Below are 72,089 nucleotides of genomic sequence, written 5' to 3'. Positions count from 1 at the left end.
TAGATAGAGTATTTAATGCCATTAAATACTTGATCCGTTTAAGTACTATTTGTGTGACCCTACGGGTTCAGTCAAGAGTAAGCTGTGGATTAATATCATTAATTCCACTTGAACTGAAGCGGCCTCTAGCTAGGCATTCAGCTCACTTGATCTCACTGAATTATTATCTTGTTAATTAATAATGAACCGCATTTATTAGACTTAACATAGAATGCATACTTGGACCAAGGGCATTATTTCCTTCATGGCCCACATAGCTGGTTAGTAAAACACGTTATGCATCACATAAATATTTGCAGCAATTAATCAAGGGCACCAATAATCAACCAATTATTCAGTCCTTATTAATTCTAATCAAGTTGTTTAACCTTAAAGGATTTGTAGACCTAATCAAGAGTTTATGACTAAAATTGCTCCCACTTAAACCAATAAATTCATATGCTTTACTAATTTTAAACATAAAAATGTATTTTTAGTCTAACCGGAAACATACAAATTTAATTAAAATTTATAGCTCATATAAATTTATAATTGAATCCACTTATTTAATTTATTTTCAGTCGAATTTAAATTAATTCAAGGTTTTTAATTTTAGTAAAATAATTAGAATAAATTAAAATTTATAATAATTATAATATTCAAAATTAAAATCCAAGAAAACAATTTAAATTATTAATTTTAAAATTAATTAAAACGTTTCCGAACTAAAAATTCAATATTAAATTTAAGAACGACTCAATCGTAACACGACGAGGCACTTGGGCTTGCGCCCAAGCCTCATCGAGTGCACGAGGCTTAGCGCCCCTCGACTGTTCGTATAGCAATACGCAAGCAGGGCACACGCAACGCAGCAGTGCAGGCCACGCTGCGCGCGCCCGCTCGCTCGTCGCGCCTGCTTGCCTCGCGTCTGCTTGCTTGCTGGGCTTGGCAGCGCGCGCTATGGCGCAGCACGCTTGCTGCCCACACGCGTCTGCCCGATGGCTTGCGCCTTGGCCCTTCGCCGTTGCCCACTCGCCCATATGCGCACAGCACTCGACATAGGGCAGCGTGCTGCCTTGTGCTCGTGTGCCATGGCTCTTGCTCGTTGCATCGTACCGCATGGGCGACGAGCTCCCTTGCTCGTCGTCGCATGCCCGCACTATACAACACCCTTAAGGGTAACACGTAGCGTCCATTGCTTTGTGCGTGCAAGTTTTATGAGCGAATTGAATAAAAATAAAAAAAAATATAATTTAAAATTAATGACAAATTAATAAATCATATTAATTTCATAATTTTAGGGCGAAAAATCAAAAATTTATTAATCAATTAATTTCCGATTAACATGGATTCAAATCTAGGTCATAAAAATTAAAAATTTAATATAAATTAACAATTTTTATGGTGGATTTTAATCATTGGTACCTAATTAAATTATTAATTAATCATGAAAATCAAATCAATTCTTAATTATTCGAATTTCAACAAATTAATCATAATTACAAATTAGGTTGTATAATTAACAAGTCTAGGCATTCATAATTGTTAAAAATATACAGTAGGTCAATCAAAAACTCAAGATTTATCAACAAGAATCGCAAATACTTAATTTAACATCTTAAATTTACAAACTTTTGCGTTCGAAAAACTAAAACCTCCGTAAAGTCATAGTTAGGCTTCGAATTTGGGAATTCTAGGTTCGGCCGTAAAATATTGTTTTTGTCAAAATTTTAGAAATTTTACATGCGAAATTGACACAAAAATCACTCGATTTGGATGAGTAACGAAGAAACTGCCGAAAAACTGCGTACATATAATTAAATAAACGCAATTTGCAATTAATTACGAAAATTAATCACCCCTTTAATTCTTTGCAAATTTGTAAAATTTAACCATGTTCATGCAATTTAGATTATGAAAATAATAAGAGGCTCGTGATACCACTGTTAGGTTATGATACATATGAATAAACATAAATCATGCGGAAAAACCATAAAGCCAGGAAACATATTATTAACAAATAATCATTTAGCATAATTCAGATGCATACACTTTGGAGCGTGCCCTCCCTAGCTGCGCCCGAACCGAACAAGAACAAGTCTTTAGGACTCCAAGTGTCGTCCCTCCGTAGATAGTCCACAGCACGTCCGGATCCGCCTTAAGCTTGACCAACTAGAATCGCCCTTAAGGTTCCTTAGATTTTCGGCTATTTGGGTGCAAGTGTTTGGCTGATTTTTGCTTAAAAATCTTACCTTGAATACTTCAATATCGTCTGTTAAATATGTGACCCTAGGCCCTTATTTATAGAGTTTATGGAAAGGAATTATAATCCTACTAGGATATGGATTTATTAATTAGAATCCTAATAGAACTCTAAATAATAAATTTAATCTTTTAGGATTAGGATTTAATCAATGCACGAATTCCGATAGGATTAGGATTCGTTACGAACACGAGCACACGCACACGTATGCACGCCCGTACGCAGGCCTTGCAGCCCACGCCGAGCGCACAGCGCATGCGGCCTCGCAGCCTATGAGCTTCGTGCGCGCCTGCCAGTGCTTGGCTGGGCCTGGCCTTGCGCTGGGCCTGGTCAAGCACTTGGCGTGTGGCTTGCTGGGCGTTGGCCTAGCCTCGTGTTGGGCCTTCGTCTAGCAAGCCTCGTCCGATGCTAATTCGTACGATACGCTTTCCGATTAAATTCCCGATTCCGGAATTCATTTCCGATACGAACAATATTTAATATTTCCGATTCCGGAATTAATTTCCGTTTCGAACAAATAATTAATATTTCCGTTTCCGGAATTATTTTCCGATTCCGATAATATTTCCGATTCTGACAATATTTCCGTTTCCGGCAATATTTCCGATTCTGGCAATATTTCCATTTCCATTAATATTTTCCGATACGTACCATGTTTCCGTTTCCGGCAACATCTACGACTTGGATAATATTTATATTTCCGATACGATCCATATTTCTGTTTCCGGCAATATCATCGTTTCCGGAGTATTCATTTGCTTGCCTTTGACGATCTCAGCTCCCACTGGAACCAAAATCCGTCGATTCCGAATATCCATAGATGGAGTATTTAATGCCATTAAATACTTGATCCGTTTACGTACTATTTGTGTGACCCTACTGGTTCAGTCAAGAGTAAGCTGTGGATTAATATCATTAATTCCACTTGACCTGAAGCGGCCTCTAGCTAGGCATTCAGCTCACTTGATCTCACTGAATTATTAACTTTTTAATTAATACTGAACCGCATTTATTAGACTTAATATTATATGCATACTTGGACCAAGGGCATTATTTCCTTCAGATACTGCTAAAGATCTCTGAGTTTCATCCTGAATGTCATCTTGAGCATTCTCTAGAGTTTGTTGTTCGACTCGAATTTCTTCAAGGTCTACTTTTCTCCCACTTGTCATTTTGGAAATGTGATTCTTTTCCAAAAAGATACCATCTCAAGCAACAAACACCTTGTTCTCAGATGTATTGTAGAAGTAATACCCCTTTGTTTCCTTTGGATAGCCCACAAGGATACATTTGTCAGATTTTGGATGAAGTTTGTCTGAAATTAATCGTTTGACGTATACTTCACATCCCCAAATCTTAAGAAAAGACATATTTGGAGGCTTTCCAAACCATAACTCATATGAAGTCTTTTCAACAGCTTTAGACGGAGCTCTATTTATAGTGAGTGCAGCTGTATTTAGTGCATCTCCCCAAAATTCTATTGGAAGTTCGGCCTGACCCATCATTGATCTAACCATGTCTAGCAAAGTTCTGTTCCTCCGTTCCGATACACCGTTCCATTGTGGTGTTCCAGGAGGAGTCAATTCTGATAGAATTCCACATTCTTTTAGATGGTCATCAAATTCATAGCTCAGATATTCACCGCGCGCCTCTATCAGACCGCAGTGCCTTAATCTTCTTGCCTAATTGATTCTCTACTTCACTCTGGAATTCCTTGAATTTGTCAAAGGATTCAGACTTATGCTTCATTAGATAGACATAACCATATCTACTTAAGTCATCAGTGAAAGTGATAAAGTAGCTGAAACCACCTCTAGCATTTGTACTCATTGGTCCACATACATCTGTATGGATTAAACTCAATAGTTCAGTTGCTCTTTCTCCAACTTTAGAGAAATGTTGCTTTGTCATTTTGCCAAGTAAACATGATTCGCATTTACCATAATCCTCTAAGTCAAATGGTTCTAGAATTCCTTCCTTTTGAAGTCTTTCTATGCGTTTCAAGTTAATATGGCCTAATCGACAATGCCATAGATAGGTGAGATCTGAATCATCCTTTTTGGCCCTTTTGGTATTTATGTTATAAACTTGGTTGTCGTGATCTAATAAATAAAGTCCATTGACTAATCTAGCAGATCTATAAAACATCTCTTTAAAATAAAACGAACAACTATTGTCTTTTATTAAAAAGGAAAATCCCTTAGCATCTAAGCAAGAAACAGAAATGATGTTTTTAGTAAGACTTGGAACATGGAAACACTCTTCCAGTTCCAAAACTAGCCCAGAGGGCAACGACAAATAATAAGTTCCTACAGCTAATGCAGCAATCCGTGCTCCATTTCCCACTTATAGGTCGACTTCACCCTTGCTTAGCCTTCTACTTCTTCTTAGTCCCTGTGGATTGGAACATAAGTGTGAGCCACAACCTGTGTCTAATACCCAAGAAGTTGAATTAGCAAGTATACAGTCTATAACGAAAATACCCGAAGATGGAACGACTGTTCCGTTCTTCTGATCTTCCTTTAGCTTCGGACATTCTCTTTTGTAATGGCCTATTCCATCACAATAAAGACAGCTTGATGTGGACTTGTCCTGCTTTGATTTAGCATTTCCCTTGGACTTTCCACCTTTCTAGAAGGGTCTCCCTTTAGCCCTGAGTAAATCTTTGGCTTCAAAGTCCAGTATTATCTCAGCCTTTCTGACAAGGTGAACAAATTCTGCAATTATTTCTTCTCTTGGTTCACTTAGGTATAGTTGCTTGAAGCGACCAAACCCACTGTGCAGTGAATTGAGCAAGATAGAGACTGCCATCCTTTCGCTTATTGGTGTTCCTAGTTGTGAGGGGGTCGAAAAAGCACGAGGCTAATGCGTGACCTCGTCCCTCGTGGGTGTGACGTTTCTTTTTGTCAAATCAAGTGTAATTGGATTTCCTGTGAGTTTACACCCAATTGACTAGTAATATAGGAGTCGCCATTCAGTTTTTAACGACAATGAGAAAAACTGACAAAACCCGGTTATCGTGACATAAAGGGAGTGCAATTATGTTTGACCACGACGGCCGTAGGTTCCCTTGTGATCCCTGGTGTGGGGATCTCTCAACATACACCCACAAGGTAGAGATTGAGGGTTCGGGGGACTGTAACTACCGAGAGGAGTACTCGCTCTTCGATAACTCCAGAGGCAGGATATCCTTACTAGCTCAGCATAAATAATTGAAGGGACATGCGTTAACTATTAAACTAATCTGAGTTGATTTTAACAATATGCAACATATAATACTAGATCGATCGCGATTATCTGATTTAGATTGTTTTAAGGGGTCTAGCATGATAAACCAATTTCCCAACATATTATCTTTATTAGGCGTGATAGAACAATCAGATTTGATTAGTTTAACAGTTCATAAAAGGGCGAGGAAAGCAATTAAATCATGCGAAGGGGCACATTACGACGCACCCTTGAGAGGTGCGTCACGGTTCTCAGAAAACTAACCACTTTGACTTTGCTATTTCTCCTTTTATTTAACGAATCTCAAACTACGGGACAGGATACGTTCTGTTCGATTTTTGGATCGATTGCGACAGAACGCGTGATCAATTTCGTAGCGTGAGGCTTAGGCTTAGGGGTTGGAGTCAATACTCAGAATAATTTATTGTGTCTCTTTTCATGTCGAATTTGGGGCTATATTTATAGAAAAGAGTTTGTGGAAAGATAGAATTTTAGAGCTCTAATCCACGAAGAATTAGGAAAGAACACGTCCCAGGTAATTTCAGCGCACAGGGCTGGGCCCGAAGATTTCGGCGCCCAGAGAGCCAGGCGTTGAAAATAGGGTCTGGGCCGTTTTCTTTGTCAGTTTTGGCCTCTTAGAATCCGGAGTGTTTGAGAGTCTTCTAGCGCGTATTAACTTTATGACGGAATGCGTCTGGGCCCGTTACGAACTCTAGGCTCGTTAGGATTTTAATTAATACGTAACTCTTATATTCGAATCATATTAGGAATAGGATTCTTCTTGTAATTTCTATCTCATTTAGGATTTATGTTGGAGTGCAACACCTAATTCTGACAGGTTTCTATCTTTTATGACTTGCCACTTTTAACAACTACCCATTACGGCAGTTACTATTTTTAGCAGGTTTCCCTAAATAGCAGGTTTCTATAAATAGCAGGTTTCGGGTGAAATGAAAAGGGTGATTGAGATTCGTTATTTTATAGGAGATGCGTTGCCAAGTGGAGATTTATATTCTCATCGTCGAACCTTCCCTTTCGGGAATGGGGACAAAAGTAGGTGTCTACAGTTAGCCCCCACTTTGACTGAGTCTTGGAGTAAGACGATGGTCAAAGTATTAGACGGAGTGCGTCACACAAGCCATGGTGACCTGTTTTGCGAGGGTCTCACGAGCCCTCGAGTGATAACATTTGACTTAAGGGTCATCACTTGAAGTGTCGACATATCCCTCAAGTGTCATTGGGATTTTATCAACGGATAGTATAGAAACTCCCTCACTTTGTCATTGGAAGTATCTAAAGATGCGTAGAAACTCCCTCACTTTGTCATTAGGAGTAGCTACAGATGTTTTCGAAATCAAAGCTATAAAGTGTAATTGGGCCTGGCCAAGCCCAATCACGAGGTAAAAATGTTTTTAAAGATTCTCATTTTCAGGGTTAGCTAAACTAGAAAACCCCCTTGTTTTTATGGGACGTAAAACGAAGGAAAATCCGGCACATCGTTCTTTTTTGGAAAAACGGAAAACCAATCCTTTAATTTTTTTGAAAAAAGGAAAACTACTCACATCGTTCTTTTTTGGGAAAACGGAAAACCAATCCTTTAATTTTTTTGGAAAAAAGGGAAAACCAGAAAAATTTATCGCTGCAGCGACTAAGGACCTGCGCGGTTAGTGGCGCAGACCCCGCCGGCTAAGATGGCGAGCCTGTCCGCTAAGGGTGGACACCCCGTCCGATAGAAGTGGACGAATCTGTTTTGAAATTTGAAAATAAGGACCTACGCGGTTTGTGATGTAGACCCCGCCGGCTGAAGATTGCGAGCCTGTCCGCTAAGGGTGGACACCCCATCTGATAGAAGTGGACGAATCTATTTTGAAATTTGTTTGTGCTTTTTGAAAATAAGGACCTACGTGGTTTGTGACGTAGACCCCGCCGGCTGAAGATGGCGAGCCTGTTTCATTTTGTTTTTTTTGAAGATTCTATTTTTCAAAAACTGAGGACCTGCGCGGCTAGTGACGCAGACCCCGCCTGCTGAGGATGGGCGAGCCCTGTCCGCTGAGGGTGGACGTCCCTGAATTCGTTTTTTCGATTTGGAACTTGCGCGGTTCGTGGCGCGATCTTCCCCGATTGAGGTGGGCAAGCCCCTATTTTTTTGTTCATCGTGATTTCTTTTGAGAATTTCTTTCATTCATTCTTGCAAAAGCGAATTCTTTCGAGGGATGCTCGGATTTAGTTGTAACCTGAATGTGGGTTGACAACGGGCTTAGATGAACCTTCGTCTTGTGGTCGTCTTCTTTTGTGGTTTCGAGCTAGTCTTTACGGCTCGGTTTTTGCCACCGCTTGGTCTTTGATCAGAGGACCATGTACAAGTATCAACGGCGACCTTTACTCTGAGGTCGGAATCCGTTTTTTTTTTTTCTTTTGAGATTATCCAAACATGGGACTGTGCATGGCGTCCGGGAATATGATTTTTACTTTGCACACTCTTTGTTGGAGTATATATTTTCTTTCGAGCCCCCAAGCACCCGGGCTTGACGGTCATTTCTTGCCGAGAGAGGTACGTATTTTATAACGTCCTTTAATCATGTTTGGGGTCGTGCTCGTATGTGCGAGCGACCTTTATAGTGGTATGCTATTTTGAAGAAGTCGTGGAGTGCGACTTCATTTTCCGGGCGACGAAGTTTATTTTCAAATAATATCCGGTTTAGCTTGGCCCGGATTAATCTTTTGACAAACAGACATTTTTTGGGAAACCAACGACTTAACAATATTTTTTGGTGTTTCGAAGAATGACCTTGATATTTATTTTGCTCATATTTGTTTTGAAAAGTGTACACATATATTCCTTGAGATGAGTCTAAGTTTCGACCAAGTTTCAACATTCATTTTCACTATTTGGGGGCTAACGGTGCTTTTGGGCTTGATCTTGATTGCAATAGGGCCTTGTGTCTACCAACATGGTTTTCAGTCCTTTCCTGTTCCGCGTTTTGCGAGATCCGGGCCTTGGTTTGCATTTTCAGCGCCCAAGGCTAGGCGTTAATCATTTCGGCGCCCAGCCGTGGGCGCTGAAAGTCTTTTCCTGGCAATTTTGGTTTTCGGATTTCTCAGCGCGTTTCCGAATGGGATCAGGATGTTACTTGACGTCTTCAGCTATATATAGGGGTTAGATACGTCCCTCTTTTCCATCACTCTCAATCTTCTTCTCTCTTGTAGTTGCTTAGCTTTAATTCCTCCTTGCTTTGGTCATGTCGATTCCTCCCTTCTCCCTCCAACGAGTTGTGAGGCGTTGGCTAAGAGCCCTTACTCCTACAGAAAAGTCTTTGTTGAAAGAATACCACTTAGAGGCTATTTAGGCTTACAACAAATTAATATTGACTATAACTTTCTGTATGCTGCCCTGAGCTTTTGGGATTCCGATCATCATGTTTTTGTCTTTCGGGGCAATGAAATATGTCCTTTGCCAGATGAATTTGCTGCAATCCTTGGTTATCCTACCAATGCTACTCCTGCCACCCCTGGCACCATTGAAGAGGGTAAAACAACCATAGGGACTTTCCTAGGACTAGATGCTAACAAGCTCGCTGAGATTGTTGTAGGTAATGGGGTTGATTTGGCAAAGCTTGTAAAACATCACTTTAGGCCTAGTAAAAATATGACCGAACAGAAATTGAACATTCGAGCTCTTGTATTTTGCTTGTTGAATCATTATTTGTTGTCGAATAACAATGGTGAGTTCGGTGACATAAGGTTGATCCCCTTGATTAGCCAGATGGAAAGTTTCTATTCTATTATGCCGTTGGTTGTCGCCGAGACTTTGCTGAGTGCGGATGAGTTGAAGAAGAATGCCAAATCTGAATATTTTAAGGGAAGCCCCCTATTGCTGCAGGTAATCGATCTTTTCTTTGCGCACACATATGTTTTTTTTTTGCATATTTTTTACTCGTCCTGCCTGGAGTTGAGTTTCAGCGCCCAGGGCTGGGCGTTAGAATTTTCCGCGCCTGGTCCTGGGCGTTGAAACTGCGCCCCAGGTTCCGTTTTTAAAAAAAAAAAAATTGATCGTACCTGTATTTTGCAGATTTGGCTCATGGAACGACTTAGCCTTTTAGAAACTCCTGCCGATCCTAAACATTATCGCCCTATAGCCTTGGGTAACCGAAAGTATTTGCACCGAGGCCAGGACGAGGCCGAGTGGGCTTCCTTTTTTACTCATGGTATCTGTTCTATTAAGTGGGTGGTACCGTGGTGGGGTTTGACTACTATGACGGGGGGTTCTGATGTGTCAGTTTATGTTTCTTTGTTGGGGCTATCTCGGCCCATTTATATCTTTCCTTACCGAGTCATGCGTCATTACGGCTTAAGGCAGACTATCCCCTTTTCTGATACAGTATCACCTAAAGTAGCGGCCTTTTCACAAGCACGGGTTCAAGCATGGGTAAGTATTATGATGGTCTCCCGCGTTGGGCCGTAGCTACAAATGGCTTTATGGGTCTTTCTGAAAACTACAAGTTGTGGATGAGTTCCGATGATAAAGTTGTGAGGACCGAGGCTCGAAATGGGGAGCCGGCTGAGCTTTTAATACCTCGTATTCGGGTTAGATGTGAGGGCCGTGATTCTGCCAATCCTTGCACCCATGGTATTAAGACTGTGAAAGCTCGTCCTGATCGAAAGAGAAAGGAAGTTCCTCCCCGCTCCAGTTCTAGGCCTAAGAAGATGCCTAACATGAAGGGGTCTGTTGTTGCTAAAAGAAATGCAAGCTCTCGCGGAGATCGTCGCCGGAACAATGTATGGGTTAGGAAAGCTCAACCACCAGTAGAAACAGTGACTAATCCAGTTGATGTTGATAATCCTTCCCCCACCATTGTCTGTGCCCTTGAGGCTGAGCAGGCTATAACTGTTCAAACTGCGAATGTTTCTGAAGCCTTGGCATCTTTGGAAGTTAGTGTCCAGGAGCCGATTCTTATGGAGATTGATATAGGGGCAGCGCAGAAGACTGTGGGGGTGGATCCTGCGAACATTGCCCTCTACAGGACTTTATTTGATGATCCGGAAGAACTAGAGTAGTGTAGTTCTTGCTAGGGTGTAGGTGCCCTTTATTTATTTCAGTTGTGTTTGTTTTTTCCTTCTTAGCACTTTTGTTTTCCTCCTTATCATTTTTTAATAAAGGCGTATTTTATTTTTACTTTCATTTTTGCTTCTCTTTTTTTTTTATATATGTCTAACACTTTTGCACAATGTATATATGTTTTTTACTTGATTGGACCGAATCCATGAATAGGATTGCCTACGTATCTTTGTTAGAATCAGGTCGCGCGTAGTTCTAGCTAGAATAAATTCTACGGTGCCGAATTTTAATAAATATGCCCTGAGGTGGAAACATATTATTTAATCGGTAAAATGAGTGAAGTATTATCATTATTTTAGTCTGCTGTTGTTTTTTTTTGCCGTAAGCCGCGTATCGGTTCATAAAAATGAAATTCCATGTATTTTTTGTACGGCTATTTTTTTGGTACGCATATCTGGATACGTGTTGTACCCCCCAAGTGTTCGTTATTTTTCCGTTATGTGTGGATAAAATGACGAGCACTTCTGGAAAAAAGTTAGGCAGGCAGAGAGTTTCAACGCCCAGGCTGGGGCGTCAATGATTTCGGCGCCCAGCCCTGGGCGCTGAAAATGATTTCTGGGCGGTCCTTTTTGACGCTTTGCTTCACATGTTCTTGCATTTATTTCTTTTCTCTTTGTTTTGTGCTTTCCTTTTTACTCGTATTAAGATCAATTTTGAGGCTATTTCGGAGGCCTTTTTTGACTGTTAGCGTGAGACGCATTTTTGTCCGGATTAATTTTTTCTATTCGTGACTCGAAACGGTTTTGAGAATGGGGTTAGTGTGTGGAAGATATTAAGATCTTTGTATAGGCTTTTGAGTGGGCTGAGGTGCGTGTTGATGCGGGGGGCGGTGTTTTTTTTATGAGTTTTTTTTCTTGAGCAACATTTGTATTGTTTTGAATTTTATTTCCTTTTTGATTTCTTTGGGTTGCATGGGTTAGACCCTTATGTTGTGGCAATATGATAGTGTGGTTCATTTCGATGTCACGATTCAAGACCGAGTGGGCCTTGTTTATTGGGCCTAGAGTGGGCTGCTTTTTTTTGTTTTTGTATTTGCAAGTACGTTTGGTGCTTATTTAGTGTTAGAATAAAAAAATTTAGGAGAAATCTTACGCCTTTATTAATTTGGAAAGTAAGGAAAACATACTGAAATAAAATTAACCTATATTCTAAGGGGTCTTAGGACCATCTAAAGCTTTTATTTTTTTTTCTATCAATCTAAATAACTACTAGGCACTTTTTACTAAGGTGCTCTATATGGCTCAAGCCTTGGGTTTAGTCTCGTAAAACTTTGGTCCTTCACCGGTACTCATCTTGAATTCTATTCCTTTTGCGTTGACCCACTGACATGTCTTCACCCATCCGTTCTCGATCACTTCTAGTGTTGATGCAGGAGAGATTAACCGGGTTGGATCGAAACCTTCATCTTGTAAAGCTAGGGTAGTCATCACAGTCTCGTCCTCCATAGGCCTTGATTCGTTGAATAATGTCCATAGAGCCTGGTTGTCCAATATTTCAGCTGTTTTGGTCATGGTGAGGTGGGGTGCCTCATCCAAGGTGTGGCAGTCATGGAGAATTTCAAATCCGGGTTTTAGCAAGCTATCCTGAACGAAGGGTTCAGGGAAATCACAGCATGGGTGTTCTTCTCCTTCCCGAATGAACATTCCGTTAAGGGTTCTTTGATACGAGGGAATGAGGGTGGTTTGTTTGGCCTTGTTAATGCGTAGCCTAGACAAGCGGTCAGCAATATCTTCCTCCGTTGGTTCATAGCCTAGGCCAAAGGGAGTAGATTTGTTGGGTAAAGGATGGAACGTGCATTCCTTCTTCCTTATGCCCAATGGGGTTCCTGGGAAATAACCTTGAGCTAACAGCATTCTAGGGATGACTCGGGATGCGTGCGGGTGTAGGAATGCTGGATCATAGTCTTCGATGAACTAGATTTCTTCCTCCATTTGAAACCCATAAAGGTCGTCTGCAGTTTCGGCCGTTCCAACCATAGTACAACTGATGTCGAGAGGAGGGCCGCGGATTTCCAGAATCACTCCGTTATGGTTAAGTTTAACCATTTGGTGCAGGGTAGAAGCCACACCTCCTAAGTCATGGAGCCAAGGTCGCCCCAAGAGGAGGTTGAAAGTGGGCTTGATGTCGATTATTTGAAACTCCGTGGTGCGTGCCACAGGCCCGGTTTGTATTTTAAGGTTGATCTTTCCCAACACAGGCCTTCGAGAGTTATCATAAGCTCGTACTCCTTGCGTGGAGGTTTGGAAGTCATCGCTTCCTAGCCCTAAGCAATGGGCGGTTTGCAATGGGCAAACGTTAACTGCCGAACCATTATCTACGAGCGCTAGGGGGATGTTTTGTCCCTTGCATCCAACCACTAGATAGAGGGCTTTATTGTGGGCACCCCCCTCTTTGGGCAGGTCTTTGTCAGTAAAAACTATGGCCTTTTCTCCAGCATCTCTCGTGACGTGGTTAACCAATGACTCAGGTGTGATATCCGTAGGCACTGAGATGAGGTCAAGTGAGCGAATAAGTTTTTCGCGATGCTCCTTCGAAGTACACATGAGATCCCAGATGGTAATCTCGGCCTTAGTTCTTTTTAGTTGCTTCAAGAGAGGATTTTCAATGACTTCTGCGACGGTGGTGTGTCGTCCAGTCTCAGGAGTTTGCCTGACTGGGATATCGTGCATGGGAGGTGGGCGAATATCCGGTTGGTATATCCTTCCGGATCGGGTGAGATTGTCGACTTCAGGTTCCTGAGGGGTGGTGTCAATGAGAGCATACCCGGGCCAAGTTTCAGTAAAGAGGTCCTGGCCCGATACTTGAGATAGGTAGATATCTTCAGCATCATCATCCCACACACCGCACACTTCTCTCTCGATTCGATCCATAGGGACCACAGCGAGTGGTGCTCCTTGGGGTGTAATGTACACCGTAGGGTCGAAGTTCTCATTTTTTGGTTGGTCGAGAGAGATGTGACAAGAGCCGAGTGGGCTCTTGTTGTTGTTGGGTTTGCCAACGTTAGGGAGAGGTATCACTTCATCCTCTATCATGTCCTGGATCGTGTTTTTTAGATTCCAGCAGTTTTCAGTGTCATGCCCATTTCCTTGATGGAATTTGCAGTAAGTACCTTCGACCCAATATTTGCTCTTGACAGGAGGGTCACGGGTGGGGCCTATAGGCCTCAACTTTCCTTGATTGGTTAGTCTTTCAAGGGCTTGTACTAAAGTTGACCCGAGTGGGGAAAACTTTCGATCTCGGTCCCATCTTCCAGGGCTTCTTCGGGCGGGAGTCTCTTCTACGGCATGGACTTCTTGGGCTTGGGATGTGTTGCCCCTGTTGTAGGCGTTGCTTTTGTATGCGGGCTTACTTTGTATTGTTTTTGCGAGGTCATCCTCGATCTTTATTCCCACATCATAAACTCTTTTGAAAGTGTCAAGTCCCAGGTACCTAAGGTGTTGTCTGTAAGCCAGGTCCAGGTTGTCAATGAATTTTTGGACCAATTCTGTTTCGGGAGGCCTATTGATTAGTTGGGCCGCCTGGTCCCTCCATCTAGCAAAGTAGGTTGTGAAACCTTCATTTTTCTTTTGGAAGAGAACTTCCAGCTCGCGCATGGTGACTTGAAAATCCATGTTTGACGAGTATTTCTTGATGAAGACATTGACGAAGTCTTCCCAAGTGGGGAAGAGCTTAGGGTCCTGGTGGTAGTACCATTTGAGCGGCACAGGTTCCAAGGACAAAGGAAAGGCAGGTAAATACATGGACTTGTCCACGCCTTTCAAGTTCATGGCATTCACAAAGCTCAATAGATGATCACGGGGATTGTCCGTGGCTTTAAACTTTGGTAAGTCAGATGAACTGAACTTTTCTGGTAGTTTGCCAGGAAAAGGTTCAGGATCGAGGGAGAAGTACTTGCTCCCCATGGTTTGCTGTAGGACCATTTTTTCAATCCTCTTCTCGTTATCGAGGTCATTTTTGGCTTGCGCAGCCGCTAAGGCTTCGTTTTCCATTTTCAGTTGGCTCATGAGTTGGGCCATTTGGACCATCTGGTCTCGCAATTCTTCGATGGACATGTTTGAGGGTGCGAATCGAGGTTGGGGAAACGGAGATCCTTGAAATGAGGGATGACGGACGGAGCTTGGAGTCACTAAACCTGGTGTTGGTGATGTATCTTCGAGACGCACTAACCTTTGATTTTCAGATCGGCACCAAGTGGCAGGACCAGCCCTATGCATAAGATAAGCTAAAGTTTAGGCCCCAAAGTTTCAAGCATTACTTAGTCTAGACTTTTGACTTTCTCTATTGGTTTTTCGCTCTTTCTTTTGTTGGTACACTTTTGGTTTTTCTTTTGGTCATTCTTTGGATTTTCGAAATACTTGCCCGTGTGACATTCGTAGTTATTAGCATGCTCGGTTTTGGTGCCGAGCATTGTCGTCGTAGGAGACCTAATCAACGACACAAAGAGTTATTTATTTTTATTCATATTTTTTTTAGTCGCTTTAAGAATCGAGTGCTTTTCACACGCCCTTGCAGCAATTTTTTTTACGAATAGTTTTTTTGCTACGTATTTTTTGTGCGGGCACCGAGGCTGCTGCGCCTGACCCAAAGGCCAGGCAGCAACTTCAGCGCCCAGCGTAGGGCGTGAGAAATTTTGGCGCCCAGCCAGGGGCGTTGAAAATGCGTCCCTGGCTGGTTCTCGTCTTTTGTTTGCGTATACTTTTTGTTTATGCGACTTTGACTTTGTGTGCTTGCCTAATAACGTCCTTTACGCGTTGTGCAGCGTTTGTGGGATTCGTTACGGGCCATCCCGAGCGTCGCTTATTTTTGCGGCGATCGTTCGGGTTTGCGGAACACGTATCTTGGTATAACTCTTTGGCCAATTGGTTTATGAATGTTTGGGCAATTTTTAAGGTCGTTAGTTTTCTAACATTGTTTGTCACACACAATCATACATTTCGCTACACATAACTAACATTACATCATGGGGCAATAATAATATGTCATGTAGTTTATGATAGGCTTCTATGGGTAGTATTTGCGCCTGGCTTGGTACCGCTTCTATCGCAGATCCAACACATGCCCCGGTCGAGGTAGTGCCTTCAACAGACGAATTTCGCCCAAGAGGCCAATCACGATGTAAGCCAAGGGGGCATGCACCAATGAGAGGGACCTAATGGGCGAGCGATTGGGTTTGGGACGGGTGTACTACTAGCGAAAGTGCCGAGTGGACAACATTCAAAGCGTATGCACCCCCCGGTTGGCGATGGGTATCCTTAGTCCCAACTCCCGAGATGAAACATCCAAGGGAGCCAAGATTCGTTATGCGGTTCTGTCCGTTCACACTAATATGCTGATTTTCAGGTCGTCCCAACTTGATGGGGAAATAAATGCGGGGTAGGATCGTTTCACCCTTCGGCTATTTTGAATACCTACAAGCACGAGTATTTCCTTCACTATCCCCAGTGGAGTCGCCACTGTGAGGGGGTCGAAAAAGCACGAGGCTAATGCGTGACCTCGTCCCTCGTGGGTGTGACGTTTCTTTTTGTCAAATCAAGTGTAATTGGATTTCCTGTGAGTTTACACCCAATTGACTAGTAATATAGGAGTCGCCATTCAGTTTTTAACGACAATGAGAAAAACTGACAAAACCCGGTTATCCTGACATAAAGGGAGTGCAATTATGTTTGACCACGACGGCCGTAGGTTCCCTTGTGATCCCTGGTGTGGGGATCTCTCAACATACACCCGCAAGGTAGAGATTGAGGGTTCGGGGGACTGTAACTACCGAGAGGAGTACTCGCTCTTCGATAACTCCAGAGGCAGGATATCCTTACTAGCTCAACATAAATAATTGAAGGGACATGCGTTAACTATTAAACTAATCTGAGTTGATTTTAACAATATGCAACATATAATACTAGATCGATCGCGATTATCTGATTTAGATTGTTTTAAGGGACCTAGCATGATAAACCAATTTCCCAACATATTATCTTTATTAGGCGTGATAGAACAATCAGATTTGATTAGTTTAACAATTCATAGAAGGGCGAGGAAAGCAATTAAATCATGCGAAGGGGCACATTACGACGCACCCTTGAGAGGTGCGTCACGGTTCTCAGAAAACTAACCACTTTGACTTTGCTATTTCTACTTTTATTTAACGAATCTCAAACTACGGGACAGGATACGTCCTGTTCGATTTTTGGATCGATTGCGACAGAACGCGTGATCAATTTCGCAGCGTGAGGCTTAGGCTTAGGGGTTGGAGTCAATACTCAGAATAATTGATTGTGTCTCTTTTAACGTCGAATTTGGGGCTATATTTATAGAAAAGAGTTTGTGGAAAGATAGAATTTTAGAGCTCTAATCCACGAAGAATTAGGAAAGAACACGTCCCAGGTAATTTCAGCGCCCAGGGCTGGGCGCCGAAGATTTCGGCGCCCAGAGCCAGGCGTTGAAAATAGGGTCTGGGCCGTTTTCTTTGTCAGTTTTGGACTCTTAGAATCCGGAGTGTTTGAGACTTATTCGAGTATTCTAGCGCGTATTAACTTTATGACGGAATGCGTCTGGGCCCGTTACGAACTCTAGGCTCGTTAGGATTTGAATTAATACGTAACTCTTATTTTCGAATCATATTAGGAATAGGATTCTTCTTGTAATTTCTATCTCATTTAGGATTTATGTTGGAGTGCAACACCTAATTCTGACAGGTTTTTATCTTTTATGACTTGCCACTTTTAACAACTACCCATTACGGCAGTTACTATTTATAGCAGGTTTCCCTAAATAGCATGTTTCTATAAATAGCAGGTTTCGGGTGAAATGAAAAGGGTGATTGAGATTCGTTATTTTATAGGAGATGCGTTGCCAAGTGGAGATTTATGTTCTCATCATCGAACCTTCCCTTTCGGGAATGGGGACAAAAGTAGGTGTCTACACTAGTAGACTTAGGCGATCAAAATATGAAAGCATAAGCTCCACATGCAACCTTAGTGGGACGCCTACCCTTTGTTTAGTGCGAAGGAGCTGAACATGTGTTTCTTGGACCTCCATCCTACAACACCTGTTAGGAGAACTAACCTTTAGACCAGACATTGATTCAATCAACTCATGGACATTTAGGTCCCTGTCCTCAGTGCTTCCACGACAGATATCCCTCAGATTCTTGATGAGCGTAAAAGGTTCGTAAGCTACAAACCTTCTAGCCCATTCATCAGGGATATTGTTCAGCATGAGACTCATAACCTTTTTGAGATCCGCATCCCAGACGGAAAATCTTTCAGGGGTCATGTCTCTGGCATAGTAGCTTGGCATGGGATGTAACAGCACATACTCAAGTCCATTGAGTCTGACTATTTCAACTAGCTTAGCTTCCCATTCGAGAAAACTTGTTAGGTTCAGCTTGACCATAAGCTCAGAACCCATGATGATGTTTTGATTGTTGTTTTCCATAGTTAAACTACAATAGAAAGATAATAAACAAATAAATAATCATTCACAGTTTAATAAACTTAAATTCTAGCATGCATGCATAATTTAATGTTCATTAAGCATTTTATTCAAGTTATGTGTTCCGGCAGGTGTGAATAAAATGATTCCAAGACCCTAAAACCCATTGAAGAATTAAGCACATTATGTATTTAGACTCAATTCTAAAATCTTTTAGGTAAGCAAAAGCCTTTTGCTAATAGTCTAGAAACTACTCTTGGTTAATAGGTACGTCTAAGAGCTTATTAGGTAAACCTATCAATTTTGCCACGACATAAAAGGACTCCTTACTTATATCGTTGAGTTTCACTAAAACTAACATGTACTCACAATTATTTGTGTACCTTACCCCTTTAGGATCAATAAGTAACACCTCGCTGAGCGTAAAAATATTACTAGATTGATGTAAAGGTTATCCAAGTAAGTGTTATTTTGGCATGGCACCTTTTAACTCAATTTTTAAGTTTGGAACTTAAGGCTCTTACTATGTTGGTTAGATTTTAAGTGAACTAAAATCCTTAATCATGCAACATAATCAAGCCACAATCTCATGCATATTTAAGACATATTTAAAGGCAATAAATAACTTAAAGCATGCATAAGATAAATGTGATCTAGTATGGCCCGACTTCATCTTGAAGCTTCAACTTCAAAGTCCGTCTTGAAAATGGTTGGAAACTTCGTCTTGAATTTCACCGTGGGAGGCGCCATTTTCTTCAAACAAGATCAGCTATAATTAAACTAATTACAACTATTTGATGGTACGCAGACCATATTTGAATTGAAAAACAAATTTGGTGCATTAGACCAATTACATTCAAATTAATGGTACGCAGACCATATTTTCTATCCTATTTGGGCCATACTAGTCACTTCATAACCTGCAAAACAGTACATATGCAATATATACCATTCACCCATTCATTATCATGAATGGCCCACATAGCTGGTTAGTAAAACACGTTATGCATCACATAAATATTTGCAGCAATTAATTAAGGGCACCAATAATCTACCAATTATTCAGTCCTTATTAATTCTAATCAAGTTGTTTAACCTTAAAGGATTTGTAGACCTAATCAAGAGTTTATGACTAAAATTGCTCCCACTTAAACCAATAACTTTATATGCTTTACTAATTTTAAACACAAAATTGTATTTCTAGTCTAACTGGAAACATACAAATTTAATTAAAATTTAAAGCTCATATAAAATTATAATCGAATCCATTTATTTAATTTATTTTTCAGTTGAATAAATTTAAATTAATTCAAGGTTTAATTTTAGTAAAATAAATAGTATAAATAAAATTTACAATAATTATAATATTCAAAATTAAAATCCAAGAAAACAATTAAAATTATTAATTTTAAAAATAATTAAAATTATTTCCGAACTGAAATTTTCAAATTAAAATTCAAAACGACTCAATCGTAACACGACGAGCACTTGGGCTTGCGCCCAAGCCCCATCGTGTGCACGACCGATCGCACACCCATGGCACATCGCAGCAATAGCCACGCGCAAACGCAGCAAGCCAAGCCACGCTTGCGCGCAGCCTGCTCGCCCGCATGCATCGCAGCAGCCCTCGTGGCAAGGCAGCGCTCGTTGGTGCGCGGAGCAGCGAACGCTGGGCGACCCAGCTCTCTCCCTCGCGCGCGCGCCTCGTCATGTGCTACGTCCATCGCCCTTCGCCCATAGCACACAGCACACACGCCCAGGCTCCCTTGCCTCGTGTGCGCGCCATATGCTTGGTTGCTCGCTGCATTCGTACCGCACGGGCGACGAGCTCCCTTGCTCGTCGTCGCGTGCCCGCACTATACAACACCCCATAAGGGTAACACGTAGCTTCCTTTGCTTTGTGCGTGCAACGTTTATGAGCAAATTTTATAATAATTCAAAATTTTTAATTTAAAATTAACGACAAATTAATAAAACATATTAATTTCATAATTTTAGGGCGAAAAATCGAAAATTTATTATTCAATTAATTTCCGATTAACATGGATTCAAATCTAGGTCATAAAAATTTAAAATTTAACATAAATTAACAATTTTTATGGTGGATTTTAATCATGGATACCTAATTAAATTATTAATTAATTATGAAAAACAAATCAATTCTTAATTATTCGAATTTCAACAAATTAATCATAATTACAAATTAGGTTGTATAATTAACAAGTCTAGGCATTCAAATTTGTTAAACATATACTGTAGGTCAATCAAAAACTCAAGATTTATCAACAAGAATCGCAAATATTTAATTTAACATCTTAAATTTACAAACTTTTGCGTTCGAAAAACTAAAACCTCCGAAAAGTCATAGTTAGGCTTCGAATTTGGGAATTCTGGGTTCGGCCGAAAAATAATTTTTTTGTCAAAATTTTAGAATGCCTTTTACATGCGGAATTGACACAAAAATCACTCGATTTGGATGAGTAACGAAGAAACTGCCGATACCTGCGTACATATAATTAAATAAACGCAATTTGCAATTAATTAACAATTACGAAAATTAATCACCCCTTTTAATTCTTTGCAAATTTGTAAAATTTAACCATGTCATGCAATTTAGATTATGAAAATAATAAGAGGCTCGTGATACCAATGTTAGGTTATGATACATATGACAAAACATAAATCATGCGGAAAAACTTAATGCCAGGAAACATATTATTTACACATAATCATTTAGCATAATTCAGATGCATACACTTTGTAGCGTGCCCTCCCTAGCTGCGCCCGAACCGAACAAGAACAAGTCTTTAGGACTCCAAATGTCGTCCCTCCGTAGATAGTCCACAGCACGTCCGGATCCGCCTTAAGCTTAACCAACTAGAATCGCCCTTAAGGTTCTAAGAATTTCGGCTAAATAGGTTGCAAGTGTTTGGATGATTTTTGCTTCAAAATCTTACCTTTGAATACTTCAATGTTGTGTATAAATTTGTGACCCTAGGCTCCTATTTATAGAGTTATGGAAAAGGACTTATAATCCTATTAGAATACTAGGTTAGTTTAATTAGAATCTTGCTAGGACTCTATTAAATAAACTTTATCTATTAGGATTAGGATTTAATCATATATCGAATCCCGATAGCTTTAGGAATCGTATAGCACGCACACGAGCATCGCACGAGGACCGCACACCCGCGCGCATGCCTTGCGGCCCACGCTGAGCGCACAGCGCCTCGGCCCATGCTCGCTGCCTGTGATCCGCGCGCGCGCCCTAGGCCTTGGCTGGGCCTGGCCTTGCGCTGGGCCTGGTCGAGGCTTGGCGTGTGTTGGTGATGCGTGTGGCTTGCTGGGCGATGGCCTGGCTTCGTGCTGGGCCTTCGTCTAGCGAGCCTCGTCCGATGCTAATTCGTACGATACGCTTCCGATTAAATTCCCGATTCCGGAATTCATTTCCGATACGAACAATATTTAATATTTCCGATACGAACAATATTTAATATTTCCGATTCCGGAATTAATTTCCGTTTCGAAAAAATATTTAATATTTCCGTTTCCGGAATTATTTTCCGATTTCGATAATATTTCTGATTCTGACAAAATTTCCGTTTCCGGCAATATTTCCGATTCCGACAATATTTCCATTTCCAATAATATTTTCCGATACGTACCATGTTTCCGTTTCCGACAACATCTATGACTTGGATAATATTTATATTTCCGATACGATCCATATTTCCGTTTCCGGTAATATCATCGTTTCCGGAGTATTCATTTCTTGCTTTTGACGATCTCAGCTCCCACTGAAACCAAGATCCGTCGATTCCGAATATCCATAGATGGAGTATTTAATGCCATTAAATACTTGATCCGTTTACGTACTATTTGTGTGACCCTACGGGTTCAGTCAAGAGTAAGCTGTGGATTAATATCATTAATTCCACTTGAACTGAAGCGGCCTCTAGCTAGGCATTCAGCTCACTTGATCTCACTGAATTATTAACTTGTTAATTAATACTGAACCGCATTTATTAGACTTAACATTAAATGCATACTTGGACCAAGGGCATTATTTCCTTCATCTTACAAGTCACAAACTCATTAATCTCAATGATAATAGTTTGACTGCAAGTTGTAGGTTTCTTCACTATCTAATAGAAGAATCTCATAGTTTCAGTGACCTTAACTTTATGTTTCTTCACTATCTAATAGAAGAATCCCATAGTTTCAGTGACTTGAACTCTATGCTACTTGGGTATAGAATATCAACAGACACTTGAAAGTCTTTTGAATATTCTGTTCTCCTTGAAGCACTTGTAAAGTCTTCTAAGATGTCTATTCTTTAAAGCCAATTCTAAAGTCCTTAAAGAATAAGTGTTCGGATTTTCTGAAGAACTACTAAAAGCCTCCGGAATGTCTGTTTATGTTTGTTGTTCGCCTCGAAGACTTTCGAGGTCTATTTTCTCCCACTTGTCATTTTGGAAACGAACCTCCAAAAGGACATTATTTCGAGAAAACAAACATTATGTTCTCAAAAATCCGTGGTAGAAACAATTACCCTTGTGTCTCATTTCAATAAATCACAATGAAACATATATCTATGCTTAGGCCTTAGTTTGTCGAATAACAAACACTAAGCTCCCGTTGAGTTCAACAACTCTTTAGATATATATATTATGAAAAGATATTCTGAAATTACCTTTCAATAGCTTTGACGAATTTGGTTCAGTTTCCTAGTAGTTGTGCATTTTGTTAGAATTTATAGGAAAAATCTTTATGATTCATCACTGATCGAATCAAGTACTAATTGACTTCGATCATTACAATTTTAGATAAACCTTATCTTATGGAGCTCGATCGTGAAATTACAACATACAATCATTGATGATCATTCTTGGTATAAGTAATCATCAACATGATTTAACCTAGATCTTTATGATTTCTTACCAAGTGGATTTTATACTTCTGAATCTTTGAACTAGCCAAACAGATTCAAACTTATATCACATTCAATAAATAAACCAATATTCACTCAAATCTAGGTAAAATAATAAAGTCATAAAATCTTTCTTTAGCTTTGAACTCTATTGTCTAGGTGTTCTAACAATAGTTCATATCTTTTGTTACTTTCAACAAGTAAGACTAGCTCGTCTTGAATGATCTAGAAATCAATCAACTTTCAAAATTCCATCAAAATAGAGCTTTTGAATGTTACCTTGTTGATATGGTCTAAGCAACAATGCTAAAGGTTAGTGGAACTCAAATCAAGAGATTGATTTGAACCTAGTAAAGTTCTTATTGTTAAGGAGTTGTTTGTTTTAATCAAGCATATATGACTCAACCTGTAAATGACCATTTCATTCAAATAAACAAATAAACATTGTTTTTGTTTTTCTTGAATGTGATTCTTTCTGTGTTTGAAGCAGAAATTTAGGTATGTTGATTATGGAACAAAATAGCCATTAAGTTCCAGCCTTGAAAGGACTTAAAACAAACTAGATGACCCTACAACTAATGTAGAAATGCCATGCTTCATTTCCCACTTGTGGGTCATTAGTGTAGCCTAGCTTCCATTGTTTGAGTTATTACCGAAGTAAGAACCTCAAGCGGTATATGATACCAAGGAAGTTTGATTGCTAGGTTACTTCTCTTTAAACATAAACTTATAGGTAGAAACGGAGTCGTAAATTCCTTTCATTTGTTCGATGTTTTCCTATTTCTTGTACCCTTTCTTATAGTCTTTAAGAATTGAATTCTTTAGTGTTGTCTTTTATACTTTGTTAGACTGTCCAATGTCACTCAAACAAAGTACTTACCATTTAATTTATGTTGAATATTTTGCTTCAACTAGATGATCTTTCCTGAAGCTTCTAAAGTTCTCGAAACATCGATCTATTCGAATGATCTTTCCATTGGTAAAGCTGAGCGTTTAAACTCAATGCTTTATGATCTCAAAACTACATTGTATTTTGAATTCACAAGCACCAATCGATTTTCCATTAGACTTTCATACTCGAAAACAACCATAAAAGTCGCTAAACGAAATGTACATTTTAAATTGCTCACGTTCTCTCATTTCCGTGAATCGTTCTTGGATTCACTACCAATCGAGAAAATTTACTGTTACCTTTCTAAAAGGATTTACTGCAGTGAAAGATATTTAATTATAAAAATAATTAAAACATACATTGAAGCATGCAAAGTCTAAATATTTATCATGAATAATAACTTGAAAATTAAAGCAATCATGCAATTTAAACAAGTCATTGGCATTTTATTCGAATTTATTGTTCCGGCAGGTGTGAATAAAATGAATCCAAGATCCTTACATCATTGAAGAATTAAGCATATTATGTATTTAAACTCAATTCTAAAATACTTTTGGTAAGTAAATCCTTTGCTAATAGTCTAGAAACTACTCTTGGTTGATAGGTATGTCTAAGAACTTATTAGGTAAGCCTATCCTATTTGCCACGACATAAAAGGACTCCTTACTTATATCGTTGAGTTTCACCAAAACTAACATGTACTCACAATTATTTGTGTACCTTACCCCTTTAGGATCAATAAGTAACACCTCGCTGTGGCGGAAAACTATTACTAAGATTGATGTAAAGGTTATCCAAGTAAGTGTTATTTTGGCATGGCACCTTTTAACTCAATTTTTAAAGTTTGGAACTTAAGGCTCTTACTATGTTGGTTAGATTTTAAGTGAACTAAAATCCTTAATCATGCAACATAATCAAGTCATAAGCTCATGCATTATTAAGACATATTTAAAGCAATAAATAACTTAAAGCATGCATAAGAATTAAATGTGATCTAGTATGGCCCGACTTAATCTTGAAGCTTCAACTTCAAACTCCATCTTTGAAAATGGATTGGAAACTCCGTCTTGAATTTCACCATGGGAGGCGCCATTTTCTTCAAATAGGATATGCTATAATTGAAACTAATTACAACTATTTGATGGTACGCAGACCATATTTAAGAAAAACTTTGGTGCATTAAACCAATTTTACATTCAAATTAATGGTAGGCAGACCATATTTTCTATCCTATTTGGGCCATACTAGTCACTTTCCATAACCTGCAAAACAGTATTTTTACAATATACCATTCACCCATTCATTTATCAATGAATGGCCCACATAGCAAGTTAGTAGAACAATTTATGCATCACATAAACATTTGCAGCAACTTTAATTAAAATTTAAAGCTCATGTAAAATAATATTTAAATCCTTTAATTTTATTTTCAGTTGATTAAAATTAATTAATTTAAATTTTATTCAAGTTTAAATTTAGTAAAATAATTAGTATAAAATAAATTTATAATAATTAAATTAATCAAAATTAAATTACGAGAAAAAATTAAATAACGAAATTAAATTTAATTAAAATCGTTTTCAACCGAAACATAAACTAAACGGCCCACAAGTACCAAGGCAAGGCCTTAGGTCGAAGCCCAAGCCTCGCCCAAGCACCAACATCCGCAGCGCCATGGGCCGAGTGCACGAAGTAGCGCCCAGGCCCGCATTACTGTGGCCGAGTGACGCACCCGCAGCGCAATAGCTGCTTGTTGTACCTGTTGCCTGCTCGTGGCTGGCTGCGCGATGGGCCGTGGCTTGCGCAGCAGCACGCGAGCTCCCTTGCTCGTTTGCTGCTGCCTTGCCTCGTGCCTAGCGCTACGATGCATCGCTGCCCAATTTTGCTCGACCACCCGCACAACACACACGGCACAGGGCCTAGCCTGTCCCGCATGCCTTGCTTGCTCATTGCCTCGTACCGCATGGGCGACGAGCTCCCTTGCTCGTCGTCGCATGCCCGCACTATGCAACACCCCTTAAGGGTAACACTTAGGCCCTGTTCTTTTTGGCTTAATTTCAGTTTCAAGACTTATTTGGCAGTTCAGTTCAGTTCAGTTAAGTTCAGTTCAGTTCAGTTCAAGAGCATTAAGTTCAGTTCAGTTTAATTCAGTTTAATTCAATTCAAATTAACTTAATAATAATAATAATAATAATAATAATAATAATAATACTAATAATAATAATAATAATGGTAATAATAATAATAATAATAATATTAATAATATTAATATTACTTATATTAATATCTATATTATTGTATTACTTATTATTTATATTATTATATAATTATATAATTATATTACTTATTATTATATTACTTATTATTTATATTTATATTATTATATTATGATATTATTATATTACTTATTATTTATATTTATATTATTATATTACTTATTATTTATATTTACATTATTATTATTACTTATAATTAATTATTTATTAATAATTAATATAATTTATTATTATCTTTATTAATTAATTACGGATTATTAGTTATTAATTATGAATTATTAATAATATTAATATTTATCATTTATTGTAATTATTTAGTAATCAATTACAAATTATTATTATTTATTATATAGTTTTTTAGTTATTAATTATTAATTAATTACATACTTGGACCTTTAGTGTATCCTAGTTTCCATCATTTGAGTTATTACCGAAATAAGAACCTCAAGCGGTATATGATACTAATGATGTTTGATTGCTAGGTCACTTCTCTTTAAACATTAACTTTTAGATAGAAACGGAATTGTAAATTCCTTTCACTTGTTCCTTGTTTTCCTATTTCTTGTACCCTTTCTTATAGTCTTAAGAATTGACTTCTTTAGTGGTGACTTATATACTTTGTTAGACATGTCCAATGTCACTCCAACAAGGTTCTTACCATTTAACTTATGTGGAATATTTTGCTTCAACTAGATGATCTTACCAGTAGCTTCGAAAGTACTCTAAGCATCGATCTATTCGAATGTCTAGGGACTAGACTCATTCGAGAATTAAATGGACAAAGATATTAGGTTGTTAACCATTGGTAAAGCTGAGTGTTTAAACTCAATGCTTTATGATCTCAAAACTACATTGTATTTTGAATTCACAAGCACCAATCGGTTTTCCATTCGACTTTCATACTCGAAAACAACCATAAAAGTCGCTAAAAGAAATGTACATTTTAAATTGCTCACTTTCTCTCATTTCCGTGAATCGTTCTTGGATTCACTACCAATCGAGAAAATTTACTGTTACCTTTCTAAAAGGATTTACTGCAGTGAAAGATATTTAATTATAAAAATAATTAAAACATACATTGAAGCATGCAAAGTCTAAACATTTATCATGAGTAATAACTTGAAAATTAAAGCAATCATGCAATTTAAACAAGTCATTGGCATTTTATTCTAATTTATTGTCCCGGTAGGTGTGAATAAAATGAATCCAAGATCATTAAATCATTAAAGAATTAAGCACATTATGTATTCTGACTCAATTCTAAAATATTTTAGGTAAGCAAATCCTTTGCAAATAGTCTAGAAACTACTCTTGGTTGATAGGTACGTCTAAGAACTTATTAGGTAAACCTATCCCGTTTGCCACGACATAAAAGGACTCCTTACTTATATCGTTGAGTTTCACCAAAACTAACATGTACTCATAATTATTTGTGTACCTGACCCCTTTAGAATCAACAAGTAACACCTCGCTATGGCGGAAAACTATTAATTAGATTGATGTAAAGGTTATCCAAGTGAGCGTTATTTTGGAATGGCACCTTTTAACTCAATTTTTAAAGTTTGGAACTTAATGCTCTTTCTATGTTGGTTAGATTTTAAGTGAACTAAAATCCTTAATCATGCAACATAATCAAGCCCCTAATAATTCCTTGATTTTTATAAAACATTTTCCAACTTAAAACACAGGAATTACCAAGATATTACCGCCGCCGTGATAACGGTTAAGGCTATTTACCAGAATTACGCAGCGGAATTTAACTAACTTTCAAAACGTATTAAATAGTTAATGGTCATTAAAACAAGCTGGAACCATCAAGGCCCAAAACCAAAGTATTAAATATTTCAAAATCCATTAACTATAAGTAGTAGTCATGACTATAATAGAGTTTATAAAATACGGAAGAAATAAACTCTCAACACGAATCCCATGATAACTTCTTCCGCAAGTTATCTCTACAAACCTGCTTTATTAAAAATCTACTCCCCAACAACGCAAATGCAATGATGGATCATCATAGGGTCATTAAAGCGAAAGCCATGACCAAAAGACATGAAGCACGAAGTCAGCAAAAGCTGAGTATGAACAAGCTAGAATAACATCCTATCCTAACATGCTTCACTCAACGAATAAATAATCCACATGCAAAAGCCATTTAATAAACAATTAAACATGGAGGCAAGACTCGACACTTGACACGACTCTTGATTCATAGTTTAATAAAGAAAGTAGCTTCGAACAGGTAAAATAAAGTATCCTTAAAAGGAAAGAAAAGGGTGATGGGGGCCCACAATACACCAAACAACAACAAGTCGGACCATACCGACGGAATTCCAATGCACAACGGCCTAAAACAAAAGAATGAAACAATGTCTTGTATCATTCAAGGAGTACAAGTTCTCCGACCAGACTCCCCCCATTGTTCATACTCAAGGTATATACGTTCCGAGAGTTTTGAAGCTCATTCGGGTTACACTTTACGTTAATTAGTATGTTATGTTCAAGGAGACTCAAGACTCTACACAAGACATAACATGCGAAAATTAAACAATTAAACAACTCAACAATGACACTTCATTTTAATCCTTTAGAACTTGTGATCAAACATAGACTCAAGTGAAATTACTCCCATTGTTCCTTCTCAAAAACACTGTTTGAGATAACCCGACATTGCCCATTAACAAGCGGGGTGTGCCCTTAGCACGAATTGTTCTTAGTTCAATTCACATAGACTCTCTAAACATATTTTACCCCTGTGGTAGAAGAAACAATGCACTACGGCAATATTCAATAGGCTCAACATATGCTAGATATCCCGTACTATAGCATAATAATAATAATAACTTGCATGCGCAATACTCATACATGCAAACCAACTTGAACAGACATAATTCGACGATTAAAAAAGTCTATAACATGATAGTCACATAATCTATAATGCATAATTCAATTCATAACATGCTCGTTCACATAGATTCAATAATAATAATCACATGCTTGTCTACACATCAAACATGAATTCCCAACATATAAGTTCACATGATTCGCATTCAATACACTTCACAAAGTCCTCAAGGGATGGGTGGTCACCCTAGTCTTGTACGTACCTGGAATACCTAAGTACGGGGGCCACTGTGCGAATCACAACTCACTAGAAATAAACTCCTATAAACACAAAGGAGAAACTTAATTATTAATCATGTTTACTACATTTCCAGCAACTATTTAAGAAATTAAAACCCTTAGTTTAATTAGAAATTAATCGCTATTCGTTAAATTAATAGTCTCAAATAGTCAACTCAAGTCCTAGCATAAAAACATTGACTTTTTAGCTTTAAAACCATTAAAAATCAACTCTTTAAAGCTTATAAACAATCTGAAAATTTAAGTTAATTCCCATAATTTAAATTGTCATTAAATTATGTGAATCAATCTATTAAACACTCGGAATTAAAAACCTACTACTAGATTACTAATAAAACCATGTTTTGACCTTAAAAATTGACACTTTAATTAACCTTGAAATCTGAAAATTATAATTCCTTGAATCAAAAACCAATCTCATCAATCCGAATACTAAATATTAAAACACGGTGTTCACAACCGTTCCAAATCAATTTAAATAACCCAAATAATTAAATAATCACAATTAAATAATTAAAACAATTTAAAAACTGAAAATTAAAGGTTTAAAAGTATAAAATTTGATTATCACCAATCAACAACACATACACGCACAACAATTGATGTGTTGTGTGTGTGGGGCGTTGGAGCAACGACAACAACAACACACGCACCACAGCACTCGGCAGCGCGCACCACACGAGCAGCGAGCAGCGCTGTTGCGTGGGCGAGGGGCAGCGGCGAGGCTGGGCAAGAGAGGGCGAGGGCACGCGAGTGCTGGGCGAGAGAGGGAGCACGCGAGTGCTGGGCGAGAGCAACAACAGCAACATCAGCACGAGGTTGGGCTGCGGGGCTGTGAGGTGAGGCGAGGCAAGGGACGCGGCACGCGGGCAAGCGGCGAGCCAAGCAACGCACGTTGCTTGGGGCCGAAGGCAGAGACGGACGAAGGGAGGGGTGTGCCGCAAGGAGAGAGAGAGAAGATATTGCTGAAAATTAGTGAGGGTTTAATGAGGGGATGTATTTATAGTTCTCTCCCACATGGGCTAGGTTTTGGGAGTTTTGAGTTGGGCTTACTTCCGGGCTCAACTAAAATTAATCCTTGCAAGCCTTGTTGGGTTTGATCATAGAATTTTAACTGGGCTTTGATTAAATTAAATTCGTCAACAAATCCTGATTAAATAAATTCATTGAATTTATTTAATAAAAATACGGTTTTCGTAATTAATTAATAATTAAATTAATTAAAACTAAAAACACATTTAATTCTCATTAAATGGAATTAAATTCATAAAAATACTTTATAAATATAATGACATATATTTATAATTACGGAAAGTACGAGGTAGTACAATAATGTTATGCATTATTAAGACATATTTAAAGCAATAAATAACTTAAAGCATGCATAAGATTTAAATGTGATCTAGCATGGCCTGACTTCATCTTGAAGCTTCAACTTCAAACTCCGTCTTGAAATGGATTGGAAACTCCGTCTTGAATTTCACCATGGGAGGCGCCATTTTCTTCAAATAGGATATGCTATAATTAAAACTAATTACAACTATTGGATGGTACGCAGACCATATTTAAATAAAAACTTTGGTGCATTAGACCAATTTTACATTCAAATTAATGGTACGCAGACCATATTTAATTACTATCCTATTTGAGCCATACTAGTCACTTTCCATAACCTGCAAAACAATACATTTACAATATATCATTCATCCATTCATTGAATTCATTTATCAATAAATGGCCCACATAGCAAGTTAGTAGAAAAATCATGCATCGCATAAAAATTTGCAGCAACTAATCAAAGGTTCCAACAATCTACAAATTATTCAACCTTGTTAGTTCTAATCGAGATGTTTTAACCTTAAAGGAATAAAGACCTAATCAAGAGTTTAAAGACTAAAAGCTCCCACTAAAACCAAAAATTTACATGCTTTACAAATTTTAAACATAAAAATGTATTTCATAGTCCAACCGGAAACTTACAAATTTAATTAATTTAAATCTCACATAAAATAATTTTAAATCCCTTTATTTTATTTTCAGTTGATTAAAATTAATTAATTATAATTTTACCAAGGTTTCAATTTTATTAAAATAATTAGTATAAAATAATTTATAATAATTAAATGAATCAAAATTAAATTCCAAGAAAAGTTAAAATTACAAAATTTAATTAAAATCGACGCTCAACCGAAAATTAAACGAACGATCCAACGTGGCAAGGCAAGGCCGTAGGCCAAAGCCCACACCTCGCCCAAGCAAGCCACCCAGCAGCGCCCATGACCTGCTTGTCGCTGCCCGAGTGATGCATCACAGCGAGCAACGCACCAGCCCACGCTGTGCTCGCTGTTGTGCGCTGGGCAGGGGTTTGGCGCAGCTGCACGCGAGCTCTCTTGCTCGTTGTGTTGCTGCCCTGCATCTTGCCTTGCGCTTTGACGCTCGTCGCCTTGCTCGATCACTCGCACAGCACACACCGCACATGCCCATGCCCGAGCGCGCATGCTCGTGCTTGCTCGCTGCCTAGTACCGCATGGGCGACGAGCTCCCTTGCTCGTCGTCGCATGCCTGCAATATGCAACACCCCTTAAGGGTAACACTTAACTTCCATTTCTTCGTGCGTGCAAGTTTGTGAACGATTTATAAAAATCAAAAACTTCTATATTTAAATTTAACGACAAATTAATAATCCATATTAATTTCACTAAATTTAGGCGAAAAAATCGAAAATTTATTATTCAAATTAATTTCCGATTACATATTTTCTTAGTGATTAAAATCTAGGTCATAAAATTTTAAAACTTTTCAATTTCAACATATTTTATTGTGGTTTTTAATCATAGGATCCTAATTAAATTATCAATTAATTATGAAATTCAAAACAAATTCTAAATTATTTGAAATTCAACGAATTAATTATAATTACAAATTAGGTTGTATAATTAACAAAATTAGACCTTAAAATTGTTAAACATATACAGTAGGTCAATCACAGATTCAAGATTTACATACAAGATTCGCAAATATTTAATTTAACATCATAAAAATTACAAATTTTGCATTCGAAAAACTAAAACCTCCGAAAAGTCATGATTAGGCTTCGAAATTGGGAATTCTGGGTTCGGCATCAAATTTTTGATTTTTGTCAAAATTTTAAAACGCCGTTTACATGCGAAATTCACTATAAAAACATAAGATTTCGACCATTATTGACAAAACTGCCGAAAAATCATGCGAACATATAATCAAATAATCGCACGAATTTGCAATTAATTACATCCACAAAATTAATCACCCCTTTAATTCATTGCAAATTTATAAAATTTAATCCATGTTAACTATAATTGATTATGGAATTAATTAGAGGCTCGTGATACAACTGTTAGGTTATGAATAATACAACAATATAATTCATGCGGAAAAACCATAAAGCCAGAATCCAAATTAATTGCCACATAGTCAATTAGCATATTTTAGGTGACATACAATGTGATGCGTGCCTTCCCTAGCTGCTCCCGAACCGAACAAGAACAAGTCTTTAGAGCCCCAAATGTTGCCCCTCGTAGAAAGTCCACAATACGTTTGGATCCGCCTTAGGTTCAACCAACTAGGATTTTACTTAAGGTTTTATGTATTCGGGTTAGGCTTGTATTATGTTATCCCTTGAACACAATGGGAATAAATAATATGATTTCAATTCAATTGATGTGTATAATTATGAGGCCCTAGCCTTATATTTGTAGTGTAGGAAATAAGGAATTTGAGTTTTACTAGGAATAGAATTACCAAACCTACTATGAATAAAATTCTTGTTCAATTAGAATTGCAACTATAATTAAACTCTTAATTATTTGAATTCTAGTAAACCTAGGAATAATTAATCCAAGGTTACTTGGCAATTAAGCAATCGGATATTTCTTGGATCCCAAGACGAACAACCCACGCAGCCACAATGGGCCACGTGGGTGTGCGTGCTGCCTCGGCCCATGCCTCGGCAGGACTTGCACACGATGCTCGTAGGCTGGGCGCAGCCCATGCGCAACTGCCTTGCCTCAGGCTTGGCGCGGCCCATGAGCTGCTGCCTTGCCGCAGGCTTGGCGCGGCCCATGTGTTGCTGCCTTGCTTGCAGCTTGGCGCGACCCATGGCTGCGGCCTTGCTCGCAGGGCGCGGCCCCATGGCTGCTGCCTTGCTCGTCGAGCGATGGGCCGGCTCGCTTGCCGGCATGTCGTTCGTCGAGCTTCTGATTCGTTTTCCAATTCCGGAAATCATTTCCGTTTCGAACAAATATTTACGTTTCCGTTAATATTTTCGATTCCGGAAATAATTCCTTTTCCGACAATATTTCCGATTCCGGTAATATTTCCGTTTCCCTCAATGTTTCCGATTCCGGCAATATTTCTATTTCCGATAATATTTTCCGATACGAACCATGTTTCCGTTTCCGGCAACATCTACGGCTTGGATAATATTTATATTTTAGTCATGAACCATATTTCCATTTCTTGTAATATCATCATTTCCGGAGTATTCTTTATTTTGCCTTTTGACGATATCAGCTCCCACTGGAACTGAGATCCGTCGTTTCCGAATGTTCATAAATGGAGTACTTAATGAATAATTTATTCACTTAAATACTTGATCCGTTCACGTACTGTTTGTGTGACCCTACGGGTTCAGTCAAGAGTAAGTTGTGGATTAATATTATTAATTCCACTTGAACTGAAGCGCCCTCTAGCTAGGCATCCAGTTCACTTGATCTCACTGAATTTATTAACTTGTTAATTAATGTTGAACCACATTTATTAGACTTAGCATTAAATACATACTTGGACCAAGGGCATTATTTCCTTCACTATTGGCATTTCCATTGGTGGTTTGGTTCCTATTTTGATGATAGTTTCCCCTAGACTTTCCATTGTTCTGGCCATTGATGTTGTTGTTACCACCTTGGTAACCTCTCTGGTATCCACCATTTATTACCAGCATTTCCTCCATTTTAGTTTTGGTTATTCCGATTGTTGTTCTGTCGGTTATTCTGAGAGTTGTTATGGTTAGGCTTTCCATTCTTATTAAAGAACTAAAATTCCCTATCGCCTAACTTCTCACAGAACCTACAAATCACTGGATTACCATCACAATCCTTTCCATGGTGATTATTATTGCAGCGTCTGCAATCATAAGTCCTTGTTCCATTTCCTACAGACTGGTTTCTATTACCGTAGTTGTTGTGGAAATAGTTGTTTCGAATTCCACCATTGTTTCCCTTGAACTGGAAGTGGTTGTTTCCCTTGTTCTTCTTAAAGTTACTCTGATTCTGTTGGTTACCTCCCTGATTCAAGTTCCCAACATCTTTTCTCTTCTCACCAACTGCATTCTTCCTCTTCTGCAGTCCATACAAATGGGCAGCTTTTCTGTACAAGGTGTCTAAAGAGATAAATGTCTCTCCAGCTAGCATTAACTGCAAATCCATAGTAAATCCACTCTCAAATCTTTGATCCCTAAGCTCTTCCGTTGCCACCACTTCAGGTGCAAACCTAGACAGCTCTATGAACTTCGAGTAGTACTCAGTCATGGACATTCCTTCCATTTTCAATTCGATGAACTCTTGAGCTTTCTGCTTTTTTAGGTATGGTGGGTAGAACTTATTCCTCAAGGCAACCTTAAATGATTCCCATCCAAAGTTAGGTGTAGCTCTCAAGGTATTCTCACATCTCTGCCACCATTAATAAGCTTCTCCTCTAAGGTAATATACAACACTATTAACCTTAAGGTTCTCTGGGCAATTCACAACTACAATTATCTTATCGAACTCCCTTAGCCAGTTTTCTAGTACACTTCGGGTCAATCTCCCCTTGGTACAGTAGAGGCTTACTTTGGGCCACCTTTTTTAACATTTACCCAGCTGGATCAGGCATTGGGTTATTCCTAGCTTGATCTAAGTTCTGCACTACCTCAGCTAATTGTCTAACCACATCACCAATTCCTTGGTTAGCCATATTCCTTCTCCTAAATAAAATAAAAGACTAACTTTAATAACTGGGTTGGGGACGACATTACTAAGGTATGAATCCACTTAAAAAGCCAAATCAATAGCACACAATGCAACAAAAAAAATCGGACCCTATGGGGAAGTGGCGCCACTTTGGGGCCAAACCCCACCTTTGTTCGCATCACAAAATCAAGTGGTAGAAAATTCAACCACGATACATGTGGAATTTCATTGAAGAAATAGCAATAAATCCCTTTGCGATAATCACTCAACTTAAATTTAAAACTTAGAATTTAAGGTTAACGAAAAGAATATAAGTACTTTTATAACTTCAATAAAGAGTTTTACATCCTTTGGGTAATACTTTATTCCAGTAAAACCATAAATAAAAATTACTTAAGCCATAAATAGTAGCTTTGCTACTTAATTATCCAACGAAAATAAATACATACTAAACTATTACAAATACTCAAATGCTAGGGCATCACGACGATCATTCCTTTCGTTGTAGTGCTCTGGAGTGAAGTCTTGATCTTCAGGATCATCCATGTCTTCTTCAAGATCAGAATCATACTCCATATCCTCATCATTTTGTTGTGGCATACTATTAATAACTTCATCATTAGCTTCAAGTTCTGCCTCAGAATCACTAGATATCTCAATAGTTGGTTCACGCTCTACAGGATTAGGATTCTCAATCTCAACAACATCATCATCACTATCCTCATTCACAATTTCATCATCATCTTCATTCATAGTGTTCTCAACATCACTATCACCTTCTATATGATCTAAGTTTAAGCTCTCCACAAATCTACCATCCTCATAACTCTTTTCCACAAGCTCTAGAATAGTGGTCATGACTTCCGTGTCATACCTCCACCTACCATCATGAGTACCATACTTAAAATAATTAGGAGTATCATATCATCCTCATAATGCATATTATGAAATTGGTTATTAAGGGCAATGTATGGTGTCCTATGAGGCAACCAATGAATAACCATCTCAGACATAACATTTGTATTCCTTAGATGAGGCAAATCCTTGAATGTAGTAAAGTAGTTACAAGCAAACTCAATTTTCTTCACATATAAGTGCGGAGGCTCACAGTCCAACTTCTCTAGTTGTCCTAGATTAGAGAACTTTGATGGCAACATCTTAAATCCTGAAAATACATAACTTAAAAGTCTTATTAACGCGTTCCCAACAAAAGAATTCAATCCCTCAAGAGAAGATGAAATAAGCTTAAACAAATTCAATGCACAATTATATGCTTAATCATGGATTATGATGCAATTAATCACATAAAGCAAGATAAAACATTATCAAACTTTAAATGCATAATCACATAATCAATACTTAACGCGTAGCACTTAGTTAGATGCATACATAAATTAAATTCCCTTCTTAATCTACCCTTTCTCACTTATAATAATTAATAATTTTCGAAAATAATTAATAAATAACTTCAAATTTAAACGAAATTATTAAAATTAAAATCGAAAATTAAAAAAAACTAAATACTCGAGTAATTTCTAGATTAATTTGAATAAATAATGATTTTTCGAAAATAATTAATTAAATAATTAATTAATTAAATTCGGATAATTAATTAAATAATTTTAAAAAAAAATCAAAAATTCAGATTTATTTTTTTCAGAAATTCCAACCAAAAATAACGCGAACAAATTTCGAACTCAAACCCACGATTTCAAAAAAATAAAATTAATTTAATCAAGAATTCAATTCGATTCCAAATAACTTAAATAATTGATATTTGACTTTTCAAAATATTGAGTACTCAAAATTAGCATTTTAACTTTAGGAAAATAAAATTTCAAAAATCCTAAAGTTACGCAAAACCAATCAAGTAGTATGAATTACTATTAAGTAGCTTTCTAAATCGTAGCTTAAGAATTTACCACTTTGCACTAGTATTTAATGCAAAGCAGCTCTTAAACTAGAGCTCTGCAAATACCACTTTGTAACACCTTAATAATTTCTTGCTTTTATAAAACCATTTTCCGACGTAAAATAAAGGAATTACTAAGATATTAACGCCACCGTGATAATGGTTAAGGCTATTACCAGAATTACGCAGCGGGATTAGCTAACTTTCAAATATAATTAATAGTTAATGGCCTCCATACAAATCGGAACCATTACGGCCCAAAAGCAAAACGTTTAATAATTCAAAATCCATTGACTAGCAATATAAATAGTTTAAGTAGTCCTGAATAGTAAAAATAATAGAGTTTATTATGCAGGAGAAAAACATCTCTCAAACTCAATCCCATGCTCGATACCTTCTCCCGCAAGTTATCTCTACAAACCTGTTAATTAAAATCTACTCCCCAACAACGCAAATGCAATGATGGATCATCATAGGGTCATTAAGGCAAAGGCCATAACCAAAGGAAACATGAAGCACGAAGTCAGCGAAAGCTGAATACGAACAAGCTAGAATGAAATCCTAGACTAACATGCTTCACTCAAACAATATAAATAATCCACATGCAAAAGCCATTTAATAAACAATTAATCATGGAGACGTACAAGACTCGACCCTTGACACGACTCATGACTCATAGATTAATTAAGAATAAGCTTCGAACAGGCCCAAAAGAAATATCCATAAAAGGAAGGGTGTTGGGAGCCCACCAAACACAAAAATAAATAAATAAAGTAATTGTCGGACCATACCGACTGTCGGACCATACCAACGAAATTCCAGCGCATAAAAAGAATGAAAAAATGTCTTGTATCATTCGTAGGAGTACAAGTTTTCCGGCAAGACTCCCCCCATTGTTCATACTCAAGGTATATACGTTCCAAGAGTTTTGAAACTTGTTATGGTTGCACTTTACGTTAATTAATATTTTATTCACAAGGTGAACTCAAGATACAACAACATGACATATAACAAAAGCAACCAATAACACTCTTCTTTTAATTCATTAGAACTAGTGATCAACATACAAGACTCAAGTGATATTACTCCCATTGTTCATTCTCAATATACTATTGAGATAACCCGACATGCCAGTTAACAAGCGGCGTGTGCACAAGGCACGAAAAATCCTTAGTTCAATTCACATAGACTTCCTAAACATACCCTACAGACGGGGTAGAATAAATAGTGCAACGACGCACGGATATTTTGCTCAAAAATATGCTAGACATTACGTACAAAAGCATAATAATCATCCCTTGCATGCGAAACAACCATACATGCATAATAATACTTGAACAACACGCTTGACATTAAATTCAACGATTATAAATAGTCTCGACATGCTCGTTCACATAGAATTCATAAATTCAATAATAATTCATAACATGTTTGTTCACTACATCAAACATGAATCCATAATAATCCAAGTCACATGATACACAATAATAAAGTATCACAAAAGTCCTCATGTAAACGGTGGTCACCCTAGGCATGTACTACCTCGGATATCTAAGTACGGGGGCCACTTTGCGAATCACGACTCAATATTAGAAATCACCTCCTATCATTAAAATAATGAAAACCAAGTATTATTCATGCTCACTAAATTTTCAGCAACTTTTATAAATTATAAAACCTTTGAATTAGTTAGAAATTAATTGTCCATTAGTAAAATAATAGTCTCAATTGAAAAACCAAAGTCCTAGTACGAAAACATTAATTTTTCGCCTTTAAAATCATCAAAATCGACACTTTTAAGCCTTGAAATAATTCTGAAAATTATATTTGATTTCCATAATTGAAATTGACATTAAATTATGTAAATCAATCAACCATTAAGTTTGGATTAAAACCCTAACCCTAATTTGTCATAAAAATCACTTTAAGCCTTTAAAACGTGACACTTTATTAAATCAACAAATCTGAAAATTGTAGTACTTCAATATAAAATACTCCTCATCAATCTAATCATACAAATCATCAAAATTCGGTGCTCATAACCGATCCTAACAGTTTAATTAATCAAAATCCATAATAATAATATAATTTTAAAATACGGAATTGAAAAAGAATGGCAAGGAAGAAGAGAATTATACCAAATCGGCCTATAGCACGGTACAACCACGAATTGAATGTGATTGGGTGCAAGAGGATCAAAGAATATGGAGTATAACACACGACAACACACGGTGCTCGTGTGTGTGCGTGTGGTGTGACGGGACAACAAGGGGCGGAGGCGCGGTTGCTTGCGAGCACGAGAGGGCACAAGAGTGTGCAAGTGTGTGGCTGGGCGTCGAGGGACGAAGCAAGGCAACATCAACAACACTCGGCGCGGGCACGAGTGTTGTGCGAGTGGTGCAGCGACGAGGGTGAGGGAGTGGGGGTGCACGGGTGCTGTGAAGGGGGCCATTACAAAGGCGGCTAGGACGCGTGCAAGAAGCCGGCCCATGGCCTTGTTGTGGCGCGCGCGGGGGCCAAACCAAGCAACATCAACGTTGCACAACTGTTGTTTTGGGCGCGACCCAAGGCCCAACGCTGGCGCACGCGGGCTGTGTTGTGTGCATTAGCCGACCAAAGACCAAAGTCTATTCACTTACCTTGCCCAAGGGTTTTTCATATAACCCTAATATGTTTTCCCATAACTAATAACACACACATACACACAAGGAACCCTAATTTTGAATGTGCCTCCAAGAGATAATTCCCATAACCACAAACCTTTAGAAAGTTCTAAGATAACAGAATCAAGGAGAATCCGAACCTGCCAGTGGATTGTTGTAGGAGTTCTTGTTCGTGTTCGTGAGGCAAGGGGGAGTACACGCTTTAAATGTATGCTACGTTCATCCATACTTTTACATGTGATTATGGAATTGGTGATTGTTTGTGCATTGTTAATTAGACTAACATTAAATCACAAGACTACGGAGGAGCGACATTTAAAGTCCTATACGTACTCGTTCTTATTCGGTCCGGGATCAACAGCTAGGGAAGGCACACATTATAAAGTAAATTACCAATAATTATGCTAATTGATTATTTGAATTTTACATGTTTCATGGCGCTCTAGGTTTATTCTGCAGGACTACTGGATTGTTCATAACCTAACAAATTTCTCATCCGTTAATTACTTTCATTCAATTGATTATGTCTTGCATTATTATTATTTCGTTTAATTTATTCATGTGTGAGTAATCTTATTCTAGGATTATAGGGGATCCATGAATACATGATTGGGGGTGGATTCTTTGTTATAATTGTTAATCATTAATTATAATTCCTATGGCCTGTTTCATTTTCTCACCAATCTTGTTTGGCCAGGCTTTATTGATTAATTAGTATTGTTAATATTAGATTATACGCTGAGAGGTATAATATGATATTTTAGACTTGAAACCATTAGGTAGAATTATTTTCTAGTAAATTGCGAGAGCCTGCTAGTTTTGTGTTCTAAGTAAGTCATTAGATTAGAAAGTGTGTGTTCCTCCTTGTTATCGTTAATGATTAATCTTTGTTTTCTATTTGTCTAACCCTAGTGTGTATTTGTTGGTGAATCGTTAGACCGTTTTTTCATTGATTAATTCCGAGTTATATATTTTCATTCCAGTTCACTATTCAGTATTCAAAAACACTCAAATTCTTGGTTACTTTAGTCTGGTCTTGTTAATTGATAGTAGTAAGAAAGTACTTTCTTTGTGGATACGATCCTTACATCTCTATCTATATTTTAGTTAGTGAGCATAAGGTTTGTCTTTGATAGGATACAATTTAACCTGTCAACATTATTCTCAATCCAAATTTACCGTAAGCGTGTACCCTAACTTGTGCTCCTTCCATTTCTGAATAGATGCATTATTTGGACTTTTACATTATTCATATGCTTACTTTGACTTTAATTTCTTTTTACTAATGTATACTTCGTAAAATATTATACTTCATCCGTTCCTTAAATATTGCACCATGGTTGGCTTTACGCTTTGCAATACATATTTTGACTCTTAATATCTTGAATTCTGTATAACAAAAAATTATAAAAGTTGATATTTAGAAAATATACAACGATACGAATCTAACAAGATACCACATGACTATCATTTTTCTTATATATGAATCACAAAAGATGACCAAAGGTCTAGTGTAATAAACAAGATGGTGCGATATTTATGGAACGGAGGAAGTATGTATACTTTGTTGGATCAACTGTAATGTATATTTTCTTACTATCAACTTTTTATAACTTTTATTAACAAGCAAATTAGATACACTAATGGTCAAAATAGTGCATTGAAAGTTTATCAGTCAAACTGATTTCTTTGGACAAGCAATGAGAGTATGGTAAGGAGAACCACAGAGGAAAAACCTCTCACACACCTTCATAAGACATAAATAATTCCTGAATATCATGCCAAAAGTTCAAAGTAATAGAACCATGCACATGTTTAGTTACGTTTAAATTCAAACAAACTCTAGCAAATTGCCCTTTCTCCATATTCTCCATGACACCCTACCTATCAAGCTTGATAGGATGACCAACATAACTAACAGTTTGAGTGAGATAGTGCGAAGACCAATGATGATAAAATCAATTACCTAATACGAGTAGGAGTTAATTATGTTTTTTTTGTGCAAAAATGCATAATTAAAGTTATCCAAGTAATGACTCGAGACATCTTCGAAACCTAAAAACTAGTACTTCCTCCAATTTTTAAACTTGCAACGTTGGTAAATTTCACGCATGCCTATGCAAAACTTTGATCATTAATATCTTTAATTCTCTTTAAGCAAAAATTATAAAAAGTTAATATTTTAAAAATACAAATTGAGACGAATCTAACAAGATCATACGTGATTATGTTTATCTTACGTATAAAGCACCAACAATAGTCAAAATAGAATATGTGAATAGTGTAAGATACTGCGAGTATTAAAAATCGGAGGAAGTAGTATCTATTTAAAAACGGAAGGAGAATTAACTACTACCTCCGTTTCAAAATGATCTTTAAGTTACTGTTTCCACAAATATTAAGTATAATAGTAAAAGTATGTAAAAAGGTGGGTGAATATAATAAATATGAAAATGTATGGTAGATGGGTAAAAAGTTGGGTGAGTGTAAAGAAAAAATGAATAAAGTAAAAGAAAGTGGTTGAAAAGTTATAAATGTTATGGGATAAGAAGATTAAGATAGTAAATTTTTATGTCCAAACATAAAATAAAGCAAAATGTAAAGAATATTATGAAAGAGAGTTGGACGAAAAATGTAAAAATCATTTTGAAACGGAGTTGGTATTAAACTATTCCGCCAAGCATTGACCCTGCCCTCCATCTCAGCCTCACTTGAATGCCTTATCATTTGGTCCCTAATTTAATTTTTCATCCTTCCAAATCCAACCAAATCCACACATACACAAAATCACAAATCCTCATAAATTCAGTGACGGGGAAGATCTTAGCCGTCTTTGTTAAACAATTTCAAACAGAAAAATAAAAATAAAACTAGGGGAAAAATAAAACGGAGCGAACCGAAAAAGAACTCACTCCTACACTCAAGCAGAGAAATTTAGGAGAGAGAAAAATGGGGGCGGGAACATCGAAGAACTCCGATAGCACTTCCCATGGAGATGGAGATGGCGAGGAGAGAGATGAATATGAAGGTGGTGGACAGCTCTATGTTTCTCTTAAAATGGAGAATTACACTCTCAATGCTGACCTTCTTCCTCACGTTTTTGGTTCTGCTTCTTTAGTTGGTTCTTGGGATTCTTCTAGAGCTGTAATGATTTCTCTTTTCTGCAATTCAATGCTTAAATAGATGTTGAATTTCATTTTGTGAATGTTAATTTGTTGTTTGATTGTTTAATTTTAGCTTCCATTAGAGCGCGAATCGACTTCAATGTGGCAGTTGAGTTTTGTTGTTCCTCCTAATCATGGTAATTTAAATTCCGAGTTCATGTGATTGTGATAATTTCTTTGTGTATTTGAATTTTAATTATACATAAGAGGTTTTTAGTTTGATTTTAGTTATTGGGGAGGGGGTTGGACTGAGTGTGATGATTGATTTTTTGTTGTTGAAAAATGTAGAAACATTGGATTTCAAGTTCTTATTGAGGCCGAAGGACAGTAATAATCCGTGCATAATCGAGGAAGGGCCGAATAGGATACTATCCGGGGGTAGATTGCAAGGAGATGCAAGGGCTGCATTATTTAGATTGAATGCTGATGCTGTTTTAGAGTATCGGGTTTGTATTAACGCCGATAGAATTTCTCCCTTTGATCTCGCATCGAGTTGGAGAGCTTACCAGGAGAACATTCACCCTTCAACTGTCCGCGGCATTCTTGATGTCAGTATGAATTCAGAGACATGCTTTGAGGTACAACATAATTCAAGGTCTTTTGTGATCCCTTCAGATTTTTGTTGCATGAAGAAATTGTTTATACTTTGCAAATTACATGATTTTCATCTTTGACTACATAGGGAATGTCAACTAAGGTTTTAGTTATTAGATATATGGAGTAATTAACAGTTGGGAACTTCTGTATTTTGCCGAATCCCCCCCCCCCCCCTTCCGGTTCCAAGCTTCCATCTTTAGAGTAGGAAATGGCTGTTTTAGGCACCTTGAATTTGTATTTTATTAGATGAATTTTCTTTTAATTTTTCTAATTTTGTTCCTTTCTTTGTTTATATTGTTAATTGTGATGTACTCATATTAGAATTAGTGGAATTGTAACGACATCTGCATATTAGAATAAGTGAACTAATATTAGAATTAGTGGAATTGTAACGACATCTGCATAAATTTGTATCATTCTATCTTCGGCTCTGTCCGTTGCGCATTTTATGTGACACTTCTGCTTCTTGGTTTGATTTTGAAATGTCATGAAAGTGAAACATTGTTCACTCCTAAAATTCGATGTCAAAAATTTGTTAACTTCCTTTTATTTTATAATTTATTTTCCTCTAATTAAAGAAAGACGATAATTTGGAAAGAGGTAAACTGATAAGTATTTCTTATAGTTATTAATGTTTCCCTTGAAATTTGGATTTTCTACGAGGAACAAATTAGGTTACTTAGGCAGCATAGATAGTAATCTTCTGATTTTAAAATATTGTTTCCTTGTATCATATCCTTTGAGATCTATTATCTCAGTTCACCAATAACCTTCAGTGTTGTTGTTTTTGTCATTGTATTATCTGGTAAGACAATTTTTCTGTAACGGGAATGTTTAAACAAATTTTCAGATGATTATTTCCCTTTCACATTGTTTCAAGATGGCTCTCAATAGGGAAACAAAAATATCCTAAGTGATTGGTAGATAATGCAACTTCTTTTCTTTTATTTCATCTCCTTTCCTCAAATTGCAGAGCAGTTCCTCTGCTAATTTGGAGCTTGATCTTGAACGTTATGTTGTTCCGTCTCCTGCAACATCTGCAACTTCAGGACTGGTGTATCCGGCTAATTTGGCAGAAACTCCCAGGTACATATCTGCTAGAAAATACAGCTCAGAATCAGATTTCTCGAAAAGTGGTGACACTGGCAGTCAGCCTATCGGGCCTACAGCTGATAAGGTTTGCTATCCGTTTTGTTTTCAAACATTAAATATACATGTCAATTTTAAATATCCTAAAGACAACAGTAAAAACTTTCCCAAATTGGTGGAAAAGCAAAAGATACGACTAAACTGCTATTTGAAGGAATATTCTGTCCCTTAGAAAAAATGATCGGAAACAAGTGGAAACTTCTGTCTATTTCCCTGAATCTTACCACCAAGGCGATCTTTTATCTTTATGAACGGTATTCAAAGTGAAACCACAACTTTAATATGGATGCTGAATTGCTGATCATGCTCATGTTAGTGATTCATTTTTGGATTTCAGTTCTGAGCAGTGAGCACTATGCTAGAGCTAGTGTTAAATATGATAAGCAGCTAACTAACCTAACACCACAGAAGTTATGATTTTCTTGTTGCTTAAATTTCATCATTATATGTTTCAATCACTGATTGTATCAACTCTTTACTCAGTTGTCACGAAGTAGGCCAGTCAGTTCCGAGTTCGAATTATGTGAATCTCTTTGCAATTGTGCACTAAGGTTGTGTGCATGTGGCCCTTACCCAGCTTTAGGTGGGAGCCTCTTTTGAAGCACTGGGTCAATTGTCAATTGTCAATTGTCTAAATAGTCAAGGGTTTCATCAGGGCCATTTGTGATATTTCGGAGGAACTGTGCTATTCACATAGTACTTCGTATAAAAATAAAAGAATACCTTCTTAACGTTACAAAAAAAAGATGATCAAGATATGAAATATTTTTATATAAGTTGGAATTACTTTGGGGGAAAGGATCCAACCATACAAGTTCTTGGGCATCGTTGTACAATCTCATATTGCTGCAAAATGAAGAACAACCGTCTTTTAAAAAAACTTCGAAAAATTAAATCACACAACAAAGTAAAACTCAGAAAGGGTTGAAAAAGAAAATTTTAGAAATGAGTTGAGCAAGTACAGGTTGCACTAAGAAAATAAAAAGTGAAAATAAAAAATAGAAACAAATTGGCAAAACAGATAGAAAACTGCTACAGGATTTCGATCTGTAAACCATTAAGAAAATTTAACCGTCCATCAAGAAGTGATCACTTAATGCTGAGCCTAAAAGTTATTTATCATTTTTAACTGTTGCCAGATTTTCGGACCCTTAATTATATCGAGGCATTGTGCTGCACAACCCATTAGCCAGCTCTGGGTTTCATGAGAACTACCTCTTTGGTAAAGTTGTAATACATACAAAACCCCCTTTTCCCGCCTTAGGTAGGAACCCTACCAGTGGCGCCTGTTTAATTGTATGGTTTTTCTTGGTACCTTGTTCATCTCTTTTATGACACGTGTCTCGTACTAAAAATTGATAATTTCTCTTACATATCTGATTGTGGTGTTGCTATCTTGTGTACCAGCACTGGTTGCTATCTTGCGTGTCTAACGCACCTTAGCTATATTAACGCAGGAAATGGAGGTAAAAATACAAGATCTTGCTAAAGTGTCTACAACTTCTGCTGCGGTAGAAGATAAACTAGCGACGACTGCTTCACCTACACAGAAGCAGGAATCTCATAAGGGAGTTTTTGTGGACAGAGGGGTGGGGTCTCCTAGACTAGTCAAATCAACTAGTGCTGGTACTTTCGCAGACGATGTGAAACTTGGATCGGGAAACAAGGTTTTTATAACTTCTCTTCAAATGGAGTTGTGTTTTTTTTCTTTTTTGCCGTGACTGGAACTTTATTTCTCTTCCTTTGTTCAATTAAGACCGCAATGCCGGCAGCTGCCGGAGCAGTAGCTGCAGCAGCTGTAGCTGATCAAATGCTTGGCCCAAAGGAAGATAGACATTTGGCTATTGTGCTGGTAAGCTTGGCATGAATTTATGATCTAGCCTTCTGTGTTGCCTCAAGTGAAGATGGGATTTGACGTTTGTTTTCCCCCTTTCCCTCTATCTCTCTCCTCCCTTATTTGTTTCCCTCCTTTTTTGTAAAGGTTGGTTTGCCTGCTCGAGGTAAGACCTTCACTGCTGCTAAACTGACGAGATATCTCCGGTGGTTGGGCCATGATACTAAGCACTTTAACGTGGGGAAGGTGACTGCTGTTCTTTTCTCGAGCTTTCTTATTTATTTCCTTAGTCTATGTAGACGATGACAAGGAGACTCATTAATTTTCTTTTCCGAACAGTATAGGCGCTTGAAGCTAGGAACTAATCAGGTAAAGTGCGGCTAATTTACTCTATGTTGGTCTTCATTAATTGGTTTGATCCTTGAAAAGATATATGTGCCACTGTTCCTCACTTTGTATATGTATTGCTCGATGGAATTCACAATTTCTGTTGCAGTCTGCTGAATTTTTTAGAGGCGACAATACTGAGGGCATAGAGGCACGCAATGAGGTGAATTTTTCTCTGGAATGAATCTTACTGTGGTGTTTAAGTAAATATTTTTTTTGTTGGATTATGTTAAACTATTCATTCACTTTTTGAATCCTTAATAGCACTACTTATGGCTGAAACTTTGCATGAGCTTGGTTTAAAGAGAGTATTGGATGAAGAATGTTTCCAAAACTCATGTCAATGGTTCCAAATTCTGAAAGATAGAAAGTACCAAAGTTATATAATATTTTGTTTCCCCTTTGACTCCCAGGACCTGCAGGCGGCTGCGGGGAAGCCGTGTAAAGGGGGCCCAAATTTTCATTTTTTAACTTTAAGTTATGTAGCTCGCTGGAGTTTCTCTGCATGGAAGTTAATAATATGATTATGGGCCCTGGAAGTGATGAAAGGGCATTTTTCCTTAAAAAAGTCAATGCATTTAAAACAATCTTGAAAGATGATCCAATCCGACCGACATCCCATAAAAACCGAAGTGACCCGAAAATAAATTTCACACATTCAATCTGCATGAACACACAATTATCCTGCATAAAACATTATCATTATACCCGAACCGATTATTATATCCAATCCGTAACTGATCATGGCCCGATTTGACAAATGTAGTTGTCAATATCCCAAACCAAGATCAAGGAGCAACGGTCACGTGCACACCAAAAAAGAAACTAAAATTACATCGTAATTTTCACCATGTGTGCTACTTCACCTTCGTGTTCATTGAGATGTATCGAGTATTTTCCAACATCTCAATTCAATAACTCATACAAACCCTTCTTCTTCCATATTCCAACGGGGAAGTTAAACATGGAAAATAGAGGCAAATATAATTATAACATACAATTGCTCTTTATTGCTTTCTACCGGGTTATATTAATTCTCGATGGGAATTTTTGTTTTTGGCGAGTGATACGCTTATATTTTGACTCATAGCGCTTACAAAATTACATTGTTTAGGTAATTCTTCCGTCTCTCTATTTTCTATTTAATTTGATTGTCAATATGTTAGTTTAATAGTTAATATGCAGAAATCTTTATACTACCTCAATTCCTGAGGTTTTTTACGCTTGGCATATGTGTCCAAAGCATGAAAATTTTGATAGTAAATTATTAATATTATACACATCAAAACGTTATCCTGTGAGATCTTGTTAGATTGGTCCCGGTATGTATTTTCAAAATATCAACTTTTTTTTAATTTTTTCACATACGGAATTGGAGAAATTAGTGATTAAATATTGCGTTGGAGTCCGTGGAAATAGTGAGCGTCAAGAACTTTAATGAACAGAGGTAGTAAAATTCACTATCACAATAGTAACGAGGTCGGAGTGTGTTTGTTTTTTTAATCTTTTGCACAACTATGTAATCTTGTTTTTTTTGTAGGAAAACTATGTTACGTGTATTTAATTGATGTTATTAGAGATATTGTGTTGAATAAATATTTTTTAATTGCATTGAAATATATTATATTAAAGTTGTCCATTTCCGATGGAGTCAAAGATTCTTTTGTTCTTTTGGCTGTGGAATGTAATGGACTAAATCAAAATGGCTCTTAAAACCTCTTCGCTTCTTTTCATGAAGTAGAAGATGGTCGTCCCGTTATCGCTTTTGGGTCAATTGGAAACAACCTCTCTGCAATTGCAGGGTAAGGTTGCATACACCCGACCCCCCCTTACCCCGCTTCTTGTGGGAGCCTCTTTGAGGCAATGGGGTAATGATAATGAATGAATATTGAAATATATTAAAAATAAAATTAGAAGATTTTTTTTTATTAAACATATTTGAATATATGTACGTTTTAATATTGCATTTGAAACTATGTAAAAAGTGAAATAGGACAAACAAAAAGAAACGGAAGGAGTATAATGAAGCAATTACTTTTAGAGACAAATCACCTTGATGGAAGTCCACAGAGTTTTTACATGTATCCTCTTATTTATGAAATTTGGAACTGAACTAAGGGAAAAAAGCGGGAACACTGAGAAGGGAAAAGGAGCTAAAGATATTTTATCCCTTCACCATATTTGAGTTTCTTTAGTAATGGGAGAGGAGAGGTGGAAATTATACTGCAATACGGCAATACCAATCTCAATTTATGCTTTACGTTGAACCTTGAGGAGAAATATGAGTAGGCAGATATTTCTTTCATATTAGCCCCAAACTTGAAGTGAGGTAAACTTTTTTAACCGCACTTTATGATGCCTTTCTTAGAGGTAACATCCCTCCCCTGCCCGTTTTAGCTTTATCCACTACACTATTATTCATTAAACATATACGCTATGTTGCTCAATCACAAATTTAAGTGTCATGTCCAACACCGGTGTCGGCAGGATCCGACATTATGATCCAAAATTTGCAGACACGGCGACACGATCAAAGGAGTGTCTTGACTAGTTCTTTAGACATGGCTATCATATAAAGTGTCGGAAATATTCTCGATCCGTATTATTTTAATATATAAAAATGAAAAAGAAAAAGATGCGGACACTAAGTTAACCTAACTTTTTAGTTTTTAGAGCTTTTTGATCCGGATAAACAGTTGGTAAGACTAATTTATTCGCTGATGACGCTTATCTTCATCTTGGATACCAAAAATTGAACTTTTTTTATTCTCTTTTTCTCTTCTCCTCCGATCATGACACTTGATTTCGGATCCTTTTGTGACACGGGTATCGACATTTCCTCGGACACCTTTAGAGTGTCGTGTCGTGTCGACACCCCCGGTCACTCAAGGTGTCGAAGTAACATAGCATATACGTATATATGCACCAGGTTCAGTTAGAAAGATACCAAATTGTTGAAACCTTCTTACTAAAAGCTGCTATCCAAGTGTCCTGAATCCTGATAAGCTTTTTGTGTTTTTAACTGCGGTGTGATTGAGTTGAAAGCTATTTTCTGTACTACTTATCTAACTTATATCTTTTGCCTGTGCTAGTAGGTTGCTGCACTTGCGATGGAAGATATGATATCCTGGATGCAAGAAGGTGGCCAAGTATGTGTCTTAGTTAAATCGTGATTTTTTGGTTGGGGATAGTTGTATCTCCTATTTTCTATCTTGATATATTCACGAACATCTCATTTAGGTAGGTATATTTGATGCTACGAATAGCACCAGAGAAAGAAGAAATATGCTGATGAAACTGGCTGAAGGAAATTGCAAGGTATAACAACATAAATTTCTTCTCAATGCTTATTTGCTGTGAATTGAGCTCAAATAATGTTTGCATGGTAAGGTTCTGCTACATATTGGTGTTTTATATCCAGTTGATTAACTTAAATATTTCTCTGCTGCTTGAAAACTTTGAACTTTGCTTAGCCTGTTGTGTTGTGTTGTGTTGTCTTGTGTTCTGTTTCTGTCTCTGTTTCTGTTTCATATATATGTTGTATATACATCCAGTTGCATGTGTTAAATACTTAATGTATTAAAGATGTCTGTTTGATATGGTTGTGCGTGTGCTATTTTGGCATTTCCCACATCTAAGGTATAATTTTAAATTTTTGTTTATCCATTGTGACCATCTTTTATGAAAACAGTGATTGCTGCGCTATCAAGTATTTAGCATCTAGCATTAGCAGTGCTATCTAACTATAAAAAGCACCGTGTTTTTTCTGTTTAGTAAATGTAATATTCTTATTACAGTGCCTACGTGAAACAACATTTCTAGGTATTAACATAATTTTGCAACTCTAACATTGGACACTAGGTGCTGGTCTTCCCATTGTTACATTTCAGAAATATAAAAGGTTTCTTCTATAGGAATGGGGTATTATGTTGATATACAACTGGGAATATAATGTATTCTCCCAGACCCACAAAATCACGGAAATTGCTAGTGTCTGAAATTGATCAATACCTTTGCCAAATAATTCCGGACTTTGGCATTCCAGTTAAGTCCTAAGACTGATCTGATTTTCTATCAAAATCCTTTTTGAGAAACAATGGAGCGTAAACAGGGTCTTATATTTCCACGGAATTACTCAGAAAAGTTTCTTTTAATCAAGAACCGGTGATCTGGTTGAATATGATAAAAATGTAGGGAGGTCAATGGGGCATTTGGATCGGAAGGTGTATAGGAAATTTGTTATGGTTTTGTTTAGGAAATAGTGACTAACTAATTTCATGTGACACTTTCTTACTAGCCAGTGGGTCAATGTTCAATAGGGAGGCAACTTTTGTGTTAATTAAGAAGTGTGTTTATTAGAAAGACATCAAAGGGGTATTACCCGTTTACAAAAGTAGGGTGAAGGAGAAAATAAACTCTTGCACCTGATCTGTCCTGATAGTTTATCTACAGTCTCTAGATACGTCAATTACCCGATACAAAATCTTAGAGAATTGATTCTTGAAACTTTGAGGAGAAGATATACCCTCATAATCAGTTGGTGTTGTCCGTTCCAATTCCGCCAGAAAACAACCATTGGTACTAATGGTTGGGAGTAACTGATAGCATCTGTGACAAATAATCAAGAATATAACATTTCACCTCTTGAATCTGTTATTGAATATACTAATATGTACCTGCTACAGATTATATTTTTGGAGACCTTATGTTATGATGAACGGATTATCGAGAGGAACATACGTCTTAAGGTCCAACAAAGCCCAGATTATGCAGAGCAGTATGTCTTTTCTCTCTGCTGTAATAGTTCCCGTTATATTGGAATTACATAAATACTAATTATTGCAATATCAGGCCAGATTTTGAAGCTGGATATAGGGACTTCAAACGCCGACTAGATAATTATGAAAAGGTAATGTCAAAATTGCATTGTGTTTCTGATAAATCTGACGGGGACAGTGATGTAAGTGACATCATTTTGTGTATTATATTAGGTTTATGAACCAGTGGAAGAAGGATCTTATATAAAAATGATAGATACAGTCAGTGGCAATGGTGGCCAAATACAGGTAAGATTTTGAACCTTTTCTTTATATTCAAGTTTACCATTTTCCTAATTGAGTCTTGTCAAAAGTTCGAGAAACTCGTGAAATTAATAATTTTAGAACTGGCATGGATGTTGTCCAGATTTTAGCTTATGATACTATTGCGACTCCCTTAGTCGCAGTCCCATACTCTTTTTGTTGTTATTGCGACTACCTTATTCACAGTCGGCATAGGAACTATCTTGTATCTTGGAGTTAATAAATTTGTGTCAAGAATACAGCTTCAGTTATCTACTCACCTACTACTCTATGCTATAAGTGTTAAATAAGCTTGTAATAAAAGAAAATTTCACTATTATCAAAATTCTTCCGGTCAAGAAAAAGAAAGGAACATTGACAAAGTACAACAGTCATGCTGGATAACTGTATGAACGGGGGATTAATAAGGTCAGATAAGGGCTTCCAAGTTCATTTTACAATTAAAGGCAAGTGCCGATGAGTTTGGGTATGGGTGTTTAGTCCGCATCACTACATTGTAAAAATAAAATTTAGCTTATCGTGACCATGACAGTTGCAAACCATCTGCATTGCCTGTAAAGTTGTTCTACAACTATTATCGTGATCCCATTCAAAAGTGTTTGAAGCTCTAAGCTAATGTTCAAATAATTTACTCCCTCCGTCCCAAATTACTAGTTACATTTACCTTTGCACAAAGTTTTAGGTGATAAGTGGTTGTTTGGTTATCAATTGTTATGTTATTGAAAAAGTAGATGTGATAGGAGTTAGTGGGGTATTTTTTTTAATTGAATGAGAGAGGGTGTGGGGACAGAAAAAAATTTTGTGGGAAGAGAGAGACAATATAATAATTGTGGGGTCATTCCTAATTTAAAAGTGTAACAACTAATCTGGGACGGACGAAAAAAGAAAGTGTAACAAGTAATCTGGGACGGAGGGAGTATTATAGTTCAAGTACCACCAGTAAGTTCAAACTAGTTCTAAGAACTGTAAATAAGTTGAGCTGTTAAGAGAAGGAGTTTACAAGTGAAGGAAAGGAAGCCTTGGTAAATTCCTCTCCCCCCTCAACCTTACGCCCAATTTTCCGGGTCATCATTTTTTGTCTGCTCGTTAGCTTGTTGCCTATTGTCTCACTTTTTTGTTTCATGTTGAACATTTCTGGCTGAAGTTTGATCATTTGCTGAAGTAAAACTGCCCCATAGTGTCCTTGCTAGTTGGCCTGATGTAATTGTTGCTTTTATACATGTTGACGGACCTTTTCTATTTCTTGGTGTAGGTGAATAACATCAGTGGGTACCTTCCAGGGCGGATTGTTTTTTTCTTGGTATGTTGGTGCTATGATCAGCATTCCTTATTAGCATGCCAAAACTTTACAAGCTTTTTCTACTTTTTTTTTCTTTTGCTGCACCTTACTACATGTGAGTGAATTCGTTCTGCCAGCCGCTGCTTATGCTGTTTGTCTCCAAGACATATCCTAAAAATCAGTGTTTCAAATTTTCTCATGTTCTTCAGAAAAACAAAACCAAATACAGTAATATAGAGAGAACTTTATAAAAAATTGTGTTATTATCTAACAATAGTTTACAATAATATTTAATCCCTTCTTAATTGTCAATGATAACAAGACCTGGTAATATTTGTTATGGAAATCCTAAACTGAAGGATTTCTCTTTAACATCTAGATTCAAGTTCCTCATCTAGAAATTGTTGCCTTTGTTGTCGATTTTGTTGGAGTGACTGGGATACTCGAACTCTCCGGTTTTTTTTGGAGAAATCTTAAGGCACTTTGAGTTGATGAAAAGACAAACTAATTGACTGAGCTCTCTAGATGAATTATGTTTGGTTAAGCATAGTCATGGATAAAAGTTGGAAGAGGTTATTTGTTAAGTTGCGATTCATTGGATTGCCCCTATTGCTTTAAGCATAGAGTAGTTCAGAATGATAAAGGGGCATATGCTTTTAAAAGGAGGTTGTTTTTTCTTCGATCAAGTGGGTGCTTTGGTCGTTGAGATATGGTATGATTTCCCGTAGTTGATAGTCTTCATTGGCTATTTAGTGGGAACGAGTGTTGCATTTCTCTTCTCTTTGGGTTTAAGTTTATGGGGTATTCTTTCACATGTCCCTGTTTAGCACTTTAACTTGTTGCAATAGTGGGTTTTGGCCTTGCTTTTGGTAGACTTTTATATTGTGTGTTTTAAAATTTCAGCAGCTTTCTGATTCAACAATTTGCAAACTCTAAATCAAAAGTTCATAAGCATGTTTGATGTATTGGATTTTAGTCATTATACTGCGCCTTTTGATCTGTTATTGAGCATGTAGCTGTTTACTATATTGCAGGTGAATACCCATCTCACACCCCGGCCAATATTACTTACGAGACATGGTGAAAGTCAAGATAATGTCAGGGCCAGGATTGGCGGTGATTCTTCTTTAAGGTGCATTAGCTTTACCATGTTATATCCTTCATTCTCAGCTTATTTGATAATTCTGGAACAATCAACTGTTACTTTCTGCCGTTTCTTATATAAGTTCTTTTTTTGTTCTTTATGGTTATTAGATTTTGCTTCCAAATGTATGCTAATTGCTAAATGTTAATCCTTGCAAACATTGCAAAGATTACTCAAATGCAATGAGAAAGGTGTAGTTTGGTTCATTTGATTGTCTTTTAACTATGACTAAGATCTTTTACTTCATCTTTGCATCTACCACTGAATTTCTTTTTTTCCATCCGACCTTTGCTTATTCGTTGTTATGAATTGAGAATTCTGTGATGGAGAACTTTGGTATAAACTTAAAACAACAAATCTGTCTATCTAATATCATACAACAGTTTCCTATATAAAAAATATATTTTGTTTGGGACCTGTTACTTAAACCACCTCTATTCTTCCTCTTCCTCTTTTTTGTGCTTGAGAATAATAATTTAGCAATGATAAAGTAATAAATTAATAATACATTGTTCTTTTCTTTTACCGCTTCTTTCATTAAATTCCCGTTGTATAGAGCTTTATTATTGTACTCAACCTGAACTTCATATTATTGGAGACATTCTTTGCTATAGTGGTGATTGATCTTAACAAAAATGGATATCTGTTATTTTTGTTTGTAGTGATACCGGAGAGTTGTATGCCAAGAAGCTTGCGAACTTTGTAGAAAAACGGCTAAAACCTGAACGGGCTGCGTCAGTAAGTATATTTTATCAACAAACTAAACTGGTTATTTAAAGTGGTAGATTAATTATTCTGTTGATTTACGCTTTGCACCTGTACCTTGAAAGTTGAAAAACCCCCACAATGTGATGCTTCTTTACAAATTGATACGAATTGCTGCTAAAATGCTAGAAGACTAGTTGTACGAATTGATCTAGCACGTTGTGTACGGATACTCTTTCTCTTTCTTTTTAGCTTTTGGGCTTGAACCAAGTGAGTATCAATGGTGAGGAGTGTAATTAATATAGTTCTTTGAACTAACCTTGAGAAGATTTATATAGGCTCCTCAAGTTTCTTACTAACCTCCAGAGCCAAATTTCGGAACGATAGAATCATAGAATTATCTTTTAGAAGTTAATTATAAAAAAAAAATTCCTAAAAGCACATAATCTTCTAGCACATAATCAACGAAATCCGTCAAACAATTCAGTCAGTAGGCCCCTGACCGTCCCTCTCAGACTAAATATGCTGGATAAGGTGCTATGTCATTTTGGTTTATCCCATGGGAAAGAATTTTATTTCTTACATGCAAAGTCTATTTGATCCAATGTGATACTGGTAAACCTGTCAGAAATCAACCCGACCGGAAAAAAGTGGGTCATGAACATGTTAGATTTCATGATCTAAGGTGGAAGAAAATCCTGGAGAAAGAGTAGGGAAGCCATTGAAGAAGGCTTGACTACGTGAGGAAGAGAGAGAGCTAAATAAAATGTGTTGTTTTATTATTTCTCAACTAACTGGTGAATACAAATGGAGTGTTGTATATATACAAGCTACTAACAAATATAACAAACTTTTCTTGTACTAAGGAAAGTATAGAACAACCTAGTCAATCATTGACTTGCATCTTCATATGCAAGAGGGCAATCTCCAACATCCCCCCTCAAACTGGAAATAGTTGAAAAACATTTTCAGTTTGAACTAAAATTGTGAAAAGGCACCTTTGCAAACTGCAGTGTACCAATCCTTGTGAGCAGCCCTGGACTGGAGTTGAATGCTCATTCATCATGTGTAAACCCAGACGGCTTACCCCTAATGTGACCCATTTCATTTGAACTGGTCTTGAAACAAATTTTACTTAGCATTACACAAACCCTGCTCCACCCATAAACCTATGTACACAAACTGACTTCCCACAGTAACAGCAACAAAATCATCAGCATCAAGATCCATCTTGGCATGAACCTGTTGAATATGATTCCTGATGTGACCGTACTGCTTTTGCAAAACAACGAATTCACTGGTCCAGTAGTATATTTGGCTGGTCTTGAACTGAATGATCATGGAGTGTTCCTTTCGATAAAGTCCCTAATGAGAACTTCAGTGAAGAAAACTTTCTTGGAGAGGATCACTTGGTTCAGTTAACAAAGCAAAGTTCCATGATGGCTAGATGTTTGTTTAGAATGCCTAGGGATGATATGAAAAGAATTTCGAAAATGTCTTTAAAAATGTTTAAGGATCATAGAATTCATGATCAAAATTTAGAGAGGATATGTAAAGGTTCAGAGAAAAGAGTCAAATCAACTTCAGAGAAACAATTCAGAGAAAATAGGTTCAGAGAAACGATCAGAAAGAGAATCGATCTAACTGATCTAGGTTCAGAACAAAAAAAAAGGGGTTCAGAGAAACAATTCAGAACAAAAAGAAGACCTCAACCTCTGTTGGGCCACAGAACAGACCTCAACCTCTGTTGGGTCACAAAAAGACCTCTATGGGTCACAAAGAATAACCTCTAAATGAAGGATAATGTGTTTGAGAGGAAAAGAGTGAGAAATTCAGCTATGAAAAAGAAAGCTGAAGGAAGAAATTGATCAAAACAGAAGCAATTTGAGAATTTGACCCTTTGGGTCTTTTGAGAATTGAACACTTTGGGTTGAAACTGACCACTATGGGTCGGAAAGAGGACCACTGTGGGTCTGAAAATGACCTCTATGGGTCTGAAAGAATGAGCCACAATAAACCAACCTCCATCATTCAACAACCAACCTCCATCATTCAACAAAACACTCATACTTCAATTCAATGTTTAATCAAGAACTACCCAAATCCAAGATTAACCAGAATCTTAAACTACAACATCTTAGAACAACATCCAAGAATTACGAATAAACACCACACATACTGAATCGAAACAGGTAAATCTTACTGAGAATCCGTTGCGTGCTACAACCAATGGTGCTGCGCCAACAAGTGTGAGCTATTTCTGGACAGAAGCAAAAATACAGAGGGTTGAGGCAGAACAGCTACAGTAATCGCAACAACAGTAATGTGATTAGAACTCCCTGTTGCTGGAAAACCTCCCGGCGATATATTATAACGCCGACGGCGAATATTTCGGGATTGAATCACTAATTTGAAGTGTGTATTCGGCAATTATATCGAAATGTAGGACTCGGATTCGAAATCAGGAGAGAGTAATGAATCACCGATTGGGGCACCGAAGAGGTCGGTGTGTGAACGCGGTGGGTGTGATGGTGGTGCTAGATCTGCTGACGCCATTGCAAACACATGAAATTGATCGAAAATCTTTGAGAACCACCCATAAAACCACCGGAAAACACTAACAAAAAACGCCGCAATGAGAAGCCGATAAATCCTTCGATCAAAAACGTCAAAGAATGCAGAAACACATCAAGAATCTATCAACAATTTTTCAGATTCTTGCAAACACACAAAATCTTCAAGAACCCTAAAATTTGGGGAAAACTCAAGAATCAAAAATCATTTGATTCAAGGTTGGAAATAAGATTTGTGAGCGGAATTAAGAGATATTAGGGCGAATTACATCCTAATTCGTCGAATTTTGACTCAAATCGACCCAAAAATAAATTCGAAGCAGAAAAATTGGGGAAAAATTGATGAGTTGAACCGAACGGAAATTTTATGCGGAATTATAGAGCCGGGATCGTTCCCGCTCTGATACCATGTTAGATTTCATGATCTAAGGTGGAAGAAAATCCTGGAGAAAGAGTAGGGAAGCCATTGAAGAAGGCTTGACTACGTGAGGAAGAGAGAGAGCTAAATAAAATGTGTTGTTTTATTATTTCTCAACTAACTGATGAATACAAATGGAGTGTTGTATATATACAAGCTACTAACAAATATAACAAACTTTTCTTGTACTAAGGAAAGTATAGAACAACCTAGTCAATCATTGACTTGCATCTTCATATGCAAGAGGGCAATCTCCAACAGAACAATAATTTATGAACCAGAACCCGTCTTACCCGAACATGAATAACCCGAATATTTCAGCTCCAGAAGGGGTCGTCTCCCGCCTGATCCCTCTTTTTAAATATGTATCGTTTGGAAAATCTCCACGGGCCCCACATAGAGTACCCTAAAGTCAATTCCATTTGCTTCACTCAGCTGTTTATCATGACTGTCTCCCACTTTTTCAACTCACACTCCACTCCTCACCAGTCACCAACATCGATCAGGGAAAGGATTTTGGCTAGGTTTTGATGTTGTGAAGACCTTCTACTCCTAAATTCTATCTTGTGCTGGGTGCACAGCGAGAGGAGTTTGGGTAGGTGGTACTATAGTGTTTATGAAGAGATTGTGACCTATTTCTCTCTCGGTCACCACACCCTTTAATAATTATCTCATCTCTTCTGTTTGTTTCTTTTCCTGTGATTATTTGATTATGCATCATTTAAGGGGTTATAACATTTATATCGGTGTCTGATTAGGTAACTTCATTTATTTTCATGTAATGGTTTCTGTACCTAAGCTAGTGCAGTTGCATTCTCACTGGTTATTATCTGATCTGTCTGCACTAGAAATATATATGTAAGACTTGTAGTCAGTGTGGTTTTTCCTATTCACAGAGAACTAAAACTTCCCTGCTCCCCATCACCTCTCACTCTCTCAAATACCATGCAGATATGGACCAGCACTTTGCATAGATCGATTTCAACTGCAAATCATATCGTTGGATTTCCCAAGGTAATTTGGTTTGAGCGGCAATTCCTTTCCCTAGTCTTGACACATAAGATGTTGCACTTCGTATTTTTTTTCAGGTAGTTTTTTACAATTTTAGTTGACCAAAATTACACAATTATCCGACCTCATAAACCTTCGATTCTCGTGAACTCCACAGGTGCAATGGCGTGCACTTGATGAAATTAATGCTGGAGCATGTGATGGAATGACGTATTTGGAGATCAAGATGGATATGCCAGAAGAGTATGAGTATGTAGCTCATTCAATTCACATTCAGTATTGAATTTGTACATTTGTTCTATGAATAATTCCATAATTTAGAATATAGATACTACGTATTTGTTCTTGTTTGTGAGCATTTTGTTTCTGATTTTTTCGTGCTATCTCTGCCGAGGACTTGTAATGATTGAGTTATTTGAGTGTGTAATGTAGTGTTATGAATTAACAAAACTAAGACATCAAATATTCAGATTATATTATAAGGAAAATGACGAAGATTGATATTCATAAACTGGAAATTACAGAAAATGTAACTAATATTCAAGCTTTCGAGAGGCTTGATTCTCTCCCAATGAACTCTTAAAAGCTCAACAAAATACTAATCAATATTCAATAGAACTCTTCCTCTCTAATAGGCTCTCTATATAGTACTTGTTCCCTAACTTTCCCCTTATTTTATTCCCCAACTACTAACTTATAAGAGTACTTCCTAAAGCGTCTATCCCCCTTGTATCAGTTTATTACGTGTACCTAAAAATGTGTAATATACTAATTGTTTCTTGTCTGGTATCGTTTTCTTGTGAAGTAGGTTATATATTGCTAAATTCGTTGCATTTAAGGTTATTACTTTATTGCATCAGTGTAGCTTACATGTGAATTTAGCAATCCTAAAGGATTACCAATCTGTTTTAAGTCCACTTTTCTTGAAATTCCAGATCACGTGAAAAAGATAAGCTTCGGTATCGCTATCCTCGAGGAGAGTCATACTTGGATGTGATCCAAAGGTTTGTATCTACTTCTACTGATCAATCTTTGGGTGCCCCTTTTACTCTTCCTCTCACTATAGTTCCAAAATAATATATGTTCAATTTCAAAATTTGAAGTTATATACGTGTTCCTGTAATGCAGGCTGGAGCCTGTGATCATTGAGCTTGAGCGCCAAAGAGCACCTGTTGTAGTAATTTCTCATCAGGTAATATAACTTAATTTAAATTTAATTTACTAAACAAACTTTCCAAATTTTCGATATAATTAATAACTTGGTGCTATTATCATATTTATTGCAGGCTGTTCTGAGAGCATTGTATGCTTACTTTGCCGACAGGCCTTTGAAAGAAATACCACATATTGAGGTAACTTCTTGTGTCAAAGCCTCAAAGGTTAGGGACCGTGAGAGACGGGTCCCTTAAGTTTCCTTTGTACCTCTTTATAAAAAATAAAAAGTGTGATAGTCTTGGCTTAACTTCTAAAAAACCAGTTGGTTATTTTGCAGACAATTTCTACTCTTGCTGTTTCATAACTAAACAACTTCGTGAGTAAATTAGATTGAGTTGTCCTTTTATCTCCTTTTGGGACCAAATACGTCAAGGATTAATTTGTATTTCTTCTATGCACAAAGGTCAAAGACTACTTCCTAGAACCTCACCCCCAAACACTAACGTCAGAAGTCCTTGAATTCTGTAGATATTATTCTTTGACTTTTTTCTCATCCCTTCTAACCAATCAAGAGGAAAAGAGATTTCTCATCATGGTTCAGCTTATGAACCAGTCGTCTCTCACTGTTCACTCATAAACTTTTCCTTTCCCATTCCTCTAGTGTGTACTTGACAAAAGCTATCACTTGTGAATTGAAATGGTTAGCCAACCAAGGCAACCGCCGTTGTAAAACTTAAATTTGTAGGTTATATCCTTTAGTTTGTTTCAAATAGCTGAGTCTATGCTACTGTAATAAGTTTTTGATTTGGTGATGACTCTGAATAGTCTTCTACCTAAAACCGGGCATGAAGAACGGTAAAGTTGGCCACTCAGCCCCCTTCGGTGCTTGCATGGGGGGTTGGTGCTACCTGAAATCGGGCTTGAAGTTCCCGCCTTCCCATCGAGCCGACAGCTGATGGCTGTTGGTCGCAACTACTAACCAGTGTCTTATCTAGGCCTTCCGGACTAGCAGACTTGTTTTCTTGTCCTTGGTCTTTAGACGGGATGCTCCAGTTGCTGCTTCTTTTAGGAGAGGCAAGATTCGAACCTGCGTACAAAAACTTAAACAGATTTACAGTCCGTCGCTTTTATCCACTTGTCCACTCTCCCCTTCCCGGGCCGCCGCCGTCCTCAGTATCTGATTCTTTTTCTGATGTGATATTTATTTTATCCTCTGATTTGATTAAATCTGTTTTCCTTTTAGTATTTTTTAGTTTTAAAATCTGCTTTCATCTTCAGTTATTTTGATCTGATAGAACTTCCAACTTGTTTAAGTTGGATTATGCATTATTTTGGATTTTGGCTAGAAGGGTGGCAAGGGTTGCAAAGGGTAGGGGAAGACCTAAGAAAACTCGGAGGAAGGTGATTGAGCACAATATGAGCCTACTTGGGATTGAGGAAAATATCACATTGGGTAGGACATCGTGGAGGGAGAGAATATACGTTGATGACGTTATTTGACTTATATATCTTCCATTTGACTCTCTTATTTTACTTCTTGCGTTTTGCAAACCTTTTGTGGACGGTTTTTATTTTTATTTTTTTCAAGGCTCAGTTTTATATGCTATTATCAAATATACTTATTGTATTTATTTTTAATTTTCTCTTTTTGAACTTTACTTATTTTTACTATTCCTTATAATATTTTCTGTAATATATATATATATATATATATAAATATAAATATATATATATATATATATATATATATATATATATATATATATATATATATATATATATACCTTTTATTTTACTTTCATTATTTTCACATTCCCCCTCTTCCTTGTTTATTCTTTTAACTTCTCGTTGGTGTCTTGTTTGATTGGTCACATTGACGATCTTTTATGTCGATTCATGTTAGCCGACCCGAAATCATTTTGGGACTAAGGCTTTTTGTTGTTGTTGTTGGATTGATCTTTCATTGTTTCAAGGCATAGTGCTAAATGCTAATGTCGGTCTTCAATGCGTAGGTACCTCTTCACACAATTATAGAGATCCAAATGGGAGTAACAGGTGTGCAAGAGAAACGATACAAGCTAATGGATTAAAGTGCCCGGAGAAGCTGTTTGTTGCATTATGACATGGAAATGCTTCATTTGATTTCGGTGTGTTTTAATTGTTCTCACTTGTCAATGAAATTCAATATACTAGTTGACATTTAAATTTCGTGGTCGTTGTTTTGCTCACTGGCCAACATTTTTATTTTTAAATATGCTTCATATGTATAAAAGGTTAATGTGAAAACAAAGTTGTTTATTTGTCTTTGAAAGAACACATATCTGTTTGATTATCTCATAGTTTCTACTTTCTACCATAGTATGGTTTTACTAAAAATGTTACGGAGTATAAAAGTTTATTAAGTATTTAAAAATAGAAATGGCGTTGTTCTAAAGTAGGTTTACTCCCCCCGTTTCACAATATTGTAAGTAACAGTTTGCCGGTTACATAGTTTTAGAAGAGAATTGAATATTCAAGAAAAAGAATAAACTAAGTTGTCAAGAGACTCAAGTAGTCAAGTGAATTAGGTCGTTAGTGATGTTGGGTGATCTAGGGCTGGGTTTGTCTTAACAGCTCTTATGTCACTCACGAGTCACGACATAGAAGGTGGTGTATCATTTGAATGCTAGAGCTTTATGCATCAGCTTTGTCCAGAAAAAACGACAAGTTCGATTTCAACTTGTGTTATTATGGCTCAGCCTGTCATGCGAATTGATATAGATTGAGTTGGGTCGGGTCATTGCCTTTGATGTGCTCTTTCTTATCTATGCAAATTTTGCTTCATTTGCTAGATTGGTTTCAAAATTATTTTAAAGAATTAGTATCGCGGTTTAATTTGACGTTAGGTTGTTGTGCACTTGGAGATTGGGATCCTGAGTCTGAGTCTCTGAATGAAAAACTTCCCCCCTTTCAATGTAGTAAAAGCTTGATGATATATATATATATATATATATATATATATATATATATATATATATATATATATATATATATATATATATATATATATTATATTTGCCAGTTTCAATGTATGAAATTCATGAAAATGATCCCCCATTGGGCATTGGTGATCTGCCGTCAACTTCACGAGTCCTTCATCTACTCTCCAAGTATTCTCTATTCTCTATTCTCCTTGGATATAGGGAACCTTCCTTTTGACTTACGTAATATCTGTTATTTTATAAGGCATTTTGGAAAACTTAAAAGACATAGAGAATAAAATAAACACTGAATAAGAGGCACCTTCCCTTAAGTTTGACGACCTAACATGTACGCAACTTGACACTATCTCAAATTCTTCATTCTTCATGGTATTCTTTGTTCCTTGTCTTCCTCTCTCCCCCACAACTTCACTTACTAGAGTAGACATTTATATATAGTTGAAGCTGCAGAGTCGCGAGTTAAAGCATCTTAGTGTATCAGCAACATCAGTAGCTAGAATAAATATGCTTAGTGGTAGCATCATTGCCTATGAGAATAACTTGTTCCTTGCTGCCATTTTATGTCTACTCTTAGTAGTCCTTTTTGTTCTCCTGCTTCACATTTATGCACGTTGGCTCCTTGCTGAGGGTCATCTTTGTCGGACATCTATAGTCGGTGTTTTCGGCCGCACCCCCCACCTACGAAGGTCTCATACTACATCCTCAACAACAACAACCTACACCTATGATATCACTTCCATCTCTTCTTGTTCATACCAAACCAAGGGAATCGACTTGACGTTAATAGATTCTATCCCAACGTTTGTACACGGATGTGGACAAGGGTGTAAGGAAGTGATGTTGGAATGTGCGATTTGCTTGAATGTGTTCGAGGTAGGAGAAGTAGGAAGGAGCTTGCCAAGATGTTCACATGCGTTTCATGTGGACTGCATTGATATGTGGCTGTTTAGCCACTCTACCTGTCCAATATGTCGAGATCAACTTGTGTTGGAACTTGATGTTACTCAGAGGAGTGACACACCGGCTGTTGTGGAAAATCGGGTGGTGGAGGTGGAGGTGGAGGTGGAGGAGCGTCTTCTTCGTCATGAATCATGATAATGGATATGAACCATGATACCAGCTTAAGTGATCGATCATCTTGTGGTGGAAATTATTGGAATCGATCAGGGGAATGTTAATTAGGACCAGATCTCAGAAAAGGTTTTGTCCTTCATAACATTTGTTATTTTCTTTTCAAGTTTATTAAACTTAAAACTGTAGCTATGTTATGTAGGAGAATGTCTCTCTTCTTGTATAGAATTTAATATACGATTCCGGCTTTTATTTTTCCTTCATAACTCATTTAATAGGAGCAACCTAACTCGTCATTTCGGACGGTTAACGACAAATCTCCAATGTTGGTAACGCTTTGAAAACAAAAAACACAACTAAAGTGACAACTTATGAAATTGTTTCTAAGAAAGTCAACATTCCATGATATGATAGATAGAATATTCAAGGAGTGCTCTATATATCGGTTTAGTTGTATTTACTAAATATCTATAAATTATTTGTTCAAAATTAAAAACAACCATAAATATATATTGTCTTAATATATACTCAAATTATGAACTAAAAAGTACTTTAATGGTATTACAGATTATCATTTAATTTATTGCTTTGCAATAATTGATGATTGCATATATCTCAAACGTTGTGAAGTTGTGGAGATTTTGTAGCATGTATTCGTTTGAGTTGTTGAAATACATGCTCTGTATCTGAGTCGAATCCGCCCGTAAACTGTAATAATTAGAAATTTTAGTGATTGGAAGTATGATTGTTGTTAACAGCATGGCATTTAAAAGTTATGTAAATAACCTGATGAATTCGGTATGCGAAACGAGCAGCCTGATGTATGATGTCCTCTGAACTAGGTAATGTACAAGTCTGAAGTTCTTTAATGATTCGGTTCATGTATTCTCTAGCTAGGCTCAATGAGTTAAGCTTAATCTGGCAATGAGAAACAGGTAAACATAATGAGAAGCAGTAATGTAGAAGAAGGCTATTGTTTAGAGTAATAGGAGATTGAATGATAAGTAATGGAAGTGAGTGGTCTAGAATTGAAAGAAAAAAAGAAGTAGACAGTTTATATACCTGACCAACGAGGCCCGTGTCCAACATCCAATCCCAAGGAATCTGCATATCTTTGTATCTTCTGCACGTACCTTCTCTTGTCTTGTCGATGTTTTCTATTACCCTCTCCAATCTGCAGATACAACGTACAGTAGCTTGAGAATGAATGATGATGATGATGATGATGATGATGATGATTTAGCTTGATCAGTGAATATTAAAAATAAAAACAGTAATTTTGATATACATGCTCGCCTGTCTTGCAAGGTTTGTATTCGTGTTAATGTTTGAGGCAATGGTTGTTTGGGATTGTCTTTGAAGGTGAGCATCTGGGATTCTAAATTCTTAAGATCTCTGAAACAACAAGCGGCTTCCCTTAGAGCATCAGCCTTTCTTTCAGGCCACTGCGGAAAATGCTTCAGTACAGCTCTCTCATCTACAAGACTTGACAGATCACTATCTAGCCGTTTTACAAATGCTTCCACTGCTGATATATCTTTCAACACTGCTGTTTCCACCTCTCTTATTAGATATTTTATCAACTCTCCTTGCATCTCAACGTCAGATTTTACCTGTTTGTTGATTATTATTAAAACAATAAAAGATTGTTTTAATAAAAAGTGGCCATTGAATAACCCAAAAGATTATCTATTAAAGAAATACTTACAGCAGATAGGTACATTGATTTGTTCTCAATTTCTCCAATCATATTCCCTGGATTACCATCCTTTGAAACTCCTGTTACATTTATTCTGTTCTCTAACCTGGCGTTACTCTTGTTCAGGTAACGATAAAACTCAATTACCTGAGGAACACGCCGAACTGCTAATTTAGACCCAATTGCTGATTTACAAGACGGCATTGGAGGAGGTGGTGGTGGAGGACCATTATTCATTGAACTTTTATGCTTACAGGGTGGTGGTGGTGGTGGCGGTGATTGCTTTGTACTTTGTGATGCAGGTGTCTGCAACTCTAACTGTTCAAGTGTGTCCTCTTTATTTCCAATACTGGTAGGGACAGAGACAGGGTACTGTATTTTCTTCCACAAAATAGATTTCCTCTCAATATCATGAGCTTTCAAGGAAGCTATAACTGATTTCAGACGCCCCACTTCTTGTTTCAGCTCTTGATTCTCCTTCTCTAGGAACCTGTTCATTTCCAAGACAGCTTCAATGTCTTCGACCAAGAAGCTCATCTCTGAAGTCTTATTATTCCTCTGCATATTGTTGCTGCTCACAAATATCACTGTTTTTTCTATCTTCCTAAATACGGAGTATAAATATGAATGATGTTACTTCTCAACTAATCAACTCTCTTTACCTAAAACTTAGCTTTCTTAACATTTAAAGCTTAATAGTCTTTGGTCAAAGTTAACCCTTCAACCTTCTTATTAGTTGGCATTGCTATTTAAAGCTACTTCACTCAGTCTCAGATCTTACATTTCTACTTTGTTTAACAGGTAGATCGTCTACTGCTTTCCACATTCATGCCAAATTCTACACTAAGTCTCCTGTGCCGTAATAATGTAATATATACTCTCATTAGACAAGGAAATTAAATATCATCTCATTTCTACCCACGTCGCTGCTGCATGATTTTCGAATCACTTTTAGAGTAGGGATGTCAATAAGTCACACAATCCGAAAACCGGACCGACATACTGATCTAAATATATCCGAGAAATAGTCACAACAAAACTGACCCGTTGTTGACCGGAATTCTAATTTAACCCGTGAAATGAAGACCCGGACCCGAACCGCGAGCAACCCCAGGAGACCCGTAATCCGCTTTGCATCCGATAACTTTTAATCGAACCTAACCCGCATCTGATCAAATAGCAATACGAAAACAAGTTTTACTCGATAACAACCACAATCAACCCGATCCGATAAAATCCGATAATTGATTAAACTCGAACCTCGTCTATCCGAATCCGTATTCAATTTTTTTCGCTTTAATACATTTTTTCCTTCAACATCACTAATCTAATCTAATATATATATATATATATATATATATATATATATATATATATATATATATATATATATATATATAGGAGGCTTATTTGCTGAACTATTAGAGCGCCACCTAGGATTACTAATGGTTTCGGCCAATGAAAAATAAGATTTCTAATTTATTTTTGAATTAAAAAAATCGAGTGCCACGTAGATAATTAATTAGGTGTCACGTAGATATTTAAATTAATTAATTAATTACTAATATATACAATTCCATCCAAAATCAAACGCTCTAATAATTAAAAATAAATCTAAAATAAAATTCATCCATAATCAAACAATAATCTAAAATAAAATTCAATCCAAAATCAAACATTAATCCAATGGTAGCGCCACGCAGGAAATCTAATGGTTTCGGCCAATGAATAATAAGACTTCAAAATTATTTTTGAATTAAAAAGTCGAATGCCACGTAGATAAATAATTAGGTGTCAAATAAATATTTGTATTAGTTAATTATTAATATGTCTTATATACAATTTCATCCAAAATCAAACACTATAATAATTAAAAAAAAATCTAAAATGAAATTCAATCCAAAATAAAAAAAATCAATCTAATCTAATATATAAAATATAGCAGTTGATATATATAGAAATTTTATTTTAACGTAACAATTTAATAGAAACCCTGCATCGCACGGGCTAAAATCTAGTAATGTATAAAAGTAACTATGTAACCCTTTAAAATGTTTAATCAATAGTTATAACATAAAATTTAATCAAAACATGTTAAAAGTTACAAAAGGTAGGTAAAAACGACGTTGGTTTATAAAATAAATTTATTGTACACTTAGTGCGTGTAAGACCTATCGGAGAAAATCAGAAATAATTAATACAGAGTGATGTTTTTTTAAAATAATAATTACGAGAAATTCTAACTAAGTGAATGAGTAATTTACTCCTTATTTATAACCAATAATAGCCACATGTGAATGATGTGGTCTATGCAATCCTTTGAAAGGCATATAACTTGAATACGGGGGATCTGATCTAATACCAATTGACCCAATCTTGAAGCTACTCATTGTCTTTGGCCATAAATTAGGGAGGTAGGCCAATTTAATATTAATTATGTCATTTTCTCTATATTATTGTGTCAAATCGAGATTAAACTTGTGTTTTCTTTTAAGAAAAATAGAAAAAATACACAATCTTAATCTTTATTTTACTTTACAAGGTCACAAAGAATTTCCTTTTACATTAATAAAAAAAGAAAAAACAGTAAAAGGCATTTAGGTACACCGACGGTATAAACATTGAGGGAAAAAACGGAAACTTTTGAGAGGTACAGCTTATCTAATTGTGTTGATAGACTTTGAACAATTTTCAGTACACAATATATTTTGCTGGTAAGACTTTGTGATCCTAACCATCGACATTCCACATACAAGTGTTACGGAGTACTACATGGGGGAAGGATAATGTTCTTTTCCCTTAGGCGGAATCTTTTAAGATGTATCTGTCGAGATAGAGCTGGTAAACTGATCGTTTGATGAGTTTGTAGCATCATTGGATGGAGAATCCTTTAACATTAGTTAGATATAAAACATGTCAAGTCATATTATGATCTATTGTAAATAAGTTTAATTTGGAAGGCATAATTACTTCCATCAATATTTTATCTTATTAATTTAAGTCGAGTCAATTTTTTATTAGGTTAAAAGATACTATGTGTGTACAACTCGGCTCTAGATTATGTGGTTTTGGGTATAGTTAGTTATATGGTGGGTGTTGATTTACATGTATCGTTTTGAGTGTAGTTATTTGGTGGGTGTTAATGCATAAAGTAACTCGAGCTCGAATTTAGGGGATATGTTAACGATTTTAATGCATGTAGTAATCTGAGCTCGAGTTTAAGAGATATGTTAATGTATAATGTATATAGTAAATCGGGGTCTGAGTTTAGGAGATATATTAATGCGTGAAGTAAATCACGGTCTGAAATTAGAAGCTAAATATGGTTGTGTAATTGAAGAGAATAAAAGGATCCCTTCATGAACAATCTATCTTAACCCTTTAAAGCTGAAACAAAACTTGACTTGTCTTTATTCCTTCATTACTCAGATGTGAAAGAAAACAAAAGAAAGTGCTATAAGTAGCACCTCATACTTGATACTTCATCCGGAGTTAGCTAGCACGTAGACCATGTCAATATCAAGATCTTAATACTTCCCAAATTGCTTGCTAAAGAGGGCATTTCTCTATTTATTGTGACGACTTTTTCTTTTTGTAGTTGAACTTATTTATTACTACAGCATCAAGGTCGCTCAATCGTTACTCTCTACCTCTATTCCTTTTTGTTTATCCCAATTTTGAATAATTACATTTGTTGCCTTAATTTTGACATATATTATAAATGCATATAATTTACTCTTGTATATAAGCCTTTTCTCTTCAACTCAAGACCTTATTTTCAGGTCCTATAATTTCAGATAACTTAAATAATGCCCTATAAATTTTAATAAGGCCTTATATTTCTAACAACGGCTTATAAGTTTCAATAAGTTCCAATAAGGTTCTACAAGTTCCAATAAGGTCTTATAAGTTCCAATTATGCCTAATAACTTCCAATAAGGCTCTATAATTTCTAATAAAAATGTATAAGTTCCAATAAGGTCTTAATAAAATATGTAATATTATGACTATTTGCGTTGTTATATTTAATAAATCATATTTGTGTTACTCCCTCTGTCCCTTAATACTCGACCCGGTTTGACTTTTTTCACTATCCACATAATTCACTTTGACCCTATTTTATTTCTAGTATATGAAAACAAATGTTAGTATATAATATATTGTTGGTTTCATCTTAATATATATTTTCAAAATATTAATATTTTCATAAGTTTTTATAATATGTAGTTAAAGAAATTGGTGGTCAAAGTTGTGCATCGGCAAGCATGTCCGGTCAAAACATGCCAATATTAAGGGACGGATGGAGTATTATATTAAAATAATTTGTGATTACTAATTGAAGTTAATAATTATGAATGATATGTAATTAAGTATTAATATGTTATTATTAATTATCAATATATAAGGGAAAAGGCTCATGAACAATTCTAAAATTACGCGTACATCACAAAAGCAATGAATGATCCCTAAGGTATGTATGAACTCCTTCCCCACAAAGTATTCAAAATTTGGTAGAACTTGATTTAATATAGTTCCTTGACTGTCTGGTCTTTCCCTACAAAATAAATACTTTTTTTCCTATACTGGTGAGTTGTGAAATACTCGTAGGGAGTATCAAATAGTTATTTTTCGTCAGTGATAAGGTTCTATTACGGAGTATAAAGAAGTTTATTAAAGAGTTAATCACAAACTATTTTTTACAAACCGGTCAAATCCATACTTGTATTTTATAAATCTTTTATAATTATCATCAATATCTAACGTTAAAAGTAAACTTTAAATAAAGTCTAATAAGGTCATATAAGGACCTATAATGTCTTATAAGTTCCTATAAGGGTCTTATATGATCCTATAAGGTCTTATAAGTTCCTATAAGATCCTATAAGTTACTATAAATTCCTATAAGTTCAGATAAGTTCAGTGTATCACAAGTTGAAGAGAACACACCCTTAGAGTATTTGATGTCACCTGTTTTGTCTTTTATCAACTAATCAAACTCTGATAAATGACGGATATAGTGTACTATATTAGGTCTCGTGCATGTACGAATATTTTAAAATCATTTGACCAATTGTTTAATACTATATAATATATTTGACTGAAATATTCTCTCCCTAAAATTACTGCATAAAAAATAAATCTTTAACATACTCATTTAATCATCATACGAATTATGAAACATCCTTTCTACTACGTATTACATACTTCCCCTGTTCTTATTTACATGACACAATTATTTAGTCACATTTTCCAATGCACGATTTTGAACATTAATATATTCAATTATGGATAAGAAGAAATTACAAAAGTTGATATTCAAACAATATTTATTAAGACGAATATAACAAATTAACAAGACCCCACACAATTATACTTTTTCTTAAGTATAAATCACAAAGGAAAGTCAAAGGAGCTTGTGGGAGAGTGTCATAAACCCATTTATATCATGTAAATAAGAATGAAGGAAGCATTATATGCTTGATACACTCATTTGACCAAAATATACGATAAATTAATATATTGACTTGACTAAAATATTGAGTAAACTAGGTCAGGTCCGCACAAAGCACATATGTTACTAAATAGCATTTTTTTCCAGACTAATTCATTAAAAAAAAGGTTATTTATTAAAATAAAATAAAATCGTTGTTTAATCATGGGTTTTTGAGAAAATAAAATAAAATAAAATGATCATCTATCGGATTTAATGCTTAGTACACATAAATGAGAAGAATGAGTTTTGAAACACTTTAAACGAATAAGAAACGAAATAGGTATCTTAATTTAAAAATGAGAAAACTGTAAAGTGGTAGTAAATAAAAAAAATTGGAAATTTAAGGTAGTAATTTTAAATAAAAATTTCATAAGGTAGTAACTATAAAAGTGGTGTATTTTTAAGTAGTAAATACTAGAAAATCCTATTTATAAAAAAATTTGTGAATACCATATTGTTCTTAGTGGTGCTATAGTAACATACTAGTATATTGTCCGTGCGATGCACTATTTTTATCTAAACTATA

The 72,089-nt window shown here is 36.6% G+C and overlaps 3 protein-coding genes across 3 annotated transcripts; 2 read left to right on the top strand and 1 right to left on the bottom strand.

The window, feature by feature from the left end:
• Positions 1–42,575: 42,575 nt before the first annotated feature.
• LOC110789345 (6-phosphofructo-2-kinase/fructose-2,6-bisphosphatase) lies at positions 42,576–62,650 on the top strand. The gene is made up of 23 exons (XM_021994003.2): positions 42,576–42,965; positions 43,059–43,122; positions 43,274–43,563; positions 44,556–44,759; positions 46,189–46,398; positions 46,488–46,583; positions 46,713–46,811; positions 46,905–46,934; positions 47,062–47,115; positions 50,048–50,101; positions 50,193–50,270; positions 51,638–51,729; positions 51,804–51,861; positions 51,944–52,018; positions 53,286–53,333; positions 54,347–54,444; positions 55,119–55,194; positions 59,104–59,166; positions 59,321–59,412; positions 60,099–60,167; positions 60,292–60,355; positions 60,450–60,515; positions 62,331–62,650. Exons 1-23 carry the CDS (start codon positions 42,771–42,773, stop codon positions 62,406–62,408), a joined length of 2,253 nt encoding a protein of 750 aa, XP_021849695.1. The 5' UTR covers positions 42,576–42,770; the 3' UTR covers positions 62,409–62,650.
• Positions 62,651–63,525: 875 nt separating this feature from the next.
• Positions 63,526–64,628, top strand: LOC110789347 (RING-H2 finger protein ATL63-like). Its single transcript, XM_021994005.2, has one exon. The coding sequence runs from the start codon at positions 63,804–63,806 to the stop codon at positions 64,392–64,394; it is 591 nt and encodes a 196-aa protein (XP_021849697.1). The 5' UTR covers positions 63,526–63,803; the 3' UTR covers positions 64,395–64,628.
• A 184-nt stretch (positions 64,629–64,812) lies between these two features.
• Positions 64,813–66,787, bottom strand: LOC110789346 (protein CHUP1, chloroplastic). Its single transcript, XM_021994004.2, has 5 exons — positions 66,079–66,787; positions 65,667–65,983; positions 65,433–65,544; positions 65,157–65,288; positions 64,813–65,078 (listed from the first exon to the last, which is right to left on the bottom strand). The coding sequence occupies exons 1-5, from the start codon at positions 66,631–66,633 to the stop codon at positions 64,986–64,988; spliced, it is 1,209 nt and encodes a 402-aa protein (XP_021849696.1). The 5' UTR covers positions 66,634–66,787; the 3' UTR covers positions 64,813–64,985.
• Between the last annotated feature and the right edge of the window lie 5,302 nt (positions 66,788–72,089).

The sequence above is a fragment of the Spinacia oleracea genome, chromosome 4 (assembly GCF_020520425.1).
Source record: "Spinacia oleracea cultivar Varoflay chromosome 4, BTI_SOV_V1, whole genome shotgun sequence".
Classification (NCBI taxonomy): domain Eukaryota; kingdom Viridiplantae; phylum Streptophyta; class Magnoliopsida; order Caryophyllales; family Amaranthaceae; genus Spinacia; species Spinacia oleracea.
This window is presented reverse-complemented; position numbering and strand designations above follow the sequence as displayed.

Coding starts and splice junctions, on each gene's coding strand:
- LOC110789345 (XM_021994003.2), top strand. CDS start 42,771: ATGGGGGCGGGAACATCGAAGAACTCCGATAGCACTTCCCATGGAGAT. Junction 44,760..46,188: donor TCGGGCCTACAGCTGATAAG/GTTTGCTATCCG, acceptor ATATTAACGCAG/GAAATGGAGGTAAAAATACA. Junction 59,167..59,320: donor ATATCGTTGGATTTCCCAAG/GTAATTTGGTTT, acceptor TGAACTCCACAG/GTGCAATGGCGTGCACTTGA.
- LOC110789347 (XM_021994005.2), top strand. CDS start 63,804: ATGCTTAGTGGTAGCATCATTGCCTATGAGAATAACTTGTTCCTTGCT.
- LOC110789346 (XM_021994004.2), bottom strand. CDS start 66,633: ATGCAGAGGAATAATAAGACTTCAGAGATGAGCTTCTTGGTCGAAGAC. Junction 65,545..65,666: donor ATACAAACCTTGCAAGACAG/GCGAGCATGTAT, acceptor TTGTATCTGCAG/ATTGGAGAGGGTAATAGAAA. Junction 65,289..65,432: donor ACACGGGCCTCGTTGGTCAG/GTATATAAACTG, acceptor TCTCATTGCCAG/ATTAAGCTTAACTCATTGAG.